This window comes from Saccopteryx bilineata, chromosome 4 (assembly GCF_036850765.1).
Source record: "Saccopteryx bilineata isolate mSacBil1 chromosome 4, mSacBil1_pri_phased_curated, whole genome shotgun sequence".
Taxonomy (NCBI): domain Eukaryota; kingdom Metazoa; phylum Chordata; class Mammalia; order Chiroptera; family Emballonuridae; genus Saccopteryx; species Saccopteryx bilineata.
Genome location: NC_089493.1, coordinates 133132788 through 133204876, shown reverse-complemented (window position 1 = coordinate 133204876; position 72089 = coordinate 133132788).

Sequence of the window (72089 nt, the reverse complement as noted above, 5' to 3'; positions counted from 1 at the left end):
TGGGGATCCTCAAACCCCTCAGCGAGATCTTCTGAGAATGGCTTTTAAGATACCTAGAGGCAGAAAAAAGCCAATAGAGATCAGAGAAACTGCCAGCTTTTAGGATTACACCCTTAAAAGCTCCAATGCCCCCAAAGGGGTCTCATAGGATGCCATTGGGTTCCTGCTTCAATAGTGGAAAGGAAGGTCATTGAGCTAAAGCCTTGCCATGCTTACATGCCTCCTGCTTGTGAGGAAACAGGGACACTGGAAGGTAGCTTTCCTCCTTGCTCCTCTAAGGGAGGGTTCAGTCTCTTTCCAGCCCTGATCCAGCCACCTATGACCTAACCTTGCCCAGAATTCTGGGTTTGCCACTGAAGGCTTAAGGTGACCAGGGCCGTCGGCCCCCCATCTACAACACTGTGGACAAGCCTAGGTTATTTCTTCCAAGAAGCAGGTAAACTGTATCTCATTCGCACAAGGCCACTTAACTATGTTTTGCCTGAATAGTCAGGTTTTTTATTCTTCCCTCAAAGATCTCTGTTGTGGGTGTTGATAGTCCTATTTTCTGCTGCTTTGCTTAATATAGTGTTTCCTTTATCCCTCCTACCTCAATGCCCCACTCATATTTCAGGCTGGGACCTACTTCTAATTTAGAGCTCTCTTCCCCCTTTTGCCAACTTGTATTATGAATTTACCTTTGCCACCCAGCTTAGTGTATCCCAAGGTTCTCTCTACCATGCCACAGTCACAGAGCTCCAGGGAAAAAGCAACCTGGTCTCAACTCTCCATGCAGAGGGAGAACAGAAGCTCCATATCCACGCATGCTGCAAATGGCTTTTTCAAATCTACCTGAATCAATTACCAGCTAGAAGCAGTGGTCATTGGGACTTGGACATGAGCTGCAAGTATAGAATGGTAACAATTCCAGTGCCATGCGAATTTTTCCTGTGGGGAACTTTCCTGGATTTCCTGCTCCCTGTGACAGCTCCTAGCAGACTGAACTGTGGTTGGGTTGCATTTTTTTAGCGATTTGGCATGGTGATGGGGCCAACTTGGACTTGGTGAACATGTTAAGGACACTACTCTTTTATGGATTCTTGCTGTATTGGCCAAGAGTTTTCTTAAAGGCTTTTAATCACTGGTAAAAAAAATAGAGGACTGGATGAAGAAGATGGGGCACATATACACCATGGTATACTATTCAGCTAGGAGAAATGATGACATCGGATCACTTACAGCGGAAGGGTGGAGTCTTGGAGCATTGTGCAGGGTGAAATAAGCGAATCAGAAAAAAAACAGGAACTGCAGGATTCCATACATTGATGGGACATAAAGCGAGACTAAGAGGCATGGACAGGAGTGTGATGGTTATGGGGGGTGGGGGGAGGGAAGGAGGGAGAGGGGGAGGGGAAGGCATACAGAGAGAACTGGATGGAGGTGTGGTGGAGGATGATCTCTCTTCGGGTGATGGGTATGCAACAGAAACTAAATGACAAGATAACCTGGAAATGTTTTCTTTGAATGTATGTACCCTGATTTATTGATGTCACCCCATTAAAATAAAAATTTATTTAAAAAAAAAGAAATGCTAAGGGGCTTTAAACAAATCAAAGAAGAAAGAGAATATAGCAAAAGAGGAATACAGTTTTAAAGAATAAAATGGTAATAACAACTACATATCAATAATAACCTTAAATGTAAATGGATTAAATAATCCAATCAAAAGACATAGGGTAGATTGTATGGAAAAGAAAACTGGACCCATACATATGCTGTCTAAAAGAGACACACCTTAAAACAAAGATGCACATAAACAAAGATAAAAGTATAGAAAAAATATTTTATGCAAATTGAAATAAAAAAACCTGGGGTAGCCATACTTATATCAGTCAAAATGGAATTTAAAAGGCTAGAGTGAAATCAGATAAATGGTGCCATAAGAAGCAATGCCAATAAATCTCCCCAAAAATTCAAAAAGATCTTCAACCAGAGACAAAAAAATCTATCCTTGGAGCCTCGAGGAGTTTTATACTAAGCGCAAAGGCAGAGGCTGCAGCAACCCCAGAGCTGGATCATCAGGCTGCTAATTCAGGAAGGAAAGACTAGGAGAGAGGGCTCCAGGAAAACAGACTTTCTCATTGTCAGAGCCTGCAAATGCTAATGAGCCAACGAGACTGAAGCCCAAAATATGACATTGCCATAGAGACTTATCAAGTGCCAAACTCTACCTAAACATGCCAGAGGGGCCAGAACCTGGGTACAAAGTCACCAACCTGGAAGAGTGAGAGAAAAGAAAGAGCAAGAGATAACCTCTCAAAATCAAGAATAATCCACAGAATTTATAACCTATCCCATTTTATTATGTTTGTTTGTTTCTCTTATCTTCTTTTCTTGATTATTTTCTTCTTTTTCCAGTTTGGGTCATTTAATTCTCTGCCGGTCTTACTCTCTCCTCTCCTTGAATTACACTACCCATAAGTGTTATATCTCTCATTATCTTTCCTTTCCTCTTCCTTTCTCTCTATGAGGATTGCACTCCAAACCCTTAACTCTCTCTATCTCTCTCTCCTTTTGTTCTTTGTTCTTTTTTCTTCTTTTTGTATTTTCCTCTTTCTTTTTTTCTTCCTCTATATTAGTTTCTTCATTTCTCCTTTACTTTTCCTCTCATTCAAATCCTCAATCACAAATAAATTATTTCATTTGGGACTCAAATTTTTTTTTTGTGGACTGTGGGGGTTTTTACTTTGCATTTTTAACTCACTAGCAGTGCTCCCAAGCCTGGCTCTCCATTTTATCAAGTTTTTGCTGCACTAAATACAATAGTAATTTTTAAATATTTTTTTCCATTTTTCCTGTATCCATCTCATTCCTCTCATTATATCTCTTAGTTAATCATCACGTAAAGCAAATCATTTTATTCGTGACCCAAATATTATCCTTTTTTGCATTTTGTGGGTCCATACTCCATTTTTTTTGCCCCCTTTATCAGTTCTCCCCAATTCAGGGCCCCTCCATTATACGTAGTTTTTGTCAATTTAGCACAATATAATTCACAGTTCACCAAAAGATTTTCTCAAGAAGGAGGGGAGAGGAGGCGAGTGGGAAAAAAAAAGGAAATAATTATTTAATTTTTTTTATTATTTTATTTATTTTATCTTTTTATTCTTTATTAATTCTCATTAGTACTATCAAGAAAATCACCCTCAGATGCCATTGAAGAAAAGTAAATCAAATATCATAGATACAAAAGATGAAGAGGTAGCACGGATAGATGAGAAAAAAATCTATAGAGGAAAAATTTAATATATTGGAAACCTTGGAGCTAAATTACAGAGAATTTAAAATAGAAATCCTAAAAATACTCAGAGATACACAGGAAAACACAAAAAGGCAATTTAGGGAGCTCAGAAAACAACTCAACTAACACAAAGAGCATATTACCAAAGAAATTGAAACTATAAAAACAAATCAAACAGAGATGAAAATCTCAATTCATGAGCTGAAAAACAAGGTAAGAAGCTTAGCGAATAGAACAGGCCAGATAGAAGGTAGAATTAGTTAAATAGAGGACAAGCAACTTGAGACACAACAGAGAGAAGAAGAAAGAGACTCAAAAATTAAAAAAATGAGAAAGCCCTACAGGAATTGTCTGACTCCAACCAAAAGAATAACATAAGAATAATAGGTATATCAGAGGGAGAAGAGAGAGAAAATGGAATAGAGAACATATTCAAACAAATAATAGATGAGAACTTCCCAAGCCTGTGGAAAGAACTAAAGCCGCAAATTCAAAAAGCAAACAGAACTCCAAGTTTTCTTAACCCCAACAAATCTACTCCAAGGTACATCATAATTGGCACAAACCAACAACAAAGAAAAAATTCTCAAGGCAGCCAGGAAAAGAAGAATACAACATATAAAGGAAGGCCCATTAGATTATCATTGGATTTCTCAACAGAATCTCTACAAGCTAGAAGAGAGTGGACCCCAATATTTAAAGTACGGAAAGAAAGGAACTTTCAGCCAAGAATAATATACCCATCAAAGCTATCCTTCAAATATGAAGGAGAAATAAAAACATTCATAGATATAGAAAAGATGAGAAAATTTATCATCAGAAACCGCCACTCCAGGAATTATTAAAGAGGGTTTTCCAACCAGTTACAAAAAACAAAACAAGATAAAACCACAAGTAAAAGCTCCACCAAGAATACAAAAAAATCAAATATAAACTGTGACAACAACAAAAAAAAAAAAAAGAAAGAGGACGAAAATTAATAGTAGAAAAGGACGGTGGAATACAGAAGTACTCACAAGATAGAGCATTACACTGAACAGAGTAAAAACCCTTTTCATTACTTAATGATAACCACCCCTTGAAAAAACCACCACAGAAGGACATAATTTTAAAAAGATAACAACAGAGGAAAGAAGTATGGAATACAATTAAACAAAACAAAGGATAGAAAAACAAAAGAGAAAAATCAAACAAGACACAAAACTGACAGTCTATAAAATGGCAATAGAGAACCCACAAGTATCAATAATTACACTAAATGTAAATGGATTAAACTCACCAATAGAATAGCACAGAGTAGCAGAATAAATTAAAAAAGAAAATCCGGCCCTGGCTGGTTGGCTCAGCAGTAGAGCGTCAGCCTGGCGTGCGGGGGACCAGGGTTCGATTCCCAGCCAGGGCACATAGGAGAATTGCCCATTTGCTTCTCCACCCCCCCCTCCTGCCTCTCTGTCTCTCACTTCCCCTCCCACAGCCAAGGCTTCATTGGAGCAAAGATGGCCCGGTCGCTGGGGATGGCTCCTTGGCCTCTGCCCCAGGTGCTAGAGTGGCTCTGGTAGTGGCAGGGCAACACCCTGGAGGGACAGAGCATCACCCCCCCAGTGGGCAGAGTGTTGCCCCTGGTGGGCATGCCGGGTGGATCCCAGTTGGGCGCATGCGGGAGTCTGTCTGACTGTCTCTCTCCATTTCCAGCTTCAGAAAATACAAAAAAAAAAAAAAAGAAAAAGAATATCCAACTGTATGCTGCCTACAAGAAACTCATCTAAGCAACAAGAATAAAAAAAAATTCAAAGTGAAAGGCTGGAAAATAATACTCCAAGCAAATAACATGCAAAAAAAAGCAGGTGTAGCAATACACATATCTGATAATGCTGAATAAAAGACAGCAAAAGTACTCGGTAATTTCATAATGATTAAGGGGATGCTGAATCAAGAAGTCATAACTATTCTTAATATATATGTACCAAACCAAGGAGCACCAAAAATATATAAGACAGCTACTTATTGACCTCCAAACAAAAAACTGACAAAAATACAATCATACTTGGAGACCTCAATACACTGCTGATGGCTCTCGATCGGTCATCCAAACACAGAAACAATAAAGATATATTGGCCTTAAACAAAACACTAGAGCACCTGAATATGATAGACATCTACAGGACATTTCACCCCAAAGTATACATTTTTCTCCAGTGTATATGGATCATTCTCAAGAATTGACCATATGTTGGGCCACAAAAAACATTAGCAAATTTAGAAAAATCAAAGTTATACCAAGCATATTTTCTGATCATAAAGCCTTGAAACTAGAATTCAATTGCAAAAAAGAGGGAAAAAACCCTCAGAAATGTGGAAACTAAACAACATACTTTAAAAAAATGAATGGTTAAAAAAGAAAATAAGCGCAGAGATCGAAAGATATATACAGACAAATGAAAATGACAATACACATATCAGAATCTATGGGATGCAGCAAAAGCAGTGATAAGAGGAAAGTTCATATCACTTCAGGCCTTTATGAACAAACAAGAGAGAGCCCAGGAGAACCACTTAACTTCACACCTTAAGGAACTGGAAAAAGAAGAACAAAGACCACCTAAAACCAGCAGAAGAAAGAAGATAATAAAAATCAGAGCAGAAATAATAAAATAGAGAACAGAAAAACTATGGAAAAAATTAATAAAACAAGGAGCTGGTTTTATTGATCTTTAAAAAGATCAATAAAATTGACAAACTCTCAGCAAGACTTACCAAGGAAAAAAGAGAAAGGACTCATATAAACAAAATCCAAAATGAAAGAGGAGAAATCACCACAGATACCATAGATATACAAATAATTATTGTAGAATACTATGAAAAACTTTATGCCACTAAATTCAACAATCTAGAAACAATGAATAAATTCCAAGAACAATACAACCTTCCTTGACTGAGTCAAGAAGAAGCAGAAAGCCTAAACAGACAATTAGTAGGTAAGAAATAGAAAAAACTATTAAAACCTCCCCAAGAATAAAAGTTCAGGCACAAACGGTTCTACTAGCGAATTCTATAAAACATTCCAAAAAGTCTTGGTTCCTATTCTACTCAAAGTCTTCCAAAAAATTGAAGAAGAAGCAATACTTCCAAACACATTTTATGAGGCCAACATAACCCTCATACCAAAACCGGGCAAGGACAACACACACACAAAAAAAACTATAGACCAATATCTCTAATGAATACAGATGCTAAAATACTAAACAAAATACTAGCAAATTGAATACAACAACATATTAAAAAAATAATACATCAGGATCAAGTGGGATTCATCCTAGAATCTCAAGGATGGTTCAACATATGTAAAACAGGTAACATAATATACACTATATCAACAAAACAAAAAAGAAAATCACATGATCTTATCAATAGATGCAGAAAATGCGTTCAATAAAATACAACATAATTTTATGTTTAAGACTCTCAACAAAATGGGTATAGAAGGAAAATATCTCAACATGATAAAGGCCATATATGATAAAACCATCAGCTAACATCATATTAAATGGCACAAAACTAAAGACTTTCCCCCTTAAATCACAAACAAGACAGGGTTGTCCACTCTCTCCACTCTTACTTAATGTGGTGATAGAGGTTCTAGCCAGAGCAATCAGACAAGACAAAGAAATAAAAGGCATCCATATCAGAAAAGAAGAAGTAAAAGTATCACTTTTTGCAGATGATATGATCTTATACATTGAAAACCCCAAAGAATCTACAAAAAGAACACTAGAAACAATAAGCCAATATAGTAAGGTCACAGGATACAAAATTAATATACAAAAGTCCATAGCCTTACTATATGCCAAAAATGAAACATTTGAGAACAAACTCAAAAAAGTAATCCCCTTCATAATTGCAACAAAAAAAATAAAATGCCTAGAAATAAACATAACAAAGAATGTTAAGGACCTATATAATAAAACTACAAAACAGTTTTAAGAGAAATCAGAAAAGATACAATAAAATGAAAGAATATTTCTTGTTCTTGGATAGGAAGAATAAATATAATCAAGATGGCCATATTACCCAAAGCAATATACAAATTTAATGCAATTCCCATCAAAATTCCAATGACATTTTTTTTAAATGGAACAAAAAATCATCAGATTTATATGGAACTATAAAAAAACCCAAATAGCCAAAGCAATCCTAAAGAAAAATAATGAAGCTGGGGGCATTACAATACCTGAATTCAAACTATATTGTAGAAACACAACAATCAAAACAGCATATGGGCAAAAAAATAGACACTCAGACCAATGGAACAGAACAGAAATTCCAGAAATAAAACCACATATATATGGTCAAATAATTTTTGATAAAGGGGCCAACAACACACAATGAGAAAAGAAATCCTCTTCAACAAATGGTGCTGGGAAAACTGGAAAGCTACATGCAAAAGAATGAAACTTGACTACAGTTTGTCCCCTTGTGCTAAAATTAATTCAAAATGGATCAAAGACCTAAATCTAAGACCTGAAACAATAAAGTGCATAGAAAGAAAACATAAGTTCTAAACTCATGGACCTTGGTTTTAAAGAGCATTTTATGAATTTGACTCCAAAGGCAAGGAAAGTGAAGAAAAAAATAAATGAATGAGACTACATCAGACTAAGAAGTTTTTGCTCAGGAAGAGAAACTGACAACAAAATAAACAGACAGCCAAATAAATGGGAAATGATATTTTCAAATGACAGCTCAGATAAGGGCCTAATATCCAAAATATACAAAGAACTCATAAAACTCAACAACAAACAAACAAACAATCCAATAAAAAAATAGGAAGAGGACATGAACAAACACTTCTCCCATGAGGAAATACAAATGGCCAACAGATACATGAAAAAAATGCTCATCTTCATTAGTTATTAGAGAAATGCAAATCAAAAACTGCAATGAGATATCACTTCACACCTGTTAGATTAGCTATTATTACCAAGGCAGGTAATAGCAAATGTTGGAGAGGCTGTGGAGAAAAAGGAACCCTCATTCACTGCTGATGGGAATGTAAAGTAGTACAACCATTATGGAAGAAAGTATGGTGGTTACTCAAAAAAACTGGAAATAGAACTACCTTATGACCCAGCAATACCTCTACTGGGTATATACCCCCAAAACTCAAAAACATTGATACGTAAAGACACGTGCAGCCCCATGTTCATTGCAGCATTGTTCACAGTGGCCAAGACATGGAAACAACCAAAAAGCCCTTCAATAGAAGACTGGATAAAGAAAGTGTGGCATATATATATATACTATGGAATACAACTCAGCCATAAGAAATGATGACATCGGATCATTTACAACAAAATGGTGGGATCTTGATAACATTATACGGAGTGAAATAAGTAAATCGAAAAAGCCAAGAACTGCATTATTCCATACGTAGGTGGGACATAAAAATGTGACTGAGAGACATTGCCAAGAGTGTGATGGTTATGGGGGGGGGAGGAGAAGGGTGAGGGGACGGGGCACAAAGAAAACTAGATAGTAGATGACAGAGGACAATCTGATTTTGGGCAATGGGTATGCAACATAATTGATTGACAAGATAACCAGGACATGTCTTTTTGAACATATGTACCCTGATTTATTGATGTCACCCTAGTAAAAACTAATAAAAAAATAAAAAATAAAAAAAAATAAAACAAAGGCTATAGTAAGAGATAAAGAAGGTCACTACATAATGATAAAGAGAACAATCCAACAGGAAGATATAACCGTTACAAATATCTACGCACCTAATATAGGAGTACCTAAATATATAAAGCAGAATTTCGTGGATTTAAAGGGTGAGCTCAACAACAATACTATAATAGTAGGGAATTCAATACCCCACTAACATCACTAGATAGATCCTCAAGAAGTAAAATTAACCAAGAAACAGCAGACTTAAAGAACATACTAGATCAACTCGATTTAATAGATATCTTCAGAACCTTTCACCCTAAAGCAAAAGAATATACATTTTTTCAAGTGCTCATGGTACATTCTCTAGAATAGACCACATGGTAGGGCACAAAAGAAGTCTCAACAAATTTAAGAAGACTGAAATCATATCAAGCATTTTCTCTGATCACAATGGCATTAAACTAGAAATCAACCACAACAGAAAAACTGAAAATACTCAAACACTGGAAAAATAAATAGCATATTATTAAATAATGAATAGGTTAGCAATGAGATCAAAGAAGAAATTAAAAAATTCCTAGAAACAAATGATAATGAGCATACATCAACTCAAAATTTATGGGACACAGCAAAAGCAGTCCTGAGAGTAAAGTTCATAGCAGTACAGGCATACCTCAAGAAGCTAGAAAAAGCTCAAATAAACAACTTAACCCTGCACCTAAAAGAACTAGAAAAAGAACAGCAAGTAAAGCCTAAATGTAGTAGGAGGAAGGAAATAATAAAGATCAAAGCAGAAATAAATGACATAGAGGCTAAAGAAATAATACAGAGGATCAATGAAAGCAGAAGCTGGTTCTTAAAAAAGGTATACAAGATCGATGAACCTTTAACCAGACTCACCAAGGAAAAAAGAGAGAGGACTCAAATAAATAAATTTAGAAATAAGAGTGGAGAAATAACAACTGACACAACAGAAATACAAAATACTGTATGAAAATACTATGAAGAACTGTATGCCAAAAACCTAGGCAACATAGATGAAATGGAAAATTTCCTTGAAACATATAATCTTTCCAAAATTAATCTGGAATAATCAAAAAACCTAAACAGACCAATCACAACAAATGAGATTGAAACAGTTATTAAAAAACTTCCAAAAAGAGAAGTCCATGGCCTGATGGCCTCACAAGTGAATTCTAACAAATATTTAAAGAACTAACTCCTATCCTTCTCAAGCTATTTTAAGAAATTCAAGAGGAAGAAAGATTTCCAAACTCCTTTTATGAGGCGAGTATAATTCTGATTCCAAAACCAGGCAAAGACAACACAAAGACAAAAAATTGTAGGCCAATATCCTTGATGAATTTAGATGCTAAAATCCTCAACAAAATATTAGCAAACCAGATCCAGCAATATATGAAAAATATCATACACCACGATCAAGTGGGATTTATTTTTGGGAGGCAATGCTGGTACAATATTTGCAAATCAATTAATGTGATTCCTCACATAAACAAAAGAAAGGAGAAAAACCACATAATAATTTCAATAGATGCAGAAAAAGCATTTGATAAAATCCAGCACCCACTCATGATCAAAACTCTCAGCAAAGTGGGAATATAGGGAACATACCTCAACAGGATAAAGGCCATCTATGACAAACCCACAGCCAACATCATACGTAATGGGAAAAAATTAAAAGCAATCCCCTTAAGATCAGAACAAGGCAGGGGTGCCCCCTTTCACCACTCTTAGTCAATATAGTTCTGGAAGTCCTAGCCACAGCAATCAGAGAAGAAAAAGAAATTAAAGGCATTCAAATTGGAAAAAAAGAAGTAAAACTATCATTATTTGCAGATGACATGATATTGTATATAGAGAACCCTAAAGTATCAGTCAAAAAACTACTGGACCTGATAAATGAATTCAGCAAGGTGGCAGGATATAAAATTAATACTCAGAAATCAGAGGCATTTTTATACACTAAAAATGAACTGTCAGAAAGAGAAATTAAGGAAGCAATTTCCTTTACCATTGCAACCCAAAAAATAAAGTACCTAGGAATAAATTTAAACAAGGAGATTAAAGACTTGTACTCGGAAAATTATAAAACATTGATAAAAGAAATCAAGGGAGATACAAACAAGTGGAAGCATATACCATGCTAATGGTTAGGAAGAATAAACATCATTAAAATGTCTATATTACCCAAAGCAATTTATAAATTCAATGCAATACCTATTAAAATACCAATGACTTACTTCAAAGATATAGAACACATATTTCAAAAATTTATATGGAACCAAAAGCGAACACGAATAGCCTCAGCAATCTTGAAAAGGAAGAATAAAGTGGGAGGTATCACACTTCTGTATATCGAGTTATACGACAAGGCCATTGTACTCAAAACAGCCTGGTACTGGCATAAGAACAGGCATATAGATCAATGGAACAGAACTGAGAACCCAGAAATAAACCCACAGCTCTATGGACAACTGATATTTGACAAAGGAGGTAAGACAATACAATGGAGTAAAGACAGCCTCTTTAACAAATGGTGTTGGGAAAATTGGACAGCTACCTGCAAAAAAATGAAACTAGATCACCAACTTACACCATTCACAAAAATAAACTCAAAATGGATAAAAGACTTAAATGTAAGCCATAAAACCATAAGCATCTTAGAAGAAAACATAGGTAATAAGCTCTCTGACATCTCTCGCAGCAATATATTTGCCAATTTATCTCCACGGGCAAGTGAAATAAAAGACAGGATAAACAAATGGGATTATATCAAACTAAAAAGATTTTGTACAGCTAAAGACAATAAGAACAGGATAAAAAGACAAACTACACAATGGGAGGATATATTTGGCAATATGTCTGATAAGGGGTTAATAACCAAAATTTATAAAGAATTTGTAAAACTCAATAGCAGGAAGACAAACAATCCAATCCAAAAATGGGCAAAAGAAATGAATAGACACTTCTACAAAGAGGACATACAGATGGCCAACAGGCATATGAAAAAATGCTTAACATCACTAATCATTAGAGAAATGCAAATTAAAACCACAATAAGATATCATCTCACACCAGTCAGAATGGCGCTCATCAACAAAACAAAACAGAGTAAGTGCTGGCAAGGATGTGGAGAAAAGGGAACCCTCCTGCACTGCTGGTGGGAATGCAGACTAGTGCATTTACTGTGGGAAACAGTATAGAGATTCCTCAAAAAATTAAAAATTGAAATGCCTTTTGACCCAGCTATACCATTTTTAGGAATATACCCCAAGAACACAATAGCACTGTTTGAAAAGAAGAAATGCACTCCCATGTTTTTGGCAGCATTGTTCACAATAGCGAAGATCTGGAAACAGCCCAAGTGTCCATCAGTGGACGAGTGGATTAAAAAGCTTTGGTAGATATATACTATGGCATACTACTCAGCCATAAGAAATGATGACATTGGATCATTTACAACAGGGTTCTCAAACTCAACTCAGCATGTGGGCCGCAGAGCAAGATCACAGCCCTTCGGCGGGCCGCACTAGGTCTACAAAAGGCAACTGTTATGCAACACTTTTCTCACTGCAGTTGAAAACAAAAAAAAATCAGTACAACAAGCACAATCGTACATGCAGTTTACTCAGTGTCACAAAACGACCAGAAACTGTAGTTCACATCACAACTGCTATTAACTAAGCTAATATCTAGCAAGGATGCTAGAGAAATGAAAAATACAAGTAGGCCCCTAGGCTTACTTAATTTTATCCAAAATATTTTGAACTTTGTGGATTAATCTGCGGGCCGCACAAAATTGTTCAGTGGGCCGCATTCGGCCCGCGGGCCACGAGTTTGAGACCCCTGATTTACAACAACATAGATGGACCTTGATAATATTATACTGAGTGAAATAAGTAAATCAGAAAAAACTAAGAACTATATGATTTTTATGTGGGACATAAAAATGAGACTCAGAGACGTGGACAAGAGTGTGGGGGTTATGTGGTTGGGGAAAGGAGAGGGAGGGGGTTGGTGGAGGGGAGGGGCACAAAGAAAACCAGTTAGAAGGTGACTGAAGACAATTGGACTTTGGTTGATGGGAATGCAGCATAATCAAATGTCAAAATAACCTAGAGATGTTTTCTCTGAACATATGTATCCTCATTTATCAATGTCACCCCATTACAATTAATTATAAAAACTATCATTGCCAAATTTCAAGATACGTAGCTGTAATATTTTCTCCCCGCTGAGGAAGAAAGAAGGATGTAGCCACAAAATGTGAAATAGCAAGAGCTTTATTTAGTAGAGTGCATCCCGGACAAGGTTCAAATAACTTCAATAGACATAACTACTTTATCATACCCAATCAAGGCAATTCTGTGATACTCTCCAAGAAGGCTTGGAACTTGTTAAAAAGTAAAAAGTTCACCTATTGAACGAAAAACCAACTTCCTACACATTTTGATGCACTAAAACTGCATAAAGTCTCAAGAACTCTCCTCACCATCCATCTAAAAAACTTTCAAGAAAGTTAAGGACAGAGCCTGACCAGGTGGTGGCGCAGTGGAAAAAGCATCAGACTGGGATGCCGAGGACCCAGGTTCGAGACTCCGCAGTCACCAGCTTGAGCGCGGGCTCATCTGGTTTGAGCAAAAGCTCACCAGCTTGGACCCAAGGTCGCTTGCTCGAGCAAGGAGTTACTCGGTCTGTTGAAGGCCCGCGGTTAAGGCACATATGACAGAGCAATCAATAAACAACCAAGGTGTCACAATGTGCAACGAAAAACCAATGATTGATGCTTCTCATCTTTCTGTTCCTGTCTGTCTGTCCCTGTCTATTCCTCTCACTGACTCTCTCTGTCTCTGTGAAAATAAATAAATAAATAAATAAATAAATAAATAAATAATAAATAATAAAAAGAAGTTTTAAAAAAAGAAAGTTAAGGACAGCATTATCCTTTTTATATCTTTTCAAACAAATATCTAAAAACAACAAATTAAAACTCTAACATAAATCGCTGGTTTACTTAGAAAATATTTTCAGCAGAGAAATTGCTATAATGTTGTGTTCCTACCACTCTAGCTACCAGAAATATTCAAAGTTGCGTTACTACATCAGGTCTTTGAACTAAAGGTAAATATGCCCCCAGGACATATATAACCAATATTGCACCATTTTGTATTATCAAGACCATAAGGGATGATTTTAATTTGCATTCCATAAATACAAAGAACAGATATAGGTGAGCTCTTACAATGTACAGCCATTCAACCAGGACAAACACTGACCCGCCCCCAAAATCTATATAACCCAGAAGACAAACCCTACTGGCTTGCACCTAACTATTTTTTCATGTCTCATTTACATAAAATTGCCCTGGAACTAGTTACATAACTGAATATTTACCTTACCAAATAAATTCATTGATACTTCATAAACTTAAAAATGACGATGGAAAACACCTCTTCACAAAATAAATACATAAGCTACCCCATGTGTTGTAGTAATATAAGGTTATATAGTAATTAAATATATAGAAATATAAAAATATGGAAAATATATAAAAGTAATTAAAAGAATATTAAAAATAATTTTTAAAATTAAGTAAAGTTATACCAATTGGATAGGAATTAATATAGTGGCTTAGTGCCATAACTCTGTAATGTGATAAACAGACTCTGACTTAAAAGCAGAGCCCCGTTAGTATGTGTGTGAAGTTATACATAGATAAGAAGTAACTTGGTGCCATAACTCTGTAATGTGATAAACAGACTCTGACTTTCAAGCAGAGCCCAGTTAGTGTGTGAAGTTATACATAGATAAGAAGTGGCTTGGTGTTATTTATGTTAACTTTGTAAATTAATGAAAATAAGAACATCTTAAAAAGTGGTTTAATATAAACATTTCAGTAGGTTGACATAAAGGGGGTTCCCTTCGAGGAACTCCCAAAAAGGTTGTTTGAGGTGATAATCCTGTAGATTGACACCTGTCAGAAGGCGTTGGCCAGAAAAGGTACTAAAGCTGAGGGCCCCCTATGCTGCAGTAGTTGCCCAGACTCCAACATTGATGTAGACTATCTCCACACCACTCTGAGCTCTGACCAAAGCCAGCCGAGAAGAGCACGCCAATGGGGCCTCCTTAAGCTGTACTCAGGCACGCCAAAAGGATTTGTGAGTAATAAATTGCCTGTGTGATTATTGCAACTAATTTGTGTGTTGGTTGTGTCTTTTCTTCGGTGGCATTTAACAGTAGCATCCTCATAGCTGCCTCAAGAGTAGTCTCGAAGAGGCTGCCAGCCCTGCTAATAAGCAGGAGTGTCCCATTGCATGGAAAGTCGAATCAGGAATGCCTGATTGACATAGAGCTTGGGCTCTACTGGGCCACCATGGGAGACATTTTGATAAGTTATCAAGGCAAGAAAATGGGAGTGGGTTGGCAGAGTGGGATTTATTTCACCCACTGTAGGAGGGAGTCAGTGGTGTTAAGAGCTGCTGAAATAAAACCACCAGATGTTTAGAGGGTCCTGAAACCCAGTGTGTTCCTTTCAGTATCAGGGAAAGGGGGCCTTGAATTTCCTAGATGGCTTTACCTGTGGTTACACAGTGGATAAAGCATGGGCCTGGAATGCTGAAGTCTCCAGTTTGAAACCCAGGGCTTGCCTGCTCAAGGCTTATAGGAGAAGCAACTAGTACGAGTTCATGGTTCCTGTTCCTTTCCCCTTTTCCTTCTCTCCATGCCCCTGCCACTTCTTTCTCTCTCTTTCTCTCTCTTTCTTACTCTTCTCCACCTCTCCCTTCCTCTCTCTCTCTCTCTCTCTCTCTCTCTCTCTATCTTTCTACCTCCCCCCTAAGATCAATAGATAAAACATGAAGGAAAGAAAAAATAACACCTCACTTTACTTCTAGCCACAGTTGCTAGACCAGCCACATTTCAAGGGACATCGACACAGCAGCCAAGTTTATTGGGACTGGGGCTGCTGCACTAAGGGTGGCAGGGCAGGCCCCAAGGCTGGATGGAATTGGGGCCGTACTTGGGGGAGGGGTGGGGGTGTAGTGTCATCATTATTTCTGCCAGAAACTGTTCTCTTAAGCAATGGCTCTTCTATGCCATTCTGGGTTTTGCCTTCTAAGAGGACATGGGGCCTTTTCCCTGATGATGGCCCTTCTCATACTCTTTGCCATATGAGGGAGCATTCTCCAGCTCCCACACTTCCTTCTCCCAGGACCTGTGTGCCCTATAGCCTCCTTTCCCTCTGCCTCCTTAGGTAGCCTAGGGAAAGCAATTGGCTCATGTCAGGGTTTGACCAAAGAAAGACAAGTGAATGCTGTATTAACAAGAGGAGAAGGGGGTGAATGAATGACAAAAACCACCAGCACCAGCAGTAAGTAGACTGTTGCTTTAGGAGTGTGTTTTCTGGGCCCTTAACCTAGAGCTGTCAAATCAAACCATCCCCTCCCAGGCCTCCCTGGGCCCTCATCACTCCACGCCTGCGTGTGGCCTAGGGAATCTAAGACAAGGATATCTACCTCCCTACCACCATACACCTTCACCTTGGACCATTGACTCGCACCCCCCACCTCCACCCCCACCCCCACTTCCATCCATGCATCACAAATGGCCTATGGTGGTTTTCCTGGGTTTGAAAACAGAGGAAACTCTTCACTCCAGACCGGGCCCCTTCCTACAACATCCTCCCTTCCTGAACATTTTGCGTTTGAATAAAGCCATCAAGTGAGGTCCATCGGAATGAATGGTCTTCATCTTCTCTCTCCATCCTCCACCAGTGAACTCATGGAGCAGCTGCTGCTGAAGGTACAGGAAGGCCTGCCCCACCCGCCTGGTTTGAGACACAGAAGAAGGGTGTGAGGTGAGGGTTGATCATAAGTGCTGAAGCAGGCCTTTCTGGGCAACTGGAAAATCACACAAGGGGCTAAGATCCTGGCCGAGGTGGCAGAATGTTTGTGGATGACAGGAAACCCACCCTGGGACCTCCCACTCACAGTTCTCTCTGGCTGGGGAGATGGGGTCCACATGAGGACCTCAGAAACATGAAGTATGCCTTGAGGAGGGTAAATTTGCAAGAATTTGATCTGTGCACAGAATGACGATTTCAAAATAACCCATGGAACTGTACCTTCCTCTTCACAGGCACTGTACTATCATTGTTGGCTTCAGATTGAAATAGGCCTATTCAGCCACAGGGGCTGGAATGGTAAACTGTGCCTAAACTCTGCTCCAGTTATTACAAACCAGAAACATTATTTGTATGTACTCTGTGAACGTTTTCATAAAGGAATATGTTTTCTGAGGAAGTGCTATTGCAGTTGCTGTTTTTACTGTTAATATAAGGAGGGGTCAGCAACACCTTCTTCCATTTAGTTGTTCCATTGGGTCCTGTACTCAGTAATTGCTTCCCAAATGTGCCTTGACTGGGGATCAAACCCGTGACCCCAGTCAGGACCCTGCATTTCCTCTCCAAAGGAATGAGTACAGCCAGGGTCTTGGAGCTTCTCCGTCTGTTTCAGGGGTGACTTTGTAGCTGGAGTTCTCCAACCTAAATGGCCTTCGGAGAACTATTTTCATTAAACATAAATAATGTTTATTTGGAGCAAACATGTGAGTGTGTGTGTGTATACATACATACATACATATATTTTAAAACTCAACTGTGAGAGCATGGTGGAGTGGAGAACTTGGAGCAGAGCTATCCCAAATAGAGCCTGTGGGACAAATGCCCCATGACCCCAGCAGAACCACGTTTGGAGAACATGGAGCAGAGATATTCCAAAGACAGCCTGTGGGACAAATTCCCCATGATGCCAGCAGAACCGAGAGGGCAGGATAAGGCTCAGAAGACCTTTCTGCACGTACTGTCACCAGTGGACTGAATTCTGTTGCTTATGTGTGTGGCCTTTCACAGGCTATGAGGAAAGAAAGCACAGACTACGTACGGCATTCATTTCATTTCCCAGTTGTTGCCAGTCTTAGGGGTTGTCTTTTTCAGCAGTGAATGTGCTTTGCTTGAGAGCAATTGAGAAAAGACATCTCCTGTGTCTTAATCTCTGAGAATTCTGTGAGGAGAGAGTCTGAGATACAGATTTCAATCAAAACCTTTGAGGAGCCTGACCAGGCAGTGGCACAGTGGATAGAGTGTCGGACCAGGATGTGGAAGACCCAGGTTCAAGACCCTGAGGTTGCCAGCTTGAGCACAGGCTCATCTGGTTTGAGCAAAAGCTCACCAGCTTGAACCCAAGGTCGCTGGCTCGAGCAAGGGGTTACTTGGTCTGCTGAAGGCCCACAGTCAAGGCACTTATGAGAAAGCAATCAATGAACAATTAAGGTGTTGCAACGTGCAACAAGAAAAACTAATCATTGATGCTTCTCATCTCTCCATTCCTGTCTGTCTGTCCCTGTTTATCCCTTTCTGACTTTGTTTCTGTAAAAAATAAATAAATAAATAAATAAAATCTTTAAAAATAAATTATTAGGGACTGACCAGGCGGTGGTACAGTGGATAGAGCATCGGACTGTGATGCTGAGGACCCAGGTTCGAGACCCTGAGGTCACCAGCTTGAGCGCGGGCTCATCTGGTTTGAGCAAAAGCTCACCAGCTTGGAACCAAGGTCTCTGGCTCAAGCAAGGGGTTACTCAGTCTGCTGAAGGCCTGCAGTCAAGGCACGTATGAGAAAGCAGTCAATGAACAACTAAGGTGTCGCAACGTGCCAACGGAAAACTAATGATTGATGCTTCTCATCTCTCTGTTCCTGTCTGTCTGTCCCTGTCTATCCCTCTCTCTGATTCTCTCTCTGTCTCTGTAAATAAATAAATAAATAAATAAATAGGTATAATAAGTAACCAATAAAAAGCATCAGCACTGAGTTCCAGGTACCTTGTTCTTTCAGGTGTGGACAAACTTATGCTGCCTCATGCTTCTTTTTGTGGCCAGAGCTTGAGACACCCAGTAAGTTATTTTTGTGGACAGCAGACCAGCCTGACTTTAGACCTCTGCTCCTTGGCAGCCCCAAGACTGAACACAGGCCCAGCGAATAGCAGGAGTCAGTAAATATTTCCTGAATGAATTGTCAAAGACACATCCCCAGCCTGACCAGGCGGTGGCACAGTGGTTAGAGCGTTGGACTGGGATGCAGAGGACCCAGGTTCAAGACCCTGAGGTCGCCAGCTTGAGCGTGGGTTCACCTGGTTTGAGCAAAGGCTCACCAGCTTGGACCCAGGGTCGCTGACTCGAGCAAGGGGTTACTTGGTCTGCTGAAGGCCCACGGTCAAGGCACATAGAAGAAAGCAATCAATGAACAACTAAGCTGTTGCAACATGCAACAAAAAACTAAAAATTGATGCTTCTCATCTCTTTGTTCCTGTCTGTCTGTCCCTGACTATCCCTCTCTCTGACTCTCACTCTGTCTTTGGAAAAAAAAAAAAAAAAACCTTCGAGGAACAGTTTCTTAACCTTGTTTAATCATTGATTGATGAGAGAGAGAGAGCCGGAGAGCCCCACATCCCTGAGAGTTTTGGGGTGGAAATGTCCAATTTTCTCGTGAGCCCGCAGGGTCTCAATTGTCTTTACCGAGAAATGGCCCACAGACCAAAGTGTTGCCTCTTGGAGAGGCCTATTCTGAGCCCCTAGCTATCTGTCAGAAGCCAATCAACAGCTGCTCGTTGACATAGTCACAGCAAAACGGAACAACAACTGCTGGTTGACACAGTCACAGAAAGAAGAGGCACAATAATACTTCCCCCTTTAACTTTTTGAATTAATTTGGTTTTTTATCCCCCCTTTTCTGGGTGTGTGTGCTATCATTTATGGCACAGGGATAATAGCACTGTGCTTTCCCTGCAGATTCATAGTAATTTCTCTGAAAATGAGACAGAGGGTGTGATTTCCACAGAAAAGCCTATAAACCCCCTTGCCTGGGCTCATAGACATAGGAGGCTGGCTATGATATCCCCCCAAAAAGGGCTAAGTCTGTAGGAAAATTCTCTTTTATGAATCATGTTAGAAAAAATATATTGTGACTTATGAATAGGTAGGAAACAGTAACCATACATGAAAGCACCTTTCAGCCTTCACTTAATCCATTACTTTACCTCCCTAGCCTTTTCACATAATAGAATAGAAAAACTTTCCTTTCTTCTTGCATACCTGATCTGCATGTGGTGGAACACTCTGAGAAAAATAAAATTAGAACTTAACTAGTATATGAATATAGTAGACAAATAAAATTTGACTAGACAACAGACCCTTAGGTAAGGTAGAGTTATTAATCAATACTGACCTTTTATAAGCTTGCGCCAATATTGTTGTTGCTGCTCAAGTTATTGTATAACTGTACTTAGAATGGCTTACCACTTGATTTATAGCTTATGAAAGTACACTAACTGTTGCCTAGAAATATGTAACCATAGTGAAACAAAAACAATTATTAATCAATGTATTCTGTATATCATGTGATTGTTACTTAGTGTGTGTGTATAAAAATAAAGCTATACTAGCCATTGGCAGAGATGACTGGCAGTGAATGCTAAAGAATTTGGCTCTCTCACTTGTTTTGTGCTGAGGCTATCCCCTGGATTCCCCCCAAGGCTGGACCCCAGCAACTATCCCCTGTGTGAGCTACTCAATTTCTATGGTGTTTGTAATGTCACGGGTGTTCGTAGACCTGATTTTTATTTCCATCCAGAATTATATGTTTGAACTCTTTTCTCTCCTCTCTTCTCCATTCTCCTTTCCTCTTTTCTCTTTTCCTTTGTTTTCCTTTATTCTTTTTGGGTAGTTGAAGGGCTTGGATGCCTTTTAAATGGGAAGTTTCACAAAGGGTTTGGCCCTAAGGTCCCACATGTATCAGCTGAGTGGCTTGTGACACCCTTGGCCTAGTGACCTGGTGCCCAAACTCTGAAGGAGCTTTTTCTTCTGTGTTTCCCCACCTCCTACATGATCCATTGACCAGTTTATTCTATATTTTCCCTCTGGTATGTATCTCAAAGCAGTGCTCTCCTGTTGTAGGACAAATGCCACCCTCTTCAGCCCCCCCCCCCCCCCAGGTTTGGGGCTGTGAAGAACACAGCTAGCTGCTAGGAATGTTCACGAGCCCAGGATTCTGTGAGTGGACACGGGTGTTCTTGTGCTCCGCGGTGGGGTCCTCCGGGGTTTGATATCCCACTCCCTAGAAGGACTCACAGGATTCCACAAGGCTGACTTTCTGGAGGTCAAATTTGACACCACCACTCACCATCGTGTGGCCCTTAGCACCCCACCCCCTCACCACCACCAGCAGCATGCCACACATCAGCTTATTGGCCCAAGGCCCCAAGGACAATATGACCCTCTTAGCAGGTGGATGTCCAATGGGCAAAGAGGTCTCCTCTGAGCGGTTGGCCAGTCAGGACTCTCTCATTCCTTGGAATGTTCCAGTTATTTTTTTTCCTTTGTCTTCTTTGTTTGCTTTTTTTTTCCTCCTCCTCCTTCTCCTCCTCCTCTCCTTCCCCTCTTCCTCTTCCTCTTTCTCCTATTTCTTCTCCTCCTCCTTCTTGGTGAGAGAGAGGAAAAATAATGAGGCAGACTCTCGCATGCATCCGGCCAAGATCCACCCGGCAAACCAATCTAGGGCCGATGCTTGAACACTTGAGCTATTTATATTACCTGAGGCAGTCACACTACTACTGCGCAATCTTTAGCCCCTACTCTCTGTGGAAGGGAAAGTAGGTAAGAAAAGGGAGAAGGAGGGATGGTGGAGAGGCAGACGGTCACTTCTCCTGTGTGCCCTGATCGGGAATGGAAACAGGAATTTTTGTACACCGGGCTGGCACTCTATCCATGGAACCACTCACTGGCCAGGTGTAGGAAAATGGCTGGGAATTTGATTGTGGTCCGGAGACAACAGACTTTGGCATGGACTTCGGAAGGCCAAGTCCTATGGGGGGCAGAACGCTGCCCCTGCAAGCACTGATAAGATTGTTTAAAGGAAGCAGCTGATCCCTATGACCTTTTCCCTACATACCTGAAAGGTACTAGTTTGTGACCCTTTTCTTCACCTGAACCCAGGCTCTGCAAATTTACATAAGTAAAGGGACCAATAAATATGATGAGGCTGCAGAGATCTGGGCTCTCAGTCCTAGAGGCCGGGAGTCCCCTGTAGCCATCTTTTCTCTATGTTGTGTCTTGTGTGTTTTTCTTAAATCCTGCCAAGCCTTCCTTTTGTGTACACCCTTTGTTGAGCCTCTCACGGCATGCACCAAATGCACAGCAAGTATTTTACTGATTTTGAACCACTGACAGTCCTGAGTCAAAGAAATTGTTTTGTTTGCTGGGTGGATTTTATTTTGGTAGATGAGAAACTTCAATCTTGTCCACTGTGGATGTTATGGCATCTCTAGCTCATCCTGTCCCTGTTCAGTTTCTAGATGAGATGATTGAACTTTAAGTACAATTTAGTGAGCTTTATGAAGAGGTGTTTCCTGTCAATCATTCCTAGGAACAAGAAGTTCGTCAGTGAGCGGGACACAGTGGTGGGTGTCTTCATCCTATAAAGAGGGTTAACAGAGCGACAGGGTTAGGATGATGACACGGAGTTAGAGTAAGCCAAGTGACTGACAAGTGTAAATTTAAAAAAATACTTCATGAAAAAAAATACTTCATGATAATGTTGAAATTTATATAAAACTTAATGTCATTTGATTTGAGGTAAACATCTCTGTTTTTGGAATATAGTAAGGCAAATTTGAAAAAAAAAAGAAGAATTCATATCTTTCTTTTCTGCTTATTTACAGAACTTAACTGTAGCAGAGAAAGACCTTATCCAAGGAGGGAGCCCTATTGCTGTGGAGTCAAATTGTTGACTTAATAATTTATACGTCCATAATGAGTTCTGTGTTTTCAAGGTACAGTGATTTCTCTCTAAAGTGTCCCCCACTGAGAGTTTTAGAAGATTTTGAGAGATTTCACAGCTTGATTCTTTTCTGATTGCCACTGAATCTTGTCAAGTATATTTGATTTTAATAATGCATTGGGCCATGAAGATAAATTGGGAACACCATGGTGACAGTAGTCAGTCAAGCCTGGAAAACCTTTAATCTGCTTTGGTTTTACAAGGGGAAAATATCAAGTTCCTCCGAGTTTGTCAGGGTTCAATAGCAGACCATTTTAAAATGTGATGTAACCTACCTAAGTATTTTACTGGGGTCAAAGAAAACCCGAGTTTATTATCTACCTATCGGATATGAGTGAAACCTCTGGAAGATTCAGTGGTCTTCACATCAGTTTTTAGTCTCTAAAGCAATAGGTAGAGTGTCCATCTATCCCTGGGACATTCCTGTCCAGCTAAACTTGTAATCTTTTCAGGTAAAAGTAGAGAGATGTTTCTGGCTTTTTCTTTTACAGACATACTGAAAAGGCTAGCCGAACACAGATGTGGGTAGATTTGATTGTAGCTGGAGCAGATAAGGGGAAATTGGATGGCCAGTCTAATAAAATTTTTTTGGGCTTTGGCAGCAGCTTAAACCAGAACAGAAATTTCAGCCACTGAGATGAAAGGCCCCAGCAGCTACCAATAAAATGTTTGGTGTGCAGGCAACTTGGTTACAAGATTATATCATAGAGACAGCCAAAGTAGAGAACTCTCAAGACCCATTGTACCAGTTTGAATAGGAAAAGGGCCGAGGGACCCATCTAATGGAGATGGGTGGGGACCGGAGGTCACACATGAAACTGGCTATCCACTGGTCCCATTCCAATGTACAATGGGTGTTGGCCTTGGTGGATACAGGTGCAGAATATTCCCTCCTCTATGGGAACCCAGAGCAGTTTGCTGGGACCCCAGTGGCCATTGACGGTTATGGGGGCCAAACTGTTCAAGTGAAGCCAAAACTATTCCATTGAGGATAGGAAGACTGCCTCCTAAGCCATATAAGGTATAGGTATCTCCCATTCCAGAATATATTTTGGGGATAGATGTCTTGCAAGGACTGTGGTTGAAAACTACAGCCAGGGAGTTCTGGCTGCAGATCAGGGTTGTGAAAGCCATATTGCGGGGACATGCATCACATTTCCCTTTGCAATTACCCATCCCTCGGCGTGTGACTACACTAAGCAGTACTGCCTGCCAGATGGTTATGAAAAAGTCACAGGGACAATCCTCGAACTAGAAAAGGTGGGGATCATCTGGCCAGCACACAGTCCTTATAACTCCCCAGTATGGCCTATGCGCAAACCAGATGGAACCTGGAGAATGACAGTAGATTACAGAGAACTTAATAAAGTTGTTCCCCCTTTGCATGCTTCTGTTCCCTCTATAGCAGTGGTCCCCAACCCCCAAGCGGTGGACCGGTATCGGTTCGTGGGCCATTTGGTAACGGTCTGCAGAGAAAAAATAAATAATTTACATTATTTCCGTTTTATTTATATTTAAGTCTGAACGATATTTTATTTTTTTTAAATGACCAGATTTCCTCTGTTACATCTGTCTAAGACTCACTCTTGACACTTTTCTCATAAGTTCAACAATTATATTTTAAAATACCACAGTTTCTACGCTGGTTGCATAATTTTATTTAGTGCATTTATCCGTCCCACCCTAAAGGCCGGTCCGTGAAAATATTTTCTGACATTAAACCGGTTCATGGCCCAGAAAAGGTTGGGGACCACTGCTCTGTAGCTAACATGATGCAATTACCCATCCCTCGGCATGCCATGAGTTGGGGACATACCACTTTGTGGCAGACTTGGCCAATGCTTTTTTCTCTATTGAGATAGCTTCAGAGAGTTAAGACCAATTTGCCTTCAGTTGGGAAGAAAGACAATGGACCTTTACAGTATTACCCCAGGGCTATTTGCATAGCCCCACCTTGTGTCAGGGGCTGGTGGCTGCTAACCTGGCTAAACAGAAACAGCCAGAGGCAGTTCACATGTACCATTATATTGATGATATTATGCTAACTAGTGATTCTCTTCCAGAATTGGAGCAAGCAGTCCCTACCCTACTATCCCATTTGAAAGCATGTGGCTGGGCAGTCAATGAGAACAGATTACAAGGACCTGGGTTATCTGTTAAATTCTTGGGAGTTATCTGGTTGGGTAAGACAGAAGTTATCCCCAATGCAGTTATAGATAAGATCCAAGCATACCCCGTGCCCACTACAGTAAAACAGTTACAGGAATTTTTAGGTTTGTTGGGGTATTGGTGAGCATTTATACCCCTATTTGGCTCAGTTACTATGCCCCTTGTACAACCTTATTTGGAAGGGGCTTCATTAAGATTGGACTGAGCAGCCCTGGCTGGTTGGCTCAGCAGTAGAGTGTCGGCCTGGTGTGTGGGGGACCCGGGTTCGATTCCCGGCCAGGGCACATAGGAGAAGCGCCCATTTGCTTCTCCACTCCCCCCTCCTTCCTCTCTGTCTCTCTCTTCCCCTCCCGCAGCCAAGGCTCCATTGGAGCAAAGATGGCCTGGGCACTGGGATGGCTCCTTGGCCTCTGCCCCAGGCGCTAGAGTGGCTCTGGTCTCGGCAGAGCGATGCCCCGGAGGGGCAGAGCATTGCCCCCTGGTAGGCAGAGCATTGCCCCTGGTGGGCGTGCCAGGTGGATCCCTGTTGGGCACATGCGGGAGTCTGTCTGACTGTCTCTCCCCGTTTTCAGCTTCAGAAAAATACAAAAAAAAAAAAAAAAAAAAAAAAGATTGGACTGAGCAGGAGCAAGGTTCATTTGCAGCAGGTAAGAGAGCTGTCAAGGTGTCACAGGCCTTGAATGTGTTTGATCCTGCCAGGCCCTGTGAGCTGAATGTTCATGTAACCTCGGAGGTGATAGATACATGAATTCCAAACTACCCTCTTGATGTTCCGCTTATCTGTCAGACCTCACCCTTACTGGACTATTGCCCCTGAGACAGAGGAATTCCAAGAAGCTGGCAAGTCCCCCGGACATACCAGAACTTTTGCCTCAGTATACCCTCAGGCTCTCCCAAACACTATATAATTCACCCCTTGTCTGTAACCGGTGCTCTTCTCCCTGGGAGAAGTGCCCAGCAGGGTTCCTTTCTTCCTTTCAATAAAGCCTGTTACTCTGGTCTTTCGGACTCCCATGGAGTTTGGATGAGGCTTGTGGCAACGGACAGAGTGCTTACAGAAACCTATTGGGTTTTGGTCCCAATTGTGGAAAGGTGCTGAAATTTGTTACTCATTAGTGGAGAAGCAGCTGGCAGCTGTGTATGCTGCCCTCCTGGCCATTGAGAGTATTACAACCACAACACCAGTTACAGTCAAAACAACATACCATATATTGCAGGATGGGTGAGAGATTGAGCAACCAAAGCACATAGTGGTATGGCCCAAATGTCCACTCTGGCCAAGTGGGGTGCCTACTTGCCACAATGCTGTGCTCTTAGCACCAGCTCATTGAGGGCAGAACTGCAGGAAGTCTTGGGTCCAGTCACTTATGTGGTCTTAGAGTCAGGTGCAGCTGGGGCTCAGGATTCAGAACCTGAAGTCGTCCCTTCCAGGAGGGGTGGGTACCCATCCCCATGGATGCCTGGTATACTGATGGTTTCAGCAGGGGCCTATCTGCCAAATGGATGGCTATAGCCTTCCATCCAGCCACTGAGAGTATTTGGATGAACACGGGTATAAGCCAAAGCAGCCAATGGGCAGAATTAAGAGCTATTTGGCTAGTTGCCCATAATGAACCTTCGCCTCTGGTGACCTGTACTGACAGCTGGCCTGTCTATCGTGGACTGATCCTTTGGATTGCTACCTGGAACATTAACCAGTAGATGGTAATGCACAGTTCACTATGGGGTCAGGCCATGTGACAGGACATATGGGAAATAGGACACCAGAAGCAGGTGACAGTATATCATGTCACAGGATATGCCCCTCTAGCCCATCCTGGGAATGATGAGGCAGATATGTCGGCAAGGGTGCGATGGTTGAAGACTCCACCTGCAGGTGATGTGGCACAGTGGCTCCATCGGCACCTGCTCCATGCTAGATAGAAAACTATGTGGGCTACGGTTAAGGCATGGAACTTGCCTGTGTCCTATGCAAAGGTACTTGCAGCCTGTGAGCAATGTGCAGTATGTTCCAAGGAGTACCCTCAGAGACCACTGCTGTCACCTGGACAGATCCAGAGGGGTCATGTTTTACTGTCACGATGGCTGATAGACATCATTGGACCTTTACTAAAGTCAGAAGGATACCAGTATGCAGTCACTTGTGTAGATACTGCCACTGGTCTGCTTGCTGCTTACCCCACTTGTAACCCTGACCAGAGGGCAGTCATACAGGCTCTGGACCACCTGAGTGCTGCATATGGCCAACTGCTTGTCCTTGAAAGTGACAATGGTACCCACTTCTCTGGTTCAATGGTGAGGCAATGGGCTCAAGAGCTGGGGGTGGACTGGAAGTACCATGTTCCCTACCATCCCCAGGCTGCTGGTATTATTGAGCAGTATAATGGAATCTTAGAGCAGGGACTGCAACAGGAGGAGGGCACCAGCTCCCTTACTGCGTGGACACACCGCTTATGAACAGTACTCCGAATTTTGAATGAGAAACCTCGACAGGGGAGCCCAGCTCTAGTAGAGGCCCTCCTGCATCCGGCAGCTGCCCCCATTCAGTTGCAGATACGCACCAAGGACATTTTACTCAAGCCAGGTTTTGGACAGCAGGGCAAAGTGCTTTTGCCTGCCCCAACAGCCCTTCTTAAAGGCCAATGGCTTCCATGGACTTGGCCCTGGACTGTACAGGCCCCCCATCTGAGATTCATGGCCTTGTTGGCACCATGGGGAAAGGGGCTAGAGGTGGACCTCCAGTTAACTCCTTGGGCAACCAGCACCTGGCCACCTAAGGTAGAAGTGTGTTACCCCTTGAGTGCTCAGGGGGACAGCATTATGAAGGGCACCTTTGTAATTTCTTTATTGCCAATAATGAGTGTTCCTATTTTACTACACATCAAACCAGCAGATACTGGTGTATAGGTAAATAAGGTTTGGTATGCCCACTCAGGGGAGCCTCTGGTACCAGCTATGGTGCTGTCTGCCGAAAAAACTGCCAGAGGGAAAAGATTTGCCTCTTTTGGTGTCACTGAAATGACAGCTGTCTCATTTCACCCATAGCTTCTGATTTGTTAATTCTATTGCTGTAGTTTGTACTGTTTCTATTTATGCAATGTATCCCACTCCTTGCACAATGACCATCATGGAAGATCCCTGAGGTTTAAATTGTGAAGTGAGCAATAGGGGTGGAATGTTGGTCAAATATGTTTGTAAATATGATATATATGTTTGCTTGCTTATAGTTTGCATTGAGTGTGGGGACAGGCTGTAAGCAGGCAGGGTGGTTATAGCCTAAGGCTTAGTTTTAAGACTAAACCTTTCTCCACACCCGTGACTGATTGCATGATGTGGGGTGGTGCACTCTCATGAGGAATCCCATTATGCCTCAGATAAGTGACTTTGTATCAGAGACTTCCTTGTCTATATATTGGATTAAAGGTTTTAATTTTTATACTATAAAATGGGGCAGACTGGGAGCTTGCTCTCTTGGTTCTTGCTATCACCATTGCAGGGGCCTCCCTGAACCCTTGCCCTTCATGGGAAAAGCAGGTTTCCTGGCCTTACAGGGGAAGCAGGTATCACACTTCTGAGGATCCGATGCAACCACAACCCACTCTCCTCAAATCAGATGAAGCGTGTAAGGCCAGGAGCCACCATCGTGGCCATTTACATGCAGGTTCCCATTGGATTCGGGCAGATAATAAAGAAATGGCAAAGTCAGAGAATGGGGAGCCATCCTATTTATTGGTGTCTCACCAAGACAGGCAAACCACAAAAGAAGACAAGGAAAAAGCAGAAAACCAGCTCTTCCCATGAAGGGCAAGGGATCAGGGGAGCCCCTGCAATTGTGATAGCAGGAACTGTGTGTCTGAGCTCCTGGTCTGTCCCACTTTATAGTGTAGAAAACCAAAATCCCTTAATCCAATATACAAACAAGGAAGTCTCCGATACAAAGTCACTCATCCAAGGCATAATTGGATTCCTCATGAGAGTGCACCACCCAGATCATACAATCAGTCAAGGGTGTGGGGAAAAGCTTAGTCCCAAAACCAAACCCCAGGCTACAACAACCTGGCCTGCTTATAGCCTGTCCCCCACACCCATTATAAGTTACAAGCGAGCAAACATATATATCATGTTTACAAACTTATTTGACCAACAAAGCGCATGTTTTCTGCCCCCTGGGAAGGAAGGATTGCGGTGTTGAGGGCAGGCTCATTTCAGCCGCGGGAAGTTTTCTTTTTTTCTGAGATTCTTGGTGAGGCCGGGCGACGAGAGCAGACAGTGAGCTGGGTGCCCGACTCCCAGTTACGGGTGGGCATCCTGGCACCAGCGGGGTTTGTGCGGAGATCCACCCACTGAGGCTTCACAATAAACTTTGCTGAGCAACTCCAGTGAATGGCATTGGGAGGACCAGGACACGAATCAAGAGACAGCGGTCCTCAGGAATGGCTTGAGGAGAAAATTCGGGTCTGAGATGAAGCTCAACTCTTACTATTTTGAAAGTACTGTCCAGTGCAAGTTTAAAATTAGGGTGTGTATTGGCAGTTTCTACCCCTCGCAACTGCCCCATCCACCAAAGCCAAAGAATGAGTAAGGATTCAAAAAGTTGTTAGGGGGCCTGACCAGGTGGTGGTACAGTGGATAGAGCATCAGACTGAGATGTGTAGGACCCAGGGTCAAGACCCCGAGGTTACCGCATTGAGTGCAGGCTCATCTGTTTTGAGCAAAGCTCACCAGCTTGGACCCAAGGTCACTGGCTCAAGCAAGGGGTTACTCAATCTGCTGAAGGCCCACGGTCAAGGCACATATGAGAAAGCAGTCAATGAACAACTAAGGTGTCGCCACAAAAAAACTGATAATTGATGCTTCTCATCTTTCTCCGTTCTTGTTTGTCTATCCCTATCTATACCTCTCTCTGACTCTCTCTCTCTGTCTCTGTAAAAAAAAAATTGTTAGGGGTACAGTGTTGCATATATGTGTCATCAGTGAGTTATCGCACAGCTTTTTATTTGGAAAGAACAAAAATAGATTGTCATGTTCAATACATATCTTTGGCTACAAATAGTAGCATTTAGAATTTTTTCTTGTCCACATTTATAAATAGAGGGAATAGAGACTTCTGTAATTAAAGGGAAAAGAAAAATGAAAGGAGCTGAAAATACTGAACTGTGTAGTCTGGGTGGCTTGTGTCCTTGTAGAGCCCGAGCTCTACATCGGTCAGGCATCCCTGAGTCAAGTTCCCTGTGCAGTGGGACACTCTTGCTTATCAGCAGGGCTGGCAGCCTCTTCAAGACTACTCTTAAGGTGGCTATGAGGATGCTACTGTTAAGTGCCACCAGAGGAAAGACACAACCAACAAACAAATTAGTTGCAATAATCCCACAGGCAATTTATTACTCACAAATCTTTTTGGTGTGCCTGGGTACATCTTAAGGGGCCCTGTCGGCGTGCTCCTCTCAGCTGGCTTTGGTCAGAGCTCAGAGTGGTGTGGAGACAGTCCACATCAACACTGAAGTTTTGGCGAACACTGCAGCAAGGGCCCCTCAGCTTTAGTACCTTTTCTGGCCAACGCCTTCTAACACGTGTCAATCTACAGGATTATCACCTCAAACCACCTTTTAGGAAGTTTCTTGCAGTGAATCCTCTTTTATGTTAATCTACTAAAAATGTTTTCATTAAACCACTTTTTAAGATGTACTTATTTACATTGTATTTATTTAAGATGTACTTATTTAAATAACACCAAGCCACTTCTTATCTAGTTATAACTTCACACACATACTAACTAAGCTCTGCTTGTAAGTCAGAGTCTGTTTATCACATTACAGAGTTATGGCACCAAGCCACTTCTTATCTATGTATAACTTCACACACATACTATCTGGGCTCTGCTTGTAAGTCAGAGTCTGTTTATCACATTACAGAGTTATGGCACCAAGCCACTATATTAAATCCTATCCAAATGGCATAACTTTATTTAATTTTAATAATTATTTTTAATATCCTTTTAATTACTTTTATATATCTTGCATATTTTTATATTTCTATGTATTTAATTACTATAACCTTATATTACTACAACATTCCACCCCTTGATCCCAGCAAGCTATAAGCTTGCAGGGATCATTATAAAACTAATTTTTATTCCTTTTTAAACATATATTGCAAATGGGACTACACACCTTCAATCCAAATACAATCACAATAAACAGGCATATAAGTATTATTATTTCCTTAATTTTAGTCCATATTGCTGTAAAGCTATGAATACCTTCTTCAATGTAATATACTGGATTTAATAAATTCCATGTTGGTTTACAACTCAGTGTTGAAAATATAGATCCTATAGTCTCTATAAAATTACATGGTTTTTCATTTATTGTCACGTTTATAGTGTTGGTGATTAGTTTGCAGGAGTCCATTGAGTCATCTGTGATGTCATCCACTGTCCAATTCCCTGAGTTTACAGTGTGGTCCCAGTAGGTCAGGTTGGTGTTGCAGTGTACGAAGGCGAAGTTTTCTAAATTATAAAATGCTTCCCTTGGGGTAGTTTCCACCACGAGTAGGTCAAAAAAGTTTATGACTAGCTGCTGTGGGATTAGTACTTTAGGAAATTTAAAAGTAGTCACAATATCAGTAGCAGTAATAGCATTATTATTATTGTTAGCAGTATTAGCATTATATACCTAATGCATTATATACCTAATACTACATTGATAACCAGGATGAACCACCTCATGCTCATCTTGGATGATTTCATTGTAGTTTGGCCAGTGTCTCCTAGGCACTCTATACAGGTGTTCTAGTATTTCATTTTCCTCTGGCTCTGAAGTGGATTCCTCTGTATTATATGGAGTAATGCTTTTCCTAAGCTGTTGTTTGTAATCGTGATCATCTTCAGAATTTAAAAATGCTAGGGTATCTGGATGAATTCTCTGGGGTGGATTTTCTAAATTTCTGTAAAGTGGTCCTCAGCTTGGTAGATGTTCTACCATTGATTAAATGCCGTCAAGGGTACAGTATATTTGCTCCCTGCTAGCTTTAGTCAGAATATGAGGCCAAGCCTTTTTTGCATTCAACTTCTGATTATTTTCATGCAGGAGGTACCAGGGGGTATGGATTGATTCTGGATAATACCTATAGGTATTCTGCTAATGTGAAGCAATCAATACTGGTCTTATTTATTTTTCCTTATATTGTGCCCCTATGGGCATTTTTGGTGGTGAGGGTAAATCATCTTGATCTGAATTGTTACTTTTTGGAGTTTCCTCCATTATTGATGGCAATTCTGATTCAAAATGTAAATTGGTATTAAATGGTTCCCTAGGTTGTGGCCACCTTTCTTTCATTAATTTAAATTCATATTTTTCAAATGTTATTGGTGACTATGGCTCATCAGAGTCCCAGTATTTCATGACGTCCAATTTAAAATCCAAGGATTCTGGTTCTCTATTCAAAAAATTAAAAAAAATTTAATCTTGTCTTTGTTTTGGTTGTTCTGGGTTCATTTGTATATGAATATCTTCCCAGTGGCAATCAAAGTCTCCCATTAAATATGAGTCCTATAAATATTTTCTATTTTTTGTTCTTTAGTTTTGGTGGTCCTGTTGCCAGGATGTCTTCTATTTGTTCTTCTACTCTTTTCTCCAGAATGTTTCATGGTCTAAAATGCAGAGTATTATTATTAATTTGAGAGCAGTGGAATATCTTGTGTTTTGTTGCTCAGGCATTTTCTATTGGTACACCGGGTTATATGTAGAATTATAATCATATAAGATATGATCATAAGGAGTACCAGGATCCAGATTAACAATTTTACTAAATTACACATTCTCAGTCATTTGATGTAAGGTTATCTACTTTGATATGTTGTATTTGTCTCTGTTTATTTACTGTCTACATGGTGTTGTATCCTGCGTTGCAGATTATTTTTTGTTGGTGGAGAGATACATCCTTAGGGGGTTTTACTATTATTTTATAAGGTAGATAAAATATATTATGCTCACTTTGTTAAAGATGGCACTGCCTACGTGGAAGCCCGTTGCCCAGGTGATTGTTTGGGATGGGAGTGATTATGTTAATATGTGTTGGGGGAGGGCTTTCGTGTGCCAAAAGGTTTTAGAAGAAAGAGAGATTGTGTTGTTCTGAGGGAAGAATGATTACATTTTAGGAGGATCCCATGCTGTAGGAGAGCAGAGAAAGGCCATGTGGAGGAGAGGAGAAGCAGCCAAGATGGTGGAGTGCAAAGGGAGAAGCCAGTTTGTGCAGAGTTTGTGCAAAGAGAAGGAGATGGGGAACAGAGGTGAATGGGGCTGGTGAGCTAAAAACTTTGATTCTAGGAAACTCGAATAAGTCAATGGCTTTCGGAGCCCTAAATGGAAAGGGAAGTGTTTTCCCACTGTTTGTATTTCTTGCCCACCAGTGCAAGCTAGGATTAAAGCTAATGGCCCACCAGTTCTTGGCTTTATTGTTTCATTACCATCTGTTTGAATCAAATGTAAACCTGCATGTGAATGGCCACGAGGGTGGCTCCTGGCTTTACAGTGGATATTTCTTAACTTTAGATACACTTCCCATTTTAATTTCTGGTTGTTCTGAATAAGGTTTAATCAGTTCTTCCAGGGGAGAACTTCTGTTTACTCTTGGTCTACTATTTAGGGCAAAGCATGCTTTGTTACGAAGTGCTTGTAGCCTCACCAGGTGGTGGCGCAGTGAATAGAGCATCAGCCTGGGATGCGGAGGACCCAAGTTTGAGACCCTGAGGTCGCCAGCTTGAATGTGGGCTCATCTGGTTCGAGCAAAGCTCACCAGCTTGGACCCAAGGTCGCTGGCTCAAGCAGGGGTTACTCGGTCTGCTGTAGCACCCCTTCATCAAGGCACATATGAGAAAGCAATCAATGAACAACTCAAGTGTCGCAATGAAAAACTAATGATTAATGCTTTTTTCATCTCTCTCCATTCCTCTCTGTCTCTCTCTCTCTGACTTTCTCTCTGTTTCTGAAATTAAAAAAGGGAGTGCTTGTAAATTGTTAAATTTTTTATCTATTAATAATATATGACATTTGGCTTTTAATAATTCATTATGTCTCTCTATTATTCTTGATGCTGTTGGATTATATGGCATATAAAAAATCCAATCTATATTATTTATAGCAGCAAAAGATTGTACTCAGCTGGCTGTAAATGGGTTCCTTGATCTGAATCTGATTTTAGGAGTTCCAAAAATATTTTCCACATATTTAATGTCTTAACTGTAGTGGCTGCTGATGGGTGTTTTGCTGCCAAGGCAAAAATTATTCCTGTATGTACGTCAACTATTGTACATGCATAGTTTTTCCTAGTGTTCTCTAGACCAGAGGAACCTTCCATTAATTTGTCAATTATTTTGTTTTCATTTTCCTGACCATTCTGTTATTCCCTTATATATTGCCATAAAATCAGTAAAAACATATACTTTGGGTAGCCCTCTCTCCATAGCATATTCCACTGCCAGAAGGACTTCTATTAGCTCTAGCTGAGTCAGTCTTACCTTCCCTCATGAGCTCTGTATTTGTCACCAGATTGAAAGCTGCTGCTCTCCATTTGGTTGAGTCACCGGCTACAGAGGCTGATCTTTCTGTAAACCAGACATTTTTCAGTGAGGGTCTATATTTAGGCCCTATCACCCCTAGATCCTTGGGTACCCTTTGGTTCTTGACAATCTGTCTTGGGGGATCTATCTTCAGTTTGGAGACCTCCTCTGTGAGAAGGGCTGGTTCGCCAGTGCTCGTTATTTCTCTGGAGTTTATGTACCATTTCCATGCCAGTACTTTCTCCTCAATTTGGCTACCTGTCAATTCTTCTGCCGACATTTTAAGCCATGCTTTGAGAAGGGTAGTAAGGATCTGACTATTATTGGTTTTTCTACTGTTAGTGTCTTTGTATGGAGAAGTACTGCATATAGTACCCATATACATTTTCCATAGGATGAATATTTATTGTGGCAGTATGGGAATCTTTGGGACCAGAAACCTACTAATATTCTTTGTTTATCACTTGGTCCTTTTTTATATAGGCCCCAACATCCATGAGTTCCAGTGAATATTATATCTAATGTGATTGTGTCTCCTGGTTTTGGTGCCGCTAATTTTTGATGGTTTTCTAAATATTCTTTTAACCATTCTAAGGCTTCTTGTTGCTCTTTCCCCCATGTAAAATCTATTGCCTTCCTAGTTATTTTTATTGGCTCTGCTAATACTGATAAATATGGGATGTTGATTTCTTCAGTATGCAAATAATCCCATTAATTGTTGGGCTTCTTTTTATTGCTGGGGGCCTTAATGCTAAGTATTTTGTTTACTACCTTTTCTGGTATTTTTCTACCATTGAATTCCTAAAAATTTTACTTCTGTCCCTGTGTGTTGTATTTTTTTCTGGATTTATTGTCCATCCTACTCCTTTCAATTGTTCTACTAGTTTGTTTAAATCTTTCTGGAGGTTTTCTTTGTTTTCACTATATATTACTATATCATCAATATATGTAATAATTTTGGATTAGTAATCCTTTGGATTTATGCTAGATGCTAATAAATTATGTACAATTGCTGGTGAATTTTTGCATCCCTGTGGCAGCCTTTTCAATTGATACTGCTCTCCTTGCCACGTGAAAGTTGTAATTGGTCTGTAAGGCAGCTATGCTAACCACTATACCACCAACACCATGTAATTGGTCTGGAATCCTCATGAATGGGTATTGCAGAAAACATATTTGAGAGATCAATTGCTGCCATAAATTTTGGATTGTCCTGTTGTAAAATGTTAATTCTTGTGCATCAGGTAAAGTTCCATCTATACTAGGAGAATTTTTGTTGATATTTTTATAGTCTATGGTAATTCATAGGTTCCATTTGACTTTTTTCACTGGCCACACTGGACTATTATATATATATATGTGAACTTCCTACATCAATTATGTCTTCATCTATTAATTTATTTAGAGCTTCTGTCACCTTTTTTTTTTTTTTTTTTTTTTTTACAGAGACAGAGAGTCAGAGAGAGGAATAGATAGGAACAGAGACAGACAGGAACAGAAAGATGTGAAGCATCAATCATTGGTTTTTTGTTGCTCATTGAGACACCTTAGTTGTTCACTGATTGCTTTCTTATATGTGCCTTGACTGCGGGCCTTCAGCAGATCGAGTAACCCCTTGCTCAAGCCAGCAACCTTGGGTCCAAGCTGGTGAGCTTTTGCTCAAACCAGATGAGCCCGCACTCAAGCTGGCGACCTCAAGGTCTCAAACCTGGGACCTCAGCATTCCAGTCTGACACTCTATCTACTGCGTCACTGCCTGGTCAAGCTGTCACCTTTTGATGTCCACTTTTTAATGGGCATTGTGGGGCAAAAGAGGCTTTTAAAGGTTCTGGTAAAAATATGAGTTTTATTTGCAACTGCGCTAAATTTTTTGAAATTTATGTAATCTTGATGTATATATTTTTAATTCTAAAAATATGGTAATATATCCATTTCTATAATATTTTGAAATTTGGGGTTTACATAAAAGGTTACTTCCTTTGTTAATCTTTTATAATATATAATTCCATCTCTTGCTGCTGCTATTTATAAATCTCTTGTTATTCCTTCAACTCCAATTAATCTTTTTGAATTATATTCCTCTTAATAAGGAGACTTGGGAACCTGTATTTATGAGGAATTTTGTTTGAAATATTTTATCACTATCTGAAAATTTTACGTCAAGTGTAATATAAGGTCTGCTATCTCCTGGTTTCTGTATAATTGTACTGCTTAATTTCTTTGCCATTGCTTGTATTTTTCCCCCTTGTTGTTCCTTAGGGGGCCATACCAGTTTTTTACTGTTCTTGCTGGAATGGGTTAGCTACACAGGGCACAATCCCAAATCATGTAGAAAGTTTCTACCATTCTGTGGCTGATTTTATAGACCATATCACATATCAGTTGGGGTGGGTAAGGTGGGAGCATGGTACAATAGTCAGTTACTAACAAGCTTACAACATCTATCTATAGGATCTATTAAAAGGAAAAAGCATTCTTACACATCAAGACCACAAGATTACACAGTAGTGATAATTGTTTTACATACCCAGCAAAGACATTCCCAAATCTTCTAGTGTCTACTGTGAGGTCGGTTTGCAATGGGGGAAGTTCACGTGAGGAACCAGACCTGGGAACTTTGGCTGGAACCACCCACACCCATGCACGCCAAAAGAAACTTCCCAGGAATCTTTTGGAAAAGAGCAACTGTCTGTCAGCCAGTGAGATTTCACCATGTCATATCAACTCACCTTCACCCTGCTGACCCTATAAATTACCCCCAAATGGGAAAATCCCTGTGACTTCTCTGGCCCCTGGCCCCCGACCAAAGAACATCATCCGGGAAGCATTCTGAATAAAGTTTTTATTATTTCACACTTTGTAGCTATGCCCTTCCTTCTTCGGTGGGGAAAAACACCTTACATTTGGTGCCGAAACCCAGGAGGAGTTTGAAGCCTGCTAGGGCCTCTCCTCTCCCCTTCCCTTCCGAGAAAGAACCAGGACCTCCAACCTCCCACCCACTTTGGCACATGGTGTGGTAAGTCCCCTGCCTCCAGCCTCCCCTCAGTTCTTTCTGCCAAGATTCACTGCCCATAATCGCAGTTGCATCAGGGACCTCTTATCTGTTCCGATTGTGTCTGTGCCCGTGGAGATGTCCTGGTCACTCCCACTCTACCTAACCATCCAGTGGCCAGAGATTGAGTTGCAGGATGCCAATTCTCATCTCTCATCACTCTGAGGACTGAGGGTGGCCATAGAGGCACAGGAATCTAAACCTGATCCAGAAACGCTCCTGGAGTGCCTTATCCAAAATCTCTCCCTCCCTAAAGAAGAAGAAACTGTTCTTCTCCACTGTGACCAGGCCACAGAACCCACTGGATAATCAAACCAGGTGACCTCCTGAAGGGACTTTCAATTTTAACATCCTCACCAATTTAACTATTACCAAGAAACTGGGAAATGGTCAGAGATCCCTTACATTCAGGGCTTCTAGTATTTGTGCTCCCGTCCTAATCTCTGTGCCACCTGCTACACAGGACAGGCCCTTTCTGGCTAGAAAAACCTCAACTAAACCCTCTATTTCTGATATTTCCTTTTCCACCGACCCCCAACTCTCTTCCCCTCCTGCATGGCTCCCTCCATCCTATCGGGTTCCTCTCCTCCCTTTGTGGATCCTGTTTCTTATTCACCTACAAATACCAGTCCCTCTTTCTCCTCCCCTGCCAGCCAGGGGCCCCTCCCTTCTCCACTCTGTTCTTAAACCCCTCTCCCATCAAGCCCTCCTCCACCAGCCATTGGCCCTCACACCAGTTTGCAGGGATCCTGACACAACGACCCAACCCCAATCTTCTTGCAGGAAGGCCTGACCCTGTCCTGCCACTGGCTCCAGTGTTTCCAGCTGATCTAAGTGCTGGGCTCCCCAGGAGCCCCCATCCTCTTATTCTCAGCCTCCAAACCCCTATCCAAGACCTGATAAACATGGCATTTAAAGTTTTTAATAATTGTGACTGGTAGAAAAAGGCTGAAGCTGCTCACCAGGCCTGCATGCAACAGAAGGTGACACTCCAAACCCAGGCTCTTGTGGCAACCCTGAGGCCGGCAGAGCAACAGGGGCAAGGCACAAGAGGTACCCGACCCAAGTCCGGGCCACAAAGAGGATCCTCACCAGGAGCTTGCTTTCAATGTGGCAAAGATGGTCACTGGTCCCAGCAGTGCCCAATTAGCCCTGCCCTGACTGAAAGCAGCCTGGTCACTGGTGGAGTGATTGCTCCTTTTGGGCAACAGGCTTTTCCTCATGCCTCTACATAAAGGACAAGCCACCCAAATGGGATGTCAAGCCAGCCAGGCGGGCCCATCGCTCAAACTCCTAGGCCTCATGGATGACTGACACGGACTGGACTTGGAGACCCCCATCATCCTCACTGAGCCCAGGGTAATGCTGCAACTAGTTGGTAAGTCCATCTCATTTCCTGTGGACACGGGGGCTACCTTCTCTGTTTTGTCATCACACTGGACTTCTAGTTCCCTCACAGGTCTCAGTTATGGGAGTGGATGGGACCCTTTCCTTCCTCTTAGCATGCTACCCCTGACATGCAGTTTGGACAGAATCCCCTTTTCACACTCCTTCTTAGTTATGCCATCATGCCCTGTACCCCTCGTGGGTTGGGACATTCTACAAAGTCTCAAAGCCACTATCCAGCTGAAAACATCTGCCTCACTACCCAGGGCTCCCCCATAATCAATACTACCCTCATTTCTGACCATGTCTCTCACCTCAAGCTTGCCCCCATGCAGGACTGCTGGCAGTCAAAACCACTGGGACCTAACCATCTCCGGCTCATCAAAAGGTTGGGACCTGCAGATCCCCCTGTTTCTCCTGTCCCTCCCACCAGCAACCTGCATCCAGAGTGAGCTAAAGCAAGAAGCAATGCTGTTCAATGAGACTGGCCCAATGGAAGAAAGCATTGGGGTCCTCCACCATCTGCAAGAGAAACTGCACAAGGACCTCTCCTTCTAAAACCCACTTAACTCCCGATGGCAGCCACTCATCCTCACCTGGGCTGCCCCTATCCTAAATCCTCTTCTAATTATCAACATATTCCTCATATTTGCTTCTTTCTTAAAATTTTTACAGGATCGCATCTGCAAAGTTTCTCAAGTCATGGTCAAACAGATATTTCTCATGACTCCCCTCAAAGCCACCACCTTCTGACCTCCCTTCCCTCCGACATCCCTAATCAGCAGGAAGTATCCAGACAAATAGCGGCACCCCTATCTAACATAAAAGGTCAGAATGTGAAGTTGGTTGGCAATAGGGGTTGTTTCTCCTCACATGAGAAACAAGACCCAAGAACATTGGCTGGAACTGCCCACACCCTTGGGCACCAAAATAAACTTCCCAGGAATCCTTTGGAAAAGAGCAAATGTCTGTCAGCCAGTGAGATTTCACAACGTCATATCAACTCACCTTCACCCTGCCGATCCTATAAATTACCCCCAAATGGGAAAATCCCTGTGACTTCTCTGGCCCCTGTCCCCCGGACCAAAGAACATCATCTGGGAAGCGCTCTGAATAAAGCTTTTATTATTCCACACTTCGTGGCTATGCCTTTCCTTCTTCCTCAGTGGGGAAAAATACCTTACATCTACCACCCACCTTTGTTGCCACAACGAAATGGTTAGCTTGGGATAAGGAGAGAAGCTAAATGAAATTACCTTCACTAAAAGTACCCTCTTGTGTAGTTTACAAGTTTTTATACATGTAAAAGATTTCAAAAGGGATGATTATCAGAAAGCATATAAAATCCAAATCAAATGCGAACCTGCATGGGCCAGGCAGCTGTGATGATGGCTGTGGCTACTGGCTTTACATTTGGTGTAGTCTGTAGCAGGATTCAATACAGATCGGTATGGAGCCACCACCACCTTTGAGTGGTGAGGTAGAGGACTGGCTGCTGTTATGGTTCCCCATGGCTGTCCATTTGAAGGCTGTAGGCTGGCTAACTTTTACAGCCATGCATGAGGAAACCAAGGGTTCTGTGGAAGATGCTGCCCAGGACCTGCAAACTGAGCAGTGAAAGGAGCTGGGACAAACGTGGGAGAAAGAGATGCCGACCTTGGAGCTGGAGCAAGCACTGAAGGAGGTCAACCAGATTCGTGAGATTCACTTGGAAATGGAGCAGCAGCTGGAGAAGGAATCACAGGTTCATGAGTTGTAGATTTCCCTGGACTTTGTGGGGAGCCAGCAGTGGCAGGCGGCTGGGGCTAAGGCTGGGGCTGGGGCTGCAAGGTCTGCAGAGCAGAAGGCAGTGGTGGCCCGGGGCTCAAGCCCGGCAGTGAGAGCTGATGTTTTCAGTTCCTCTTTGGAGGATGAGGAGAATCGAGCTTGAGTTTTGATCCGCAGTCTCCAGAAGATGAGAGCCCAGCGGCAAGGAATACCTACTACGTCCCTGGTAGGTCTGCAATTTTGGGACATAGGGGTGAATGCCATCATGCTATCAGGAGCAAAGATGGAAATGCTGACTGCCACTGCCACATACTCCTCTTTGGGACAGTGTAAGGCCTGCCAGGACGGCAAGGATGAGGGGGCTGGCTGAGGCCCCATGTGCTTGGACTGATTCCTGGACTACGACTGGAGTGGACACTCGCTCCTTCATTGGATGGACTTATGAATTTTGGACAATGTGAAATACCCTGATGTAGTTGGGGGGCAGCTTTGCTGGAGGCCCTCCCTCTTCCCTGGGAAGCTTTTCAAATGGCTAGAAAGAGGGTGTAAAGCCAGAAGCCAAGGCCAGGGCCACTATCACAGCAGCCCAGCCCATGCAGGTTCGCATTGAATTCGGACAGTCGGTAATGAAACAACAGAGCCAAAAACTGGTGGGCCATAGTCTTTAATTCTAGCTTGCACCCAGCGGGCAAGTAAAAACACACTGGGCTCCAAAACCCAGTCACATTCAGTGCTCACAAAGCTACTGACTTATCCGAGTTTCCTAGAATCAAAGGTTTCTAGCTCACCAGACTTATTCTCCTCTGTTCCCCATCTCCTTCTCCCACGTTACAAACTCTACACAAACTGGCATCTCACTCAGCACTCCACCATCTTGGCTGCTTCTCTCTTCTAATGATAATCTCAGGAACCAAGCGCCCAAACTCCGTTCTGCCCCCATTTTATACTGTAGCTTCACAACCTCTAATCCAATATACAAAATAGGAAAGTTTCCAGTAGAGTCACTTCTCTGAGGCATGATTGGATTGTACCACCCCACATCAAAAAGGGTAGGAAAGGCTTAATCCCAAAACCAAGCCCCAGGCTACAAGGATTCTCAACACACATTAATATCACCTGGGCGACGGCCTCCTCGTGGGCAGCGCCGTCTTTAACAAAGTGAGCATAATATATTTTATCTGCCCAATAGAGAGCTAAGGACATTTTGCGCTTTTGGCAAAGTGCTCAGAGGCTTGTGAAATATGTACCTTCGTAATCGTTGAAATTGTATAATTTAAAATGTTGTTGTAATTTGTGTAATGTGCTTAATTTCCTTATGCAGGAATACTTGTGCTTTAGATTGTGAAGTGAGCAAAAGGAGTGGAATGTTGGTCAAATAAGTTTGTAAATAAGATATATATGTTTGCTCACATATATATAGTTGACATTGGGTGTGGGAGACAGGCTGTAAGCATGCAGGGTCATTATAGCCTAAGGCTTAGTTTTAAGACTAAACCTTTCCCACCTTTTTAATACTAAGATCTTTTCAAAACTAAGCTTTTCCCCACACCTTTGACTGTTGCATGATGTGGGGTGTTGCACTTTCATGAGGAATCCCATTATGCCTCAAATAAGTGACTTTGTATCAGAGACTTCCTTGTTTGTATATTGGATTAAAGGTTTTGATTTCTGCACTATAAAATGGGGTTGATCCCAAAGAATCCACAAAAAGACTACTAGAAACAATAAGCCAATACAGTAAGGTCGCAGGATACAAAATTAACATACAGAAGTCAATAGCCTTTCTATATGCCAACAATGAAACAACTGAGAAGGAACTCAAAAGAATAATCCCCTTCACGATTGCAACAAAAAAAATAAAATACTTAGGAATAAACATAACAAAGAATGTAAAGGACTTATATAATGAAAACTATAAACCATTGTTAAGGGAAATTGAAAAAGATATAATGAGATGGAAGAATATACCTTGTTCTTGGCTAGGAAGAATAAATATAATCAAGATGGCTATATTACCCAAAGCAATATACAAATTTAATGCAATTCCCATCAAACTTCCAATGACGTTTTTTTAAAGAAATAGAGCAAAAAATCATCAGATTTATATGGAACTATAAAAAACCCCGAATAGCCAAAGCAATCCTAAAGAAAAAGAATGAAGCTGGGGGCATAACAATACCTGACTTCAAACTCTATTATAGGGCCACGACAATCAAAACAGCATGGTATTGGCAGAAAAATAGACACTCAGACCAATGGAACAGAATAGAAAGTCCAGAAATAAAGCCACATATATATAGTCAAATAATTTTTGATAAAGGGGCCAACAACACACAATGGAGAAAAGAAAGCCTCTTCAATAAATGGTGCTGGGAAAACTGGAAAGCCACATGCAAAAGAATGAAACTGGACTACAGTCTCTCCCCCTGTACAAAAATTAACTCAAAATGGATCAAAGATCTAAACATAAGACCTGAAACAATTAAGTACATAGAAGAAGACATAGGTACTCAACTCATGGACCTGGGTTTTAAAGAGCATTTTATGGCCTGACCAGGTGGTGGTGCAGTGGATAGAGCGTCGGACTGGGATGCGGAAGGACCCAGGTTCGAGACTCCGCGGTCGCCAGCTTGAGCGCGGGCTCATCTGGCTTGAGTAAAGCTCACCAGCTTGGACCCAAGGTCGCTGGCTCCAGCAAGGGGTTACTCGGTCTGCTGAAGGCCCACGGTCAAGGCATATATGAGAAAGCAATCAATGAACAACTAAGAAGTCGCAACGTGCAACGAAAAACTAATGATTGATGCTTCTCATCTCTCTCTCCGTTCCTGTCTGTCTGTCCCTGTCTATCTCTGCCTCTGTTAAAAAAAATAAATAAATAAATAAATAAATTTAAAAAAAAAAAAAAAAAAAAAAAGAGCATTTTATGAATTTGACTCCAATGGCAAGAGAAGTGAAGGCAAAAATTAATGAATGGGACTACATCAGACTAAGAAGTTTTTGCTCAGCAAGGGAAACTGATAACAAAATAAACAGAAAGCCAACTAAATGGGAAATGATATTTTCAAACAACAGCTCAGATAAGGGCCTAATATCCAAAATATACAAAGAACTCATAAAACTCAACAACAAACAAACAAACAATCCAATAAAAAAATGGGAAGAGGATATGAATAGACACTTCTCCCAGGAAGAAATACAAATGGCCAACAGATATATGAAAAGATGCTCATCTTCTTTAGCTATTAGAGAAATGCAAATCAAAACGGCAATGAGATACCACCTCACACCTGTTCGATTAGCTGTTATTAGCAAGTCAGGTAATAGCAAATGTTGGAGAGGCTGTGGAGAAAAAGGAACCCTCATCCACTGTTGGGAATGTAAAGTAGTACAACCATTATGGAAGAAAGTATGGTGGTTCCTCAAAAAACTGAAAATAGAACTACCTTATGACCCAGCAATTCCTCTACTGGGTATATATCCCCAAAACTCAGAAACATTGATACGTAAAGACACATGCAGCCCCATGTTTATTGCAGCATTGTTCACAGTGGCCAGGACATGGAAACAACCAAAAAGCCCATCAATAGATGACTGGATAAAGAAGATGTGGCACATATACACTATGGAATACTACTCAGCCATAAGAAATGATGACATCGGAACATTTACAGCAAAATGGTGGGATCTTGATAACATGATACGAAGCGAAATAAGTAAATCAGAAAAAACCAGGAACTGTATTATTCCATACGTAGGTGGGACATAATAGTGAAACTAAGAGACATTGATAAGAGTGTGGTGGTTACGGGGGGGAGGGGGGAATGGGGGAGGGAAAGGGGGAGGGGGAGGGGCACAGAGAGAACAAGATAGAGGGTGACGGAGGACAATCTGACTTTGGGTGGTGGGTATGCAACATAATTGAACGACAAGATAACCTGGACTTGTTATCTTTGAATATATGTATCCTGATTTATTGATGTCACCCCATTAAAAAAATAAAATTATAAAAAAATAAATAAATAAAAATTAAAAAAAATAAAATAAAATGGGATTGAGGAGTCTATGCTGGGGGAGAGCAGAGAAAGGCCACGTGGAGGAGAGGAGAAGCAGCCAAGATAGCGGAGTGCTGAAGGAGAAGCCAGTTTGTGCAGAGAGAAGGAGATGGAGAACAGAGGTGAATAGGGCTGGTGAGGTAGAAACCTTTGATTATAGTAAACTCAAATAGGTCAGTGGCTTTGGGAGCCCTAAATGGAAAGGGAAGTGTTTTCCCACTGTGTGTATTTCTTGCCCACCAAGTGCAAGCTAGGATTAAAGGTAATGGCCCACCAGCTCTTGGCTCCATTGTTTTATTACCGTCTGTCCGAATCAAATGCGAACCTGCATGGGCCAGGTGGCTGTGATGGTGGCCATGGCTACTGGCTTTACATCATGTTTTTATGTTGCTGACATCTCCAGCCTCCAGTCTCTCTGGAGGGCCAGCTGCTACTGTGTGACTCAAAACCCCACCCTTAATCACATTGTTAGTTTACCCAGGATGAGCAGTCCCACCCTAAATTGTATTGTTAGTTTATCTTGGGTGGCCATCCCTCACCCTAAATAAAGATACTCCAATCTGACATGACATTGCAAGGATTTAGAGACTATGTTCCAGAAGCCAAGGGTAAATGTCAGACCTCTCTTTGGGTGAGGTTGTTTTTTACTACACAGGCAGATGAAACAGTCCCAGCCCACACCAAGGTTGTGCTCTCTGCATGCACACACCAAGAAAGACCATGTGAGGATCTAACCAGGAGGAGGGTTAAGAACCTGACCCTGGCCCTGGCCAGTTTGCTCAGTGGATAGGTGTATAGACGTCCCAGATTCCATTCCCGGTCAGGGCACGCAAGAGAAGCCACCATCTACTTCTCTCCTGCTCCTTCCCCTTCTCTCCCTCCCACAGCCAGTGGCTTGGTTGGTTTGAGCATTGGCCCCAGACAGGGTTGCCAGGTGGATCCAGTCAGGGTGCATGCAGGAGTTGGTCTATCTCTCATCCTCTCACTTAAAAAAAAAAAAAAAAAAGAACCTGACCAAGATTTCAGACTTCTAGCCCCTCAGTCTATAGTATTGTGTTATAGTGGCCTGAGCTAAGACACTGTAAAGCCAGTAGGCACAGCCACCATCACAGCCACCTGGTCCATGCAGGTTTGCATTTGATTCAAACAGACAGTAATAAAACAACGAAGCCAAGAACTGGTGGGCCATTAGCTTTAATCCTAGCTTGTACCCGGCGAGCAAGTAAAAACACACACTGGGCTCCAAAACCCACTCATTCAGTGCTCACAAAGCTACTGACCTATCCAAGTTTCCTATAATCAAAGGTTTCTACCTCACCAGCCTTATTCACCTCTGTTCCCCATTTCCTTCTCTCTGCACAAACTCTGCACAAAGTGGCTTCTTCAGCATTCTTCCATCTTGGCTACCTCTCCTCTCCTCCATGTGGCCTTTCTCTGCTCTCCTCTCTAATGCTAATCTCAGGAACTGAGAGAGAGCAAGCTCCTGGTTCTGCCCCACTTTAGTGTAGAAATCAAAACCTTTAATCCAATATACAAACAAGGAAGTCTCTGATACAAAGTCACTTATCTGAGGCATAATGGGATTCCTCATGAGAGTGTACCACCCCACATCATACAAGCAGTCAAGGGTGAGGGGAAAAGTTTAGTCTTAAAACTGAGCCTTAGGCTATAACTACCCTGCCTGCTTACAGCCTGTCCCCCCATACCCAATGCTAACTATAAGCGAGCAAACATATATCATATTTTAAAACTTATTTGACCAACAGACATCATTCCATCCTGACCTGTGGTGGTGCAGTGGATAAATTATAGACCTGGAATCCTGAGGTCGCTGGTTTGAAACCCCAGGCTTGCCCAGTCAAGGCACATATAAGAAGTAATACTTATAGTTTGTGCTTCTTACTCCTCCCCCTGCCTTTTTTTCTATTCTCTCTCTCTCTCTCTCTCTCTCTCTCTCTTTCAAAAAAAAAAAAAAGACACCATTCCACCATTCTAACAAATCATTTATAGTATTGTCTTTCAGAGTTATTAGTTTCCTATTGCTGTTCTAACAAAACCATCACAGACTAGTGGCTTAAGACAACTTACATTTATTATTTTACTGTACTGGAGGTAAGAAGTCCAAAATCAGTCTCACTGTCCTAAAATTAAGGTATTAGCAGGGCTGGTTCTTTCTAGAGGTTGTGAGGGCAGAATCCTTTTTCAGCCTGACTGGGCGGTGGCATAGTGGATGGAGCATCGAACTGGGATGCAGAGGACCCAGGTTCGAGACCCCAGGGCCTTGGAATCCTTTTTCAGCCTGACTGGGAGGTGGCGCAGTGGATGGAGCATCGGACTGGGATGCAGAGGACCCAGGTTTGAGACCCCAGGGTTGCCAGCTTGAGTGCGGGCTCATCTGGTTTGAGCAAAGCTCACCAGCTTGGACCCAAGGTTGCTGGCTCAAGCAAGGGGTTACTCGGTCTACTGTAGCCCCACGGTCAAGGCACATGTGAGAAAGCAATGAATAAACAGCTGAAGTGTTGTGGCGAGAAACTGATGATTGATGCTTCTCATCTCTCTCCATTCCTGCCTGTCTGACCCTATCTATCCCTCTCTCTGACTCTCTCTCTATCTCTGTAAAAAAAGTAAAAAAATAAAAAGAATCCTTTTCCAGTTCCTAGCGGCTGCCTGTATTGTGTGGTTCACGACCTCTTCCTTCATTGTCAAAGCTGTCAGCGTAGCATCTTCCAATTTCACTCAGAGAAGCATCAACTTGTTCCATTTAGTTGTGCACTCACTGATTGCTTCTCGTATGTGCCCTAACTAGGGATCGAACTTGAGACCTTGGCTGCCTGGTCAGCACTCTATCCATAGAGCCACCCAGCCAGGGCTGTCTCTTTAACTTATAATTTTGTGGAAGCACTAATACTGAATACATGGTTGTTGGGCAGATAAAATGTATTATGCTCACTTTGTTAAAGAGGCCGTTGCCCAGGTGATATTAATGTGTGTTGGGGTGGGCTAAAGGCAGGCGGAATCCTTGTAGCGTGGGGCTTGGTTTTGGGATTAAGCCTTTCCTACCCTTTTTGATGTAGGGCAGTACAATCCAATCATGCCTCAGAGAAGTGACTTTGTATTAGAGACTTCCCTGTTTTGTATATTGGATTAAGAGTTTGGATTGCTACATTATAAAATGGGGACGAAGTGGGAGCTTGGGCTCTTGGTTCCTGAGATTAGAAGAGAGAGCAGAGGAGAGCAGAGTAAGGCCACGTGGAGGAGGCCAGGAGAAGCAGCCAAGATGGCGGAGTGCTGAGTGAGATGCCAGTTTGTGTAGAGTTTGTATCTGGGATAAGGAAAGGAGATGGGGAACAGAGGTGAATAAGTCTGGGGAGCTAGAAACCTTTGATTCTAGGAAACTCGGATAAGTCAGTAGCTTTGTGAGCACTGAATGTGACTGGGTTTTGGAGCCCAGTGTGTATTTTTACTTGCCCGCCGGGTGCAAAGCTAGAATTAAAGACTATGGCCCACCAGTTTTTGGCTCCGCTGTTTCTTTGCCGACTGTCCGAATCCAATGCGAACCTGCATGGACCAGAAGGCTGCTGTGATAGTGGCCCTGGCCCTGCCTCCTGGCTTTACAATGGTTGTCCTCAATTAGCATTGTAACGAAAACATTTCCCCACAGGAAGTCTTTGTCACCTTCTTTCAAGGCTGTGAATCCACAGAGGGTATGTGCTTCACTTTGCTCAAACTAGACACCAGGCTGGACCCCATACTTGGTATTACTGCCTTAGTAGGTTCCCAGAAACAGGTCAAAGGGAGTAATTTTATGATTATTTATATATATATATTTAATATTTATATATTTATATTAAATATATATATTAAATATATATTTAATATTTATATATAAATATATATATTAAATATATATATATATTTTTCCCCCCTGAGGTGAGAAGCAGGAAGGCAGAGAAACAGATTTCTGCATGTGCCTGACTGGGATCCACCCGGCATGCCCACTAGGGGCGATGCTCTGCCCGTCTGGGGCATTGCTCCATTGCAACCAAAGCCATTCTAGCACCTGAGGCTGAGGCCATGAGCCGTCCTCAGTGCCTGGGCCAACTTTGCTCCAATGAAGCTTTGGCTTCAGGAGGGGAAGAGAAAGGGGGAAGGGTGGAGAAGCAGACAGGTGCTTCTCCTGTGTGCTCTGGCCAGGAATTGAACCGGGCCAATGCAGTTTATGATTCTTATTACATGGTGCCTAATATCTTTTCTGGGATTGTGTAGTTTACACCTTTCCTTATCAGCCTCATTTGGCTTTCCTAAAAATTAAAAAAAGTTGTCTTTCATAGTAAAGATATCATATATATCCTCATTAAAGAACATTTGGGACATGCAGATAGAGACAAAGGAGAAAATCACAGTCCCGTAAACAGAAACACAGCTTCTACCACCACTTTTCCACTGATGCACTTCCTTCCCATAGTTCTGTGTGCATGTGTATATAATTTTTAAAAACATGGATATGGTGTTAGAATTTTGTGGAACTATTTTAGATCTAAGACACCTCGTGTTTTGGAGTATGCAGGAGAAAACTTTTTATTGGCTTATCCTGTTTTCCCCTTTGTTTTTTCCTTCTGTTTTTCCCTTTGATTACTGCTCTCGGTGACATAGTCACCGAGAGTTGGAGCCTGGTCAGTTCCTTCCATGGATGCTGAGTGTCAGGGCACAATGTGGAAAGTGTAGTGTAAGGCCAGTGGCAATGACCATCCAAGTTCACCCTGAATTCAGGTAGACGGTAAAGGAACTGTGGAGCCAGAGGATGATGGGCCATTCTGTTTATTAAAGTTTCTCAGCAGCAGATGAGTAAGCAGGCAGGGAAAACTGCTTTCCTCTCTCTCTCTCTCTCTCTCTCTCTCTCTCTCTCTGGTCTCATAAACTAAATAAGCCAGGGCAGGGGAGGGGTAACCCCTTCCCCCAGCAAACAATGGCCTCTCCCAATGGTGGCAGCTAATCTGCAGTCTACAATCTGCCACCCTGAGGGCAAGCACCTGCAGCCTTACAAAGACTATACACACATGGCACTGCCCCAAACTCATGCACTGTTGGTCAAATAAGTTTGTAAATATGATATATATGTTTGCTCGCTTGTAGTTTGCATTAGGTGTGGGGGACAGGCTGAAAGCAGGCAGGGTCCTTATAGCCTAAGGCTTAGTTTTAAGACAGCTTTTCCACACAGCCTTGACTGTTGCATGATAGGGGGTAGTGCACTTTCATGAAGAATCCCATTATGCCTCAGATACTCAGATAAGTGACTTTGTATCAGAGACTTCCTTGTTTGTATATTGAATTAAAGGATTTGATGTCTACACTATAAAATGGGGCAGAGGAGGCCATGCTAGAGGAAAGGAGAGAAAGGCCACATGGAGGAGAGGAGAAGCAACCAAAATAGCGAAGTGCTAAAGGAGAAGCCAGTTTGTGCAGAGAGAAGGATATGGGGAACAGAGGTGAATAAGGTTGGTGAGGTAGAAACCTTTGATTATAGGAAACTCGGATAAGTCAGTGGCTTTGGGAGCCCTGAATGAAAAGGGAAGTGTTTTCTCACTGTGTGTATTTCTTGCCCGCCGGGTGCAAGCTAGGATTAAAGCCCACCAGTTCTTGGCTCTGTTGTTTCATTACCATCTGTCTGAATCACATGCAAAGCTGCATGGGCCAGGCAGCTGTGATAGTGGTCATGACTACCAGCCATACATGCACCAATCAAGCAAAGTGCAAGGCAAGCAAGCCTAACATACTTGTTTGCCCAACACGTGGCCTGAGATTCTTGAACACAAATTTTCACTCTTGACTCCTCCTACCTAAACTCTATTCTGGAAAATGATTAGAAAGGTTAGGTATTAGACAATTCAGCTTTATACTGTAATCCAATTCATTGATCCTGGTTACAAGCAGTTTGGGGAGGGGTTGTGTGTGTGTGGCAGGAACACAGAGAGAGGGACAGATAGGGACAAACAGGCAGGAGAGACAAGAAGCATCAATTCTTTGTTGTGGCACCTTAATTGTTCATTGATTGCTTTCTCATATGTGCCTTGATGGGGGGGGGGGTACAGCAGAGCGAGTGAACTCTTGCTCAAGCCGGTGACATTGGGTTCAAGCCAAAGCAGAATATTTTTCTCCTTAAAAATTAATTTATAGCCTGACCAGGCAGTGGCACAGTGGATAGAGCATCGGACTGGGATACGGAGGACCCAGGTTCGAGACCCCAAGGTCGCCAGCTTGACCGTGGGCTCATCTGGATTCACCAAAACTCATCAGCTTGGACCCAAGTTCACTGGCTCCAGCAAGGGGTTACTTGGTCTACTGAAGGTCCACGGTCAAGGAACATATGAGAAAGCAATCAATGAACAACTAAGGTATCACAACAAAAAACTGATAAGTGATGCTTCTCATTTCTCTCCATTCCTGTCTTTCTGTCCCTATCTATCCCTCTCTGACTCTCTCTCTGTCTCTGTAATAAAAAAAAGTGTGAGAATCCTTATGAAAGTTTCTGAATAAAAGACAATTAAAAAATTAATTTATATAAATTATATCTTCCATTTCTACTATCATAGATCTTACCTTCAAGCTCTGGTTACTTGGCTGAGACAACCTTAAGAAATAATGTTGCCCTGACCTGTTGGCTCAGTAGTAGAGCTTTGGCCCAGGGTGTGGATGTCCCAGGTTCAATTTCTGGTCAGGGCACACAGAAACATCCATCTGCTTCTCCACTCCTCCCCCTCTCACTTCTCTCTCTCTCTCTCTCTCTCTCTCTCTCTCTGGCTTTTCCCCTCCTGCAGTCATAGCTGGATTGGTGAGTTGCTCCAGGCACTGAGGGATGGATCCATGGCCTCTGCCTAAAGCACTAAGAGCTCTGTTGCTGAGCAACAGAGCAACACTCCAGATGGGCAGAGCATTACCCACTTCTGGGCTTGCCAAGTGGATCCTGGTAGGAGTGTATGTGGGAGTCTGTCTCTGTCTCCTCTTCTCTCTCTGAATTAAAAAAAAAGGAAAAGAAAATCACAGTTGTTGGTCAAGTAAGCTCGTAAATATAATATATATGTTTGCTCGCCTGTCCAGGCGGTGGCGCAGTGCATAGAGTGTCAAACTGGGATGGAGAGGACCCAGGTTCGAGACCCTGAGGTCCCCAGCTTGAGCGTGGGCTCATCTGGCTTGAGCAAAAAGCTCACCAGCTTGGACCCAAGGTTGCTGGCTTGAGCAAGGGGTTACTCAGTCTGCTGAAGGCCCATGGTCAAGGGACATATGAGAAAGCAATCAATGAACAACTAAGGTGTCGCAACAAAAAACTGATGATTGATGCTTCTCATCTCTCTCCATTCTTTTTTTTTTTCACTTTTGTAATCTATTTTTTATTTATTTATTTATTTATTTTTTGTATTTTTCTGAAGCTGGAAGCGGGGAGAGACAGTCAGACAGACTCCCGCATGCGCCTGACCAGGATCCACCTGGCGTGCCCACCAGGGGCGATGCTCTGCCCACCAGGGGGCAATGCTCTGCCCATCTGGGACGTTGCTCTGTTGTGACCAGAGCCACTCTAGCGCCTGGGGCAGAGGCCAAGGAGCCATCCCCAGCGCCCGGGCCATCTTTGCTCCAATGGAGCCTTGGCTGCGGGAGGGGAAGAGAGAGACAGAGAAGGAGGAGAGGGGGAGGGGTGGAGAAGCAGATGGGCGCTTCTCCTGTGTGCCCTGGTCAGGAATTGAACCCAGGACTTCTGCACGCCAGGCCAACGCTCTACCACTGAGCCAACCAGCCAGGGCCTCTCTCTCCATTCTTGTCTGTCTCTATCTATCCCTCTCTCTGACTCTCTCTGTCAAATAATATATATATATATATATATATATATATATATATATATATATATATATATATTATTTGACAGAGAGAGTCAGAGAGAGGGATAGATAGAGACAGACAAGAATGGAGAGAGAGGCCCTGGCCGGTTGGCTCAGTGGTAGAGCGTTGGCCTGGCGTGCAGAAGTCCTGGGTTCAATTTCTGACCAGGGCACACAGGAGAAGCGCCCATCTGCTTCTCCACCCCTCCCCCTCTCCTCCTTCTCTGTCTCTCTCTTCCCCTCCCGCAGCCAAGGCTCCATTGGAGCAAAGATGGCCCGGGCGCTGGGGATGGCTCCTTGGCCTCTGCCCCAGGCGCTAGAGTGGCTCTGGTCACAACAGAGCGACGTCCCAGATGGGCAGAGCATTGCCCCCTGGTGGGCAGAGCATCGCCCCTGGTGGGTGCGCCAGGTGGATCCTGGTCGGGCGCATGCGGGAGTCTGTCTGGCTGTCTCTCCCCGCTTCCAGCTTCAGAAAAATACAAAAAATAAACAAATAAATAAATAATAGATTACAAAAGTGAAAAAAAAAAAGAATGGAGAGAGATGAGAAGCATCAATCATCAGTTTTTTGTTGCGACACCTTAGTTGTTCATTGATTGCTTTCTCATTATGTCCCTTGACCATGGGCCTTCAGCAGACTGAGTAACCCCTTGCTCAAGCCAGCGACCTTGGGTCCAAGCTGGTGAGCTTTTTGCTCAAGCCAGATGAGCCCACGCTCAAGCTGGCGACCTCAGGGTCTCGAACCTGGGTCCTCTCCATCCCAGTTTGACACTCTATGCACTGCGCCACCGCCTGGTCAGGCGAGCAAACATATATATTATATTTACGAGCTTACTTGACCAACAACTGTGATTTTCTTTTCCTTTTTTTTTAATTCAGAGAGAGAAGAGGAGACAGAGACAGACTCCCACATACACTCCTACCAGGATCCACTTGGCAAGCCCAGAAGTGGGTAATGCTCTGCCCATCTGGAGTGTTGCTCTGTTGCTCAGCAACAGAGCTCTTAGTGCTTTAGGCAGAGGCCATGGATCCATCCCTCAGTGCCTGGAGCAACTCACCAATCCAGCTATGACTGCAGGAGGGGAAAAGCCAGAGAGAGAGAGAGAGAGAGAGAGAGAGAGAGAGAGAAGTGAGAGGGGGAGGAGTGGAGAAGCAGATGGATGTTTCTGTGTGCCCTGACCAGAAATTGAACCTGGGACATCCACACCCTGGGCCAAAGCTCTACTACTGAGCCAACAGGTCAGGGCAACATTATTTCTTAAGGTTGTCTCAGCCAAGTAACCAGAGCTTGAAGGTAAGATCTATGATAGTAGAAATGGAAGATATAATTTATATAAATTAATTTTTTAATTGTCTTTTATTCAGAAACTTTCATAAGGATTCTCAGACTTTTTTTTATTACAGAGACAGAGAGAGAGTCAGAGAGGGATAGATAGGGACAGAAAGACAGGAATGGAGAGAAATGAGAAGCATCACTTATCAGTTTTTTGTTGTGATACCTTAGTTGTTCATTGATTGCTTTCTCATATGTTCCTTGACCGTGGACCTTCAGCAGACCAAGTAACCCCTTGCTGGAGCCAGTGAACTTGGGTCCAAGCTGGTGAGTTTTGGTGAATCCAGATGAGCCCACGGTCAAGCTGGCGACCTTGGGGTCTCGAACCTGGGTCCTCCGTATCCCAGTCCGATGCTCTATCCACTGTGCCACTGCCTGGTCAGGCTATAAATTAATTTTTAAGGAGAAAAATATTCTGCTTTGGCTTGAACCCAATGTCACCGGCTTGAGCAAGAGTTCACTCGCTCTGCTGTACCCCCCCCCCATCAAGGAACATATGAGAAAGCAATCAATGAACAATTAAGGTATCACAACAAAGAATTGATGCTTCTCGTCTCTCCTGCCTGTTTGTCTCTATCTGTCCCTCTCTCTGTGTTCCTGCCACACACACACAACCCCTCCTCAAACTGCTTGTAACCAGGATCAATGAATTGGATTACAGTATAAAGCTGAATTGTCTAATACCTAACCTTTCTAATCATTTTCCAGAATAGAGTTTAGGTAGGAGGAGTCAAGAGTGAAAATTTGTGTTCAAGAATCTCAGGCCCCGTGTGGGCAAACAAGTATGTTAGGCTTGCTTGCCTTGCACTTTGCTTGATTGGTGCATGTATGGCTGGTAGTCATGACCACTATCACAGCTGCCTGGCCCATGCAGCTTTGCATGTGATTCAGACAGATGGTAATGAAACAACAGAGCCAAGAACTGGTGGGCCATTAGCTTTAATCCTAGCTTGCACCCGGCGGGCAAGAAATACACACAGTGAGAAAACAACTTCCCTTTTCATTCAGGGCTCCCAAAGCCACTGACTTATCCGAGTTTCCTATAATCCAAGGTTTCTACCTCACCAACCTTATTCACCTCTGTTTCCCCATATCCTTCTCTCTTGCACAAACTGGCTTCTCCTTTAGCACTTCGCTATTTTGGTTGCTTCTCCTCTCCTCCATTGTGGCCTTTCTCTCCTTTCCTCTAGCATGGCCTCCTCTGCCCCATTTTATAGTGTAGACATCAAATCCTTTAATTCAATATACAAACAAGGAAGTCTCTGATACAAAGTCACTTATCTGAGTATCTGAGGCATAATGGGATTCTTCATGAAAGTGCACTACCCCCTATCATGCAACAGTCAAGGCTGTGTGGAAAAGCTGTCTTAAAACTAAGCCTTAGGCTATAAGGACCCTGCCTGCTTTCAGCCTGTCCCCCACACCTAATGCAAACTACAAGCGAGCAAACATATATATCATATTTACAAACTTATTTGACCAACAGTGCATGAGTTTGGGGCAGTGCCATGTGTGTATAGTCTTTGTAAGGCTGCAGGTGCTTGCCCTCAGGGTGGCAGATTGTAGACTGCAGATTAGCTGCCACCATTGGGAGAGGCCATTGTTTGCTGGGGAAGGGGTTACCCCTCCCCTGCCCTGGCTTATTTAGTTTATGAGACCAGAGAGAGAGAGAGAGAGAGAGAGAGAGAGAGAGAGGAAAGCAGTTTTCCCTGCCTGCTTGCTCATCTGCTGCTGAGAAACTTTAATAAACAGAATGGCCCATCATCCTCTGGCTCCACAGTTCCTTTACCGTCTACCTGAATTCAGGGTGAACTTGGATGGTCATTGCCACTGGCCTTACACTACACTTTCCACATTGTGCCCTGACACTCAGCATCCATGGAAGGAACTGACCAGGCTCCAACTCTCGGTGACTATGTCACCGAGAGCAGTAATCAAAGGGAAAAACAGAAGGAAAAAAACAAAGAAAAAACAAAGGGGAAAACAGGATAAGCCAATAAAAAGTTTTCTCCTGCATACTCCAAAACACGAGGTGTCTTAGATCTAAAATAGTTCCACAAAATTCTAACACCATATCCATGTTTTTTAAAATTATATACACATGCACACAGAACTATGGGAAGGAAGTGCATCAGTGGAAAAGTGGTGGTAGAAGCTGTGTTTCTGTTTACGGGACTGTGATTTTCTCCTTTGTCTCTATCTGCATGTCCCAAATGTTCTTTAATGAGGATATATATGATATCTTTACTATGAAAGACAACTTTTTTTAATTTTTAGGAAAGCCAAATGAGGCTGATAAGAAAAGGTGTAAACTACACAATCCCAGAAAAGATATTAGGCACCATGTAATAAGAATCATAAACTGCATTGGCCCGGTTCAATTCCTGGCCAGAGCACACAGGAGAAGCACCTATCTGCTTCTCCACCCTTCCCCCTTTCTCTTCCCCTCCTGCAGCCAAAGCTTCATTGGAGCAAAGTTGGCCCAGGCACTGAGGACAGCTCATGGCCTCAGCCTCAGGTGCTAGAATGGCTTTGGTTGCAATGGAGCAATGCCCCAGACGGGCAGAGCATCGCCCCTAGTGGGCATGCCGGGTGGATCCCAGTCAGGCACATGCAGAAATCTGTTTCTCTGCCTTCCTGCTTCTCACCTCAGGGGGAAAAAATATATATATATATTTAATATATATATATTTATATATAAATATTAAATATATATTTAATATATATATTTAATATAAATATATAAATATTAAATATATATATATAAATAATCATAAAATTACTCCCTTTGACCTGTTTCTGGGAACCTACTAAGGCAGTAATATCAAGTATGGGGTCCAGCCTGGTGTCTAGTTTGAGCAAAGTGACGCACATACCCTCTGTGGATTCACAGCCTTGAAAGAAGGTGACAAAGACTTCCTGTGGGGAAATGTTTTCGTTACAATGCTAATTGAGGACAACCATGTATTCAGTATTAGTGCTTCCACAAAATTATAAGTTAAAGAGACAGCCCTGGCTGGGTGGCTCTATGGATAGAGTGCTGACCAGGCAGCCAAGGTCTCAAGTTCAATCCCTAGTTAGGGCACATACGAGAAGCAATCAGTGAGTGCACAACTAAATGGAACAAGTTGATGCTTCTCTGAGTGAAATTGGAAGATGCTACGCTGACAGCTTTGACAATGAAGGAAGAGGTCGTGAACCACACAATACAGGCAGCCGCTAGGAACTGGAAAAGGATTCTTTTTATTTTTTTACTTTTTTTTACAGAGATAGAGAGAGAGTCAGAGAGAGGGATAGATAGGGTCAGACAGGCAGGAATGGAGAGAGATGAGAAGCATCAATCATCAGTTTCTCGCCACAACACTTCAGCTGTTCATTCATTGCTTTCTCACATGTGCCTTGACCGTGGGGCTACAGTAGACCGAGTAACCCCTTGCTTGAGCCAGCAACCTTGGGTCCAAGCTGGTGAACTTTGCTCAAACCAGATGAGCCCGCACTCAAGCTGGCAACCCTGGGGTCTCAAACCTGGGTCCTCTGCATCCCAGTCCGATGCTCCATCCACTGCGCCACCTCCCAGTCAGGCTGGAAAAGGATTCCGAGGCCCTGGGGTCTCGAACCTGGGTCCTCTGCATCCCAGTTCGATGCTCCATCCACTATGCCACCACCCAGTCAGGCTGAAAAAGGATTCTGCCCTCACAACCTCTAGAAAGAACCAGCCCTACTAATACCTTAATTTTAGGACAGTGAGACTGATTTGGACTTCTTACCTCCAGTACAGTAAAATAATAAATGTAAGTTGTCTTAAGCCACTAGTCTGTGATGGTTTTGTTAGAACAGCAATAGGAAACTAATAACTCTGAAAGACAATACTATAAATGATTTGTTAGAATGGTGGAATGGTGTCTTTTTTTTTTTTTTGAAAGAGAGAGAGAGAGAGAGAGAGAGAGAGAGAGAATAGAAAAAAAGGCAGGGGGAGGAGTAAGAAGCACAAACTATAAGTATTACTTCTTATATGTGCCTTGACTGGGCAAGCCTGGGGTTTCAAACCAGCGACCTCAGGATTCCAGGTCTATAATTTATCCACTGCACCACCACAGGTCAGGATGGAATGATGTCTGTTGGTCAAATAAGTTTTAAAATATGATATATGTTTGCTCGCTTATAGTTAGCATTGGGTATGGGGGGACAGGCTGTAAGCAGGCAGGGTAGTTATAGCCTAAGGCTCAGTTTTAAGACTAAACTTTTCCCCTCACCCTTGACTGATTGTATGATGTGGGGTGGTACACTCTCATGAGGAATCCCATTATGCCTCAGATAAGTGACTTTGTATCAGAGACTTCCTTGTTTGTATATTGGATTAAAGGTTTTGATTTCTACACTAAAGTGGGGCAGAACCAGGAACTTGCTCTCTCTCTCAGTTCCTGAGATTAGCATTAGAGAGGAGAGCAGAGAAAGGCCACATGGAGGAGAGGAGAGGTAGCCAAGATGGAAGAATGCTGAAGAAGCCACTTTGTGCAGAGTTTGTGCAGAGAGAAGGAAATGGGGAACAGAGGTGAATAAGGCTGGTGAGGTAGAAACCTTTGATTATAGGAAACTTGGATAGTTCAGTAGCTTTGTGAGCACTGAATGAGTGGGTTTTGGAGCCAGTGGTGTGTTTTACTTGCTCGCCGGGTACAAGCTAGGATTAAAGCTAATGGCCCACCAGTTCTTGGCTTCGTTGTTTATTACTGTCTGTTTGAATCAAATGCAAACCTGCATGGACCAGGTGGCTGTGATGGTGGCTGTGCCTACTGGCTTTACAGTGTCTTAGCTCAGGCCACTATAACACAATACTATAGACTGAGGGGCTAGGAGTCTGAAATCTTGGTCAGGTTCTTTTTTTTTTTTTTTTAAGTGAGAGGATGAGAGATAGACCAACTCCTGCATGCACCCTGACTGGATCCACCTGGCAACCCTGTCTGGGGCCAATGCTCAAACCAACCAAGCCACTGGCTGTGGGAGGGAGAGAAGGGGAAGGAGCAGGAGAGAAGTAGATGGTGGCTTCTCTTGCGTGCCCTGACCGGGGATGGAATCTGGGACGTCTATACACCTATCCACTGAGAAAACTGGCCAGGGCCAGGGTCAGGTTCTTAACCCTCCTCCTGGTTAGATCCTCACATGGTCTTTCTTGGTGTGTGCATGCAGAGAGCACAACCTTGGTGTGGGCTGGGACTGTTTCATCTGCCTGTGTAGTAAAAAACAACCTCACCCAAAGAGAGGTCTGACATTTACCCTTGGCTTCTGGAACATAGTCTCTAAATCCTTGCAATGTCATGTCAGATTGGAGTATCTTTATTTAGGGTGAGGGATGGCCACCCAAGATAAACTAACAATACAATTTAGGGTGGGACTGCTCATCCTGGGTAAACTAACAATGTGATTAAGGGTGGGGTTTTGAGTCACACAGTAGCAGCTGGCCCTCCAGAGAGACTGGAGGCTGGAGATGTCAGCAACATAAAAACATGATGTAAAGCCAGTAGCCATGGCCACCATCACAGCCACCTGGCCCATGCAGGTTCGCATTTGATTCGGACAGACGGTAATAAAACAATGGAGCCAAGAGCTGGTGGGCCATTACCTTTAATCCTAGCTTGCACCTGGCAGGCAAGAAATACACACAGTGGGAAAACACTTCCCTTTCCATTTAGGGCTCCCAAAGCCACTGACCTATTTGAGTTTACTATAATCAAAGGTTTCTACCTCACCAGCCCTATTCACCTCTGTTCTCCATCTCCTTCTCTCTGCACAAACTGGCTTCTCCTTCAGCACTCCGCTATCTTGGCTGCTTCTCCTCTCCTCCACGTGGCCTTTCTCTGCTCTCCCCCAGCATAGACTCCTCAACCCCATTTTATAGTGTAGAAATCAAAACCTTTAATCCAATATACAAACAAGGAAGTCTCTGATACAAAGTCACTTATTTGAGGCATAATGGGATTCCTCATGAAAGTGCAACACCCCACATCATGCAACAGTCAAAGGTGTGGGGAAAAGCTTAGTTTTGAAAAGATCTTAGTATTAAAAAGGTGGGAAAGGTTTAGTCTTAAAACTAAGCCTTAGGCTATAATGACCCTGCATGCTTACAGCCTGTCCCCCACACCCAATGTAAACTATATATATGTGAGCAAACATATATATCTTATTTACAAACTTATTTGACCAACATTCCACTCCTTTTGCTCACTTCACAATCTAAAGCACAAGTATTCCTGCATAAGGAAATTAAGCACATTACACAAATTACAACAACATTTTAAATTATACAATTTCAACGATTACAAAGGTACATATTTCACCAGCCTCTGAGCACTTTGCCAAAAGCGCAAAATGTCCTTAGCTCTCTATTGGGCAGATAAAATATATTATGCTCACTTTGTTAAAGACGGCGCTGCCCACGAGGAGGCCGTCGCCCAGGTGATATTAATGTGTGTTGAGAATCCTTGTAGCCTGGGGCTTGGTTTTGGGATTAAGCCTTTCCTACCCTTTTTGATGTGGGGTGGTACAATCCAATCATGCCTCAGAGAAGTGACTCTACTGGAAACTTTCCTATTTTGTATATTGGATTAGAGGTTGTGAAGCTACAGTATAAAATGGGGGCAGAACGGAGTTTGGGCGCTTGGTTCCTGAGATTATCATTAGAAGAGAGAAGCAGCCAAGATGGTGGAGTGCTGAGTGAGATGCCAGTTTGTGTAGAGTTTGTAACGTGGGAGAAGGAGATGGGGAACAGAGGAGAATAAGTCTGGTGAGCTAGAAACCTTTGATTCTAGGAAACTCGGATAAGTCAGTAGCTTTGTGAGCACTGAATGTGACTGGGTTTTGGAGCCCAGTGTGTTTTTACTTGTCCGCTGGGTGCAAGCTAGAATTAAAGACTATGGCCCACCAGTTTTTGGCTCTGTTGTTTCATTACCGACTGTCCGAATCCAATGCGAACCTGCATGGGCTGGGCTGCTGTGATAGTGGCCCTGACCTTGGCTTCTGGCTTTACACCCTCTTTCTAGCCATTTGAAAAGCTTCCCAGGGAAGAGGGAGGGCCTCCAGCAAAGCTGCCCCCCAACTACATCAGGATATTTCACATTGTCCAAAATTCATAAGTCCATCCAATGAAGGAGCGAGTGTCCACTCCAGTCGTAGTCCAGGAATCAGTCCAAGCACATGGGGCCTCAGCCAGCCCCCTCATCCTTGCCGTCCTGGCAGGCCTTACACTGTCTCAAAGAGGAGTATGTGGCAGTGGCAGTCAGCATTTCCATCTTTGCTCCTGATAGCATGATGGCATTCACCCCTATGTCCCAAAATTGCAGACCTACCAGGGACGTAGTAGGTATTCCTTGCCGCTGGGCTCTCATCTTCTGGAGACTGCGGATCAAAACTCAAGCTCGATTCTCCTCATCCTCCAAAGAGGAACTGAAAACATCAGCTCTCACTGCCGGGCTTGAGCCCCGGGCCACCACTGCCTTCTGCTCTGCAGACCTTGCAGCCCCAGCCCCAGCCTTAGCCCCAGCCGCCTGCCACTGCTGGCTCCCCACAAAGTCCAGGGAAATCTACAACTCATGAACCTGTGATTCCTTCTCCAGCTGCTGCTCCATTTCCAAGTGAATCTCACGAATCTGGTTGACCTCCTTCAGTGCTTGCTCCAGCTCCAAGGTCGGCATCTCTTTCTCCCACGTTTGTCCCAGCTCCTTTCAGTGCTCAGTTTGCAGGTCCTGGGCAGCATCTTCCACAGAACCCTTGGTTTCCTCATGCATGGCTGTAAAAGTTAGCCAGCCTACAGCCTTCAAATGGACAGCCGTGGGGAACCATAACAGCAGCCAGTCCTCTACCTCATCACTCAAAGGTGGTGGTGGCTCCATACCGATCTGTATTGAATCCTGCTACAGACTACACCAAATGTAAAGCCAGTAGCCACAGCCACCATCACAGCTGCCTGGCCCATGCAGGTTCGCATTTGATTTGGATTTTATATGCTTTCTGATAATCATCCCTTTTGAAATCTTTTACATGTATAAAAACTTGTAAACTACACAAGAGGGTACTTTTAGCGAAGGTAATTTCATTTAGCTTCTCTCCTTATCCCAAGCTAACCATTTCGTTGTGGCAACAAAGGTGGGTGGTAGATGTAAGGTATTTTTCCCCACCGAGGAAGAAGGAAAGGCATAGCCACGAAGTGTGGAATAATAAAAGCTTTATTCAGAGCGCTTCCCAGATGATGTTCTTTGGTCCGGGGGACAGGGGCCAGAGAAGTCACAGGGATTTTCCCATTTGGGGGTAATTTATAGGATCGGCAGGGTGAAGGTGAGTTGATATGGCGTTGTGAAATCTCACTGGCTGACAGACATTTGCTCTTTTCCAAAGGATTCCTGGGAAGTTTATTTTGGTGCCCAAGGGTGTGGGCAGTTCCAGCCAATGTTCTTGGGTCTTGTTTCTCATGTGAGGAGAAACAACCCCTATTGCCAACCAACCTCACATTCTGACCTTTTATGTTAGATAGGGGTGCCGCTATTTGTCTGGATACTTCCTGCTGATTAGGGATGTCGGAGGGAAGGGAGGTCAGAAGGTGGTGGCTTTGAGGGGACTCATGAGAAATATCTGTTTGACCATGACTTGAGAAACTTTGCAGATGCGATCCTGTAAGAATTTTAAGAAAGAAGCAAATATGAGGAATATGTTGATAATTAGAAGAGGATTTAGGATAGGGGCAGCACAGGTGAGGATGAGTGGCTGCCATCGGGAGTTCAGTGGGTTTTAGAAGGAGAGGTCCTTGTGCAGTTTCTCTTGCAGATGGTGGAGGACCCCAATGCTTTCTTCCATTGGGCCAGTCTCATTGAACAGCATTGCTTCTTGCTTTAGCTCACTCTGGATGCAGGTTGCTGGTGGGAGGGACAGGAGAAACAGGGGGATCTGCAGGTCCCAACCTTTTGATGAGCCGGAGATGGTTAGGTCCCAGTGGTTTTGACTGCCAGCAGTCCTGCATGGGGGCAAGCTTGAGGCGAGAGACATGGTCAGAAATGAGGGTAGTATTGATTATGGGGGAGCCCTGGGTAGTGAGGCAGATGTTTTCAGCTGGATAGTGGCTTTGAGACTTTGTAGAATGTCCCAACCCAGGAGGGGTACAGGGCATGATGGCATAACTAAGAAGGAGTGTGAAAAGGGGATTCTGTCCAAACTGCATGTCAGGGGTAGCATGCTAAGAGGAAGGAAAGGGTCCCATCCACTCCCATAACTGAGACCTGTGAGGGAACTAGAAGTCCAGTGTGATGACAAAACAGAGAAGGTAGCCCCCGTGTCCACAGGAAATGAGATGGACTTACCAACTAGTTGCAGCATTACCCTGGGCTCAGTGAGGGTGATGGGGGTCTCCAAGTCCAGTCCGTGTCAGTCATCCATGAGGCCTAGGAGTTTGAGCGATGGGCCCGCCTGGCTGGCTTGACATCCCATTTGGGTGGCTTGTCCTTTATGTAGAGGCATGAGGAAAAGCCTGTTGCCCAAAAGGAGCAATCACTCCACCAGTGACCAGGCTGCTTTCAGTCAGGGCAGGGCTAATTGGGCACTGCTGGGACCAGTGACCATCTTTGCCACATTGAAAGCAAGCTCCTGGTGAGGATCCTCTTTGTGGCCCGGACTTGGGTCGGGTACCTCTTGTGCCTTGCCCCTGTTGCTCTGCCGGCCTCAGGGTTGCCACAAGAGCCTGGGTTTGGAGTGTCACCTTCTGTTGCATGCAGGCCTGGTGAGCAGCTTCAGCCTTTTTCTACCAGTCACAATTATTAAAAACTTTAAATGCCATGTTTATCAGGTCTTAGATAGGGGTTTGGAGGCTGAGAATAAGAGGATGGGGGCTCCTGGGGAGCCCAGCACTTAGATCAGCTGGAAACACTGGAGCCAGTGGCAGGACAGGGTCAGGCCTTCCTGCAAGAAGATTGGGGTTGGGTCGTTGTGTCAGGATCCCTGCAAACTGGTGTGAGGGCCAATGGCTGGTGGAGGAGGGCTTGATGGGAGAGGGGTTTAAGAACAGAGTGGAGAAGGGAGGGGCCCCTGGCTGGCAGGGGAGGAGAAAGAGGGACTGGTATTTGTAGGTGAATAAGAAACAGGATCCACAAAGGGAGGAGAGGAACCCGATAGGATGGAGGGAGCCATGCAGGAGGGGAAGAGAGTTGGGGGTCGGTGGAAAAGGAAATATCAGAAATAGAGGGTTTAGGCCCTGGCCGGTTGGCTCAGCGGTAGAGCGTCGGCCTAGCGTGCGGAGGACCCGGGTTCGATTCCCGGCCAGGGCACACAGGAGAAGTGCCCATTTGCTTCTCCACCCCTCCGCCGCGCTTTCCTCTCTGTCTCTCTCTTCCCCTCCCGCAGCCAAGGCTCCATTGGAGCAAAGATGGCCCGGGCGCTGGGGATGGCTCTGTGGCCTCTGCCTCAGGCGCTAGAGTGGCTCTGGTCGCAACATGGTGACGCCCAGGATGGGCAGAGCATCGCCTCCTGGTGGGCAGAGCGTCGCCCCTGGTGGGCGTGCCGGGTGGATCCCGGTCGGGCGCATGCGGGAGTCTGTCTGACTGTCTCTCCCTGTTTCCAGCTTCAGAAAAATGAAAAAAAAAAGAAAAAAAAAAAAGAAAAAAAAAAAAAAAGAAATAGAGGGTTTAGTTGAGGTTTTTCTGGCCAGAAAGGGCCTGTCCTGTGTAGCAGGTGGCACAGAGATTAGGACGGGAGCACAAATACTAGAAGCCCTGAATGTAAGGGATCTCTGACCATTTCCCAGTTTCTTGGTAATAGTTAAATTGGTGAGGATGTTAAAATTGAAAGTCCCTTCAGGAGGTCACCTGGTTTGATTATCCAGTGGGTTCTGTGGCCTGGTCACAGTGGAGAAGAACAGTTTCTTCTTCTTTAGGGAGGAAGAGATTTTGGATAAGGCACTCCAGGAGCGTTTCTGGATCAGGTTTAGATTCCTGTGCCTCTATGGCCACCTTCAGTCCTCAGAGTGATGAGAGATAAGAATTGGCATCCTGCAACTCAATTCTGGCCACTGGATGGTTAGGTAGAGTGGGAGTGACCAGGACATCTCCACGGGCACAGACACAATCGGAACAGATAAGAGGTCCCTGATGCAACTGCGATTATGGGCAATGAATCTTGGCAGAAAGAACTGAGGGGAGGCTGGAGGCAGGGGACTTACCACACCATGTGCCAAAGTGGGTGGGAGGTTGGAGGTCCTGGTTCTTTCTCGGAAGGGAAGGGGAGAGGAGAGGCCCTAGCAGGCTTCAAACTCCTCCTGGGTTTCGGCACCAAATGTAAGGTGTTTTTCCCCACCGAAGAAGGAAGGGCATAGCTACAAAGTGTGAAATAATAAAAACTTTATTCAGAATGCTTCCCGGATGATGTTCTTCGGTCGGGGGACAGGGGCCAGAGAAGTCACAGGGATTTTCCCATTTGGGGGTAATTTATAGGGTCGGCAGGGTGAAGGTGAGTTGATATGACATGGTGAAATCTCACTGGCTGACAGACAGTTGCTCTTTTCCAAAAGATTCCTGGGAAGTTTCTTTTGGCGTGCATGGGTGTGGGTGGTTCCAGCCAAAGTTCCCAGGTCTGGTTCCTCACGTGAACTTCCCCCATTGTAAACCGACCTCACAGTAGACACTAGAAGATTTGGGAATGTCTTTGCTGGGTATGTAAAACAATTATCACTACTGTGTAATCTTGTGGTCTTGATGTGTAAGAATGCTTTTTCCTTTTAATAGATCCTATAGATAGATGTTGTAAGCTTGTTAGTAACTGACTATTGTACCATGCTCCCACCTTACCCACCCCAACTGATATGTGATATGGTCTATAAAATCAGCCACAGAATGGTAGAAACTTTCTACATGATTTGGGATTGTGCCCTGTGTAGCTAACCCATTCCAGCAAGAACAGTAAAAAACTGGTATGGCCCCCCAAAGAACAACAAAGGGGAAAAATACAAGCAATGGCAAAGAAATTAAGCAGTACAATTATACAGAAACCAGGAGATAGCAGACCTTATATTACACTTGACGTAAAATTTTCAGATAGTGATAAAATATTTCAAACAAAATTCCTCATAAATACAGGTTCCCAAGTCTCCTTATTAAGAGGAATATAATTCAAAAAGATTAATTGGAGTTGAAGGAATAACAAGAGATTTATAAATAGCAGCAGCAAGAGATGGAATTATATATTATAAAAGATTAACAAAGGAAGTAACCTTTTATGTAAACCCCAAATTTCAAAATATTATAGAAATGGATATATTACCATATTTTTAGAATTAAAAATATATACATCAAGATTACATAAATTTCAAAAAATTTAGCGCAGTTGCAAATAAAACTCATATTTTTACCAGAACCTTTAAAAGCCTCTTTTGCCCCACAATGCCCATTAAAAAGTGGACATCAAAAGGTGACAGCTTGACCAGGCAGTGGCGCAGTGGATAGAGTGTCAGACTGGAATGCTGAGGTCCCAGGTTTGAGACCTTGAGGTCGCCAGCTTGAGTGCGGGCTCATCTGGTTTGAGCAAAAGCTCACCAGCTTGGACCCAAGGTTGCTGGCTTGAGCAAGGGGTTACTCAATCTGCTGAAGGCCCGCAGTCAAGGCACATATAAGAAAGCAATCAGTGAACAACTAAGGTGTCTCAATGAGCAACAAAAAACCAATGATTGATGCTTCACATCTTTCTGTTCCTGTCTGTCTCTGTTCCTATCTATTCCTCTCTCTGACTCTCTGTCTCTGTAAAAAAAAAAAAAAAAAAAAAAAAAGGTGACAGAAGCTCTAAATAAATTAATAGATGAAGACATAATTGATGTAGGAAGTTCACATATATATATATAATAGTCCAGTGTGGCCAGTGAAAAAAGTCAAATGGAACCTATAGAATTACCATAGACTATAAAAATATCAACAAAAATTCTCCTAGTATAGATGGAACTTTACCTGATGCACAAGAATTAACATTTTATAACAGGACAATCCAAAATTTATGGCAGCAATTGATCTCTCAAATATGTTTTCTGCAATACCCATTCATGAGGATTCCAGACCAATTACATGGTGTTGGTGGTATAGTGGTTAGCATAGCTGCCTTACAGACCAATTACAACTTTCACGTGGCAAGGAGAGCAGTATCAATTGAAAAGGCTGCCACAGGGATGCAAAAATTCACCAGCAATTGTACATAATTTATTAGCATCTAGCATAAATCCAAAGGATTACTAATCCAAAATTATTACATATATTGATGATATAGTAATATATAGTGAAAACAAAGAAAACCTCCAGAAAGATTTAAACAAACTAGTAGAACAATTGAAAGGAGTAGGATGGACAATAAATCCAGAAAAAAATACAACACACAGGGACAGAAGTAAAATTTTTAGGAATTCAATGGTAGAAAAATACCAGAAAAGGTAGTAAACAAAATACTTAGCATTAAGGCCCCCAGCAATAAAAAGAAGCCCAACAATTAATGGGATTATTTGCATACTGAAGAAATCAACATCCCATATTTATCAGTATTAGCAGAGCCAATAAAAATAACTAGGAAGGCAATAGATTTTACATGGGGGAAAGAGCAACAAGAAGCCTTAGAATGGTTAAAAGAATATTTAGAAAACCATCAAAAATTAGCGGCACCAAAACCAGGAGACACAATCACATTAGATATAATATTCACTGGAACTCATGGATGTTGGGGCCTATATAAAAAAGGACCAAGTGATAAACAAAGAATATTAGTAGGTTTCTGGTCCCAAAGATTCCCATACTGCCACAATAAATATTCATCCTATGGAAAATGTATATGGGTACTATATGCAGTACTTCTCCATACAAAGACACTAACAGTAGAAAAACCAATAATAGTCAGATCCTTACTACCCTTCTCAAAGCATGGCTTAAAATGTCGGCAGAAGAATTGGCAGGTAGCCAAATTGAGGAGAAAGTACTGGCATGGAAATGGTACATAAACTCCAGAGAAATAACGAGCACTGGCGAACCAGCCCTTCTCACAGAGGAGGTCTCCAAACTGAAGATAGATCCCCCAAGACAGATTGTCGAGAACCAAAGGGTACCCAAGGATCTAGGGGTGATAGGGCCTAAATATAGACCCCCACTGAAAAATGTCTGGTTTACAGAAAGATCAGCCTCTGTAGCCGGTGACTCAACCAAATGGAGAGCAGCAGCTTTCAATCTGGTGACAAATACAGAGCTCATGAGGGAAGGTAAGACTGACTCAGCTAGAGCTAATAGAAGTCCTTCTGGCAGTGGAATATGCTATGGAGAGAGGGCTACCCAAAGTATATGTTTTTACTGATTTTATGGCAGTATATAAGGGAATAACAGAATGGTCAGGAAAATGAAAACAAAATAATTGACAAATTAATGGAAGGTTCCTCTGGTCTAGAGAACACTAGGAAAAACTATGCATGTACAATAGTTGACGTACATACAGGAATAATTTTTGCCTTGGCAGCAAAACACCCATCAGCAGCCACTACAGTTAAGACATTAAATATGTGGAAAATATTTTTGGAACTCCTAAAATCAGATTCAGATCAAGGAACCCATTTACAGCCAGCTGAGTACAATCTTTTGCTGCTATAAATAATATAGATTGGATTTTTTATATGCCATATAATCCAACAGCATCAAGAATAATAGAGAGACATAATGAATTATTAAAAGCCAAATGTCATATATTATTAATAGATAAAAAATTTAACAATTTACAAGCACTCCCTTTTTTAATTTCAGAAACAGAGAGAAAGTCAGAGAGAGAGAGACAGAGAGGAATGGAGAGAGATGAAAAAAGCATTAATCATTAGTTTTTCATTGCGACACTTGAGTTGTTCATTGATTGCTTTCTCATATGTGCCTTGATGAAGGGGTGCTACAGCAGACCGAGTAACCCCTGCTTGAGCCAGCGACCTTGGGTCCAAGCTGGTGAGCTTTGCTTGAACCAGATGAGCCCACATTCAAGCTGGCGACCTCAGGGTCTCAAACTTGGGTCCTCCGCATCCCAGGCTGATGCTCTATTCACTGCGCCACCACCTGGTGAGGCTACAAGCACTTCGTAACAAAGCATGCTTTGCCCTAAATAGTAGACCAAGAGTAAACAGAAGTTCTCCCCTGGAAGAACTGATTAAACCTTATTCAGAACAACCAGAAATTAAAATGGGAAGTGTATCTAAAGTTAAGAAATATCCACTGTAAAGCCAGGAGCCACCCTCGTGGCCATTCACATGCAGGTTTACATTTGATTCAAACAGATGGTAATGAAACAATAAAGCCAAGAACTGGTGGGCCATTAGCTTTAATCCTAGCTTGCACTGGTGGGCAAGAAATACAAACAGTGGGAAAACACTTCCCTTTCCATTTAGGGCTCCGAAAGCCATTGACTTATTCGAGTTTCCTAGAATCAAAGTTTTTAGCTCACCAGCCCCATTCACCTCTGTTCCCCATCTCCTTCTCTTTGCACAAACTCTGCACAAACTGGCTTCTCCCTTTGCACTCCACCATCTTGGCTGCTTCTCCTCTCCTCCACATGGCCTTTCTCTGCTCTCCTACAGCATGGGATCCTCCTAAAATGTAATCATTCTTCCCTCAGAACAACACAATCTCTCTTTCTTCTAAAACCTTTTGGCACACGAAAGCCCTCCCCCAACACATATTAACATAATCACTCCCATCCCAAACAATCACCTGGGCAACGGGCTTCCACGTAGGCAGTGCCATCTTTAACAAAGTGAGCATAATATATTTTATCTACCTTATACAATAATAGTAAAACCCCCTAAGGATGTATCTCTCCACCAACAAAAAATAATCTGCAACGCAGGATACAACACCATGTAGACAGTAAATAAACAGGGACAAATACAACATATCAAAGTAGATAACCTTACATCAAATGATTGAGAATGTGTAATTTAGTAAAATTGTTAATCTGGATCCTGGTACTCCTTATGATCATATCTTATATGATTATAATTCTACATATAACCCGGTGTACCAATAGAAAATGCCTGAGCAACAAAACACAAGATATTCCACTGCTCTCAAATTAATAATAATACTCTGCATTTTAGACCATGAAACATTCTGGAGAAAAGAGTAGAAGAACAAATAGAAGACATCCTGGCAACAGGACCACCAAAACTAAAGAACAAAAATAGAAAATATTTATAGGACTCATATTTAATGGGAGACTTTGATTGCCACTGGGAAGATATTCATATACAAATGAACCCAGAACAACCAAAACAAAGACAAGATTAAATTTTTTTTAATTTTTTGAATAGAGAACCAGAATCCTTGGATTTTAAATTGGACGTCATGAAATACTGGGACTCTGATGAGCCATAGTCACCAATAACATTTGAAAAATATGAATTTAAATTAATGAAAGAAAGGTGGCCACAACCTAGGGAACCATTTAATACCAATTTACATTTTGAATCAGAATTGCCATCAATAATGGAGGAAACTCCAAAAAGTAACAATTCAGATCAAGATGATTTACCCTCACCACCAAAAATGCCCATAGGGGCACAATATAAGGAAAAATAAATAAGACCAGTATTGATTGCTTCACATTAGCAGAATACCTATAGGTATTATGCAGAATCAATCCATACCCCCTGGTACCTCCTGCATGAAAATAATCAGAAGTTGAATGCAAAAAAGGCTTGGCCTCATATTCTGACTAAAGCTATCAGGGAGCAAATATACTGTACCCTTGACGGCATTTAATCAATGGTAGAACATCTACCAAGCTGAGGACCACTTTACAGAAATTTACAGAAATTTAGAAAATCCACCCCAGGGAATTCATCCAGATACCCTAGCATTTTTAAATTCTGAAGATGATCACGATTACAAACAACAGCTTAGGAAAAGCATTACTCCATATAATACAGAGGAATCCACTTCAGAGCCAGAGGAAAATGAAATACTAGAACACCTGTATAGAGTGCCTAGGAGACACTGGCCAAACTACAATGAAATCATCCAAGATGAGCATGAGGTGGTTCATCCTGGTTATCAATGTAGTATTAGGTATATAATGCATTAGGTATATAATGCTAATACTGCTAACAATAATAATAATGCTATTACTGCTACTGATATTGTGACTACTTTTAAATTTCCTAAAGTACTAATCCCACAGCAGCTAGTCATAAACTTTTTTGACCTACTCGTGGTGGAAACTACCCCAAGGGAAGCATTTTATAATTTAGAAAACTTCGCCTTCGTACACTGCAACACCAACCTGACCTACTGGGACCACACTGTAAACTCAGGGAATTGGACAGTGGATGACATCACAGATGACTCAATGGACTCCTGCAAACTAATCACCAACACTATAAACGTGACAATAAATGAAAAACCATGTAATTTTATAGAGACTATAGGAGCTATATTTTCAACACTGAGTTGTAAACCAACATGGAATTTATTAAATCCAGTATATTACATTGAAGAAGGTATTCATAGCTTTACAGCAATATGGACTAAAATTAAGGAAATAATAATACTTATATGCCTGTTTGTTGTGATTGTATTTGGATTGAAGGTGTGTAGTCCCATTTGCAATATATGTTTAAAAAGGAATAAAAATTAGTTTTATAATGATCCCTGCAAGCTTATAGCTTGCTGGAATCAAGGGGTGGAATGTTGTAGTAATATAAGGTTATAGTAATTAAATACATAGAAATATAAAAATATGCAAGATATATAAAAGTAATTAAAAGGATATTAAAAATAATTATTAAAATTAAATAAAGTTATGCCATTTGGATAGGATTTAATATAGTGGCTTGGTGCCATAACTCTGTAATGTGATAAACAGACTCTGACTTACAAGCAGAGCCCAGATAGTATGTGTGTGAAGTTATACATAGATAAGAAGTGGCTTGGTGCCATAACTCTGTAATGTGATAAACAGACTCTGACTTACAAGCAGAGCTTAGTTAGTATGTGTGTGAAGTTATAACTAGATAAGAAGT